Source organism: Physcomitrium patens, chromosome 5 (genome assembly GCF_059467195.1).
Source record: "Physcomitrium patens ecotype Gransden chromosome 5, ASM5946719v1, whole genome shotgun sequence".
NCBI classification, from domain to species: Eukaryota; Viridiplantae; Streptophyta; class Bryopsida; order Funariales; family Funariaceae; genus Physcomitrium; species Physcomitrium patens.
The window spans coordinates 14188056-14260144 of NC_143414.1; the positions used below are offsets into that span (position 1 = coordinate 14188056).

A 72089-nucleotide genomic window follows, 5' to 3' on the forward strand; every position below is an offset into this window, starting at 1 on the left:
AACCTTAAATAGAGCTTAATTTCTTATAGAAATCCTTGGAATTTTGATCTTGTTCTATCAAACTTCTTGGACATACTAATCCTTGCTTCTTTTTGACTTGTAGATGGAAGACTTTTTAAATTTGGTTGTAAAATTTATCAATTTTTTTTCTTCAATTATAATTCTTTTTTATATAGATTTTAGATTTATTCTATAGATGTAAGAATAATGCTTCTATGGTTGGCATTGATGATCAGTAAAATTTCTATCTTAAGAGTGTTGATTAACTTATAAAGATTTTAAGTAGTTACAAATCTATTTTTTTGCCAAGTATATCATCTAAAACTTTTTTTTTTCATTTTAAAAAATTTAATAAATCCACAAGTCAAATTAGAAGAGGATAATCTACAACCTCTAATGTCAAATGAAAATTTCTATCAAGAAGATTGATTTGCACCTTTTAGAGAAAAAAATAAATATCAAAAAATTAAATTATTTGTTTAAAGGTGGATAATTTTAAATCTTTAAAATATAATAATAAAAATGGGATAATCCATTGACTTCTAAAATAAGATATAAATAATGAATTAGCTTTTAAACTATCATAAACATAAATTTTGAAGAAATGAAAGATTTAAGTATTCTTATGTCACTTGAAAAGACTATATAATTACTCAAAGATGATATATATATATATCAATATAATAAATTTGAATGTTTTTTTCCAAAGAAAAGAAGCTAAGAAAGTCTTGATAAAAGACTACGGACGAAAAAAACATTGACAAGAGTGAAAAATGCTTCTTTTTTGCATCTATATATTCTATCTAACTTAAAACTATGTAGTGATATTGTATAGGACCTCATATAGGTGTTGACTTTGTAAAACACATATCTTAATTTACATGGTAAGCTATCTATATATACACCACATAGTTATATTATTCTACAAGCTTGAAATATATGTGATATATGGTTAACATTTTATTAAGTTTCTATTTTGCAATCAACTACAAACATGTATAATTTCAAAATTATATCAATAAAGCTTTTAAAAAACTTTTCTTAAAGATATTATAATATTAATTTACTTTTATCTATTTCTATCTAATCATATAAATAATCATTATATATATATATATATATATATATATATATATATATATATATATTTATCTATAACACATATATGAAAGACAATAAAGAGTCTTCAAAATGTACTAAAGAATATTGAAGCTTTTTATTGATGAAATCTATCAAAGCATAAATGAAAAATATATTTTTTTATAATAAATGAAACAAGATTTAAGAAAGATAGCATTTTATGTTCTATTATTTTTTATAATTTATATATATTTGTAGTACTAAGAAAAAAAATTAATAACTAAAAGATTTAACTCAAGAACTATCATTTGTTAATTTCTCATATGAGAAATCTCATTTGCTGATGTCACAATCTTCTATATGATATAATTCAAATAAATTTTCTCAAGAAGAACATATTCTTTTTTGAATGGATGGCAAGACATAATGTATTTAATATCACAACCTTAAAAGAGACTTCCAATATTTAGTGATTTTATTAGAAGTAAGAATAATTCTAGACAATGTTTCAAATGATTTACTATAAAACATTAAGAGGGCTTCAATAATGATCAAATAACAAGGTGATCTTTCTTTATTGATATGAGATACTATTACTAATTAAAAAGACCTCTTGACCATCTTCAAAGTAGACATAGATTAGAATATGTGGCAAACACAATTTGTTATATCTTAGATTTCTTCAATATATGATGACCATTCATTATAAAATTTGTTTCTAAAAGAAGGGGTAATATTACAAATTTACATATTTATTCCAATAATTATCTATTTGATTAGGTAGAAGTAAATAAAAATAAATTAATTTTATAATATCTAATAAAAAAAACTTTTTAAAAGCTTCACAGATGTAGGTTTAACTTAACACATATTTATAGGTTAAAAACTTAATTAATAAGTTAGCCACATATCACATATATTGGTAGCTTGTAAAAAAAATATACATACTTATTTTAATATTTATCTAATTAATATGAATAGGTAGAAGTAATTAAAAAAAATATAATAAATTTTAAAAAAACTTTTTAAAAACTTTGAAGATGCAATTTTATTTTTATATACATTTATAGGTGATTGATAGATTACAAACTTCGTCAATAAGTTCACCATGTATCACATCTATTGATTCCTTGATATACAAGTAATTAATGTAATGTTGTTATATTACATGTCATCTTATTTGGAAATGCATCGGGCATCTAGCTATAGAAGGTGGAATTATATTTTATAAGTATCTAAAAATCTTAATATATTTCATCCTTATAAGAAGAATGTAATTTGATATTTTATTCAAAAGTACTTAAATCTAATACAAAGTGCTCAAAAATACTCTTCCTAGTAATCTCAATCATATATGAACTCCAATTATTGTATTACTTTCATAATTAAGCAATTTTGAATTTTTTTTATAAGCCTTAATCCTAATCAATAAGCTTTAGTGAGTTGTAGCTCCTAATCTAACTATCCATTTAGAGCAAAATTTTGCATACAAATGCTACTATAAGTCTTCTATGTGTTCAAAAAAAATTCACTCCAATTTAACTTATAGATTGCGAAAAAATGTCCAAAAACCACACTAATATTATTTGGCTACCAACTTAAAAGTTGATGCAAATGTTCCAATAGTGATTTCTCCTATTCCAACTATTAACTTCAACTCAAAATTGGTGTATAGCTTGATCTTTAAGTCTTCTAATATCAAGCTAAATTTCATTTTTATCTAACTAATAGATCTTTAGATATCATAAAAATCCTATCCAATCCCAAACTATCAAGTTCTGATACCTGCTTGTATCAAAACCTAGTTATCTTCTAACCACATTGTTGGATTATCATAAAATTTTACATACACTTAGCACATCCAATTAATCAAAGACTTTCAAATTTTAAATTGTAGATGTGGTACCAATTGCATGAATTGGCCAAAAGAGCTAGCTCTAATTGTATTGTATAAATTCCAAGTCTCTAATACAAATCCTAACTTTGAACAACAATTTCAAATTCCAATCAAATCCAACAAAATCAAGCCTTAAATTTTAGAAAGAAGCTCCAAGCTAGCTCTTTAATCTTAACTTTTGATCTTAATCTTCAAATGCTTCCTTAGTTTGCCCTAGATCGTCATTTTTATGGTTGGAGGTCTGATTTCGACCCTATCTCACAAATGGTCAATCTCCGAGTATCAATCTAACCTATCCTAGGATTTTTTTAGATTAATCCTATCCTTAACTTAATCCTTGTATCAATCATACTAATTATTTATCTATTATAATCTGATTTTACTAATTTATGGTCTTTCTAAGGTAATAAAAAAGTCTCTACAACTTAGAAGGTAAAATTACTAACCAAATTTTAAGCTATTAATTATTAAGATAAGAAAATAAACTAAGAGTCTTTTATAAAAGCCATGTTTAAATATCTTGAATTATTATTGAATCAAGATAATTAGATATTAATTAAAAATTAATTTTTTATTATATTTTCATCATATAGTCATATTACAATACAACAACACACATATAAGAAACTTATCTTGCAAGTTAAAACATGTGTCTCATAACTTGGATACAAGTTGGATGTCCTACAAAATATCACCACATAGCTCTTATGTAGATAATATATATAAAAAGTAAGAATTTCAATTCTTTCATTTTTTTAGTCTAATTTCATGGATCTTTAGTTTTTTTTTATCTTTTGGCAACATGTAATTTTTTTTCAATATATATATTTTTTTATTTCTATTTTGTCATATTTCTTTGAAAAAAGCCTCACTTGTTTCTTTGCTTTTATCAATTTTTTCGCCTTAACAATATATATGGATTCAAATATTGTATTGTTGAAATTAATTTATAAGATATCATTCATTGTAGGAAGTAACATTCTATGTATAATTATTCTTTACTATACAACATAATATGAATATTTATAATTTGTTGTTATTATTTAGAATCAGGTTGTTGTTTTGTTATATAGTTTTTTTTTACCTTATATATATTTTTTATTTATATTCATATTTATGAATAATATATTTATATAAATCAAAGATCTATGCTTGGCTCTTTATTGGATACAAAAAAAAACTAATGTATATTATGAATAGTCAAATATACATAATTTTACAATATATTTATAATTTGAATAACCACATATAGTCTAAAGGTCAATTTATTAATATACTTTACAAGTTAGTTATGTTCTATAATATATCTATAATAAATCATAGTTAATATCTTTATTTTTGTATTTCATTTCAAATTGACTTTTACTTGTCACAAGTACTTTAACAAATGTTAGATTAACTTAAAAATTGACTTGTATTAATATTGAGTAGTTGTTCTCTTTCTAAAATAATATTTATTAGAGTATTTTTTGAGCAATAAACAATGCATGCTTTGCTATTCAAGGATTCTACTACTTATCAAATTTAGAGATTTTGTATATTAATTCTTAAAACTTTGAGTTGAAAAAAATTTTCATGTCATGTTAGATTATATCTTGTTTTCAATATTTATACTTAATAAGATAATCCTTTGAGTACATAGAACATACTTCAATTATAGTTCAATTTTTTTAGTAGCTCAATCTTAAATAAATTTTGAATATCACAAAATTGAGAGATGCTTTGTGATAAAAGGTTTTTGTAAAGAAAATTGTATGTAAATATGCATTATGTACACTTGATTTATATACACTTCACTACTTGATAATATAATTTGAATAAATAATCAACTAAAATTATTTAAATATTATATTTATTTTTAGTTTTATACAAAAAATCTTTCTTAAAATATTACTAAATGTTAGACCTTTTGTGAACAACTTATAGGCATCTGCAAAAACATATTCTTATCCCTACTTCTTTAGTTTTAAACTTTGAAGTAAAAAATTATGTAAATATTTTTACATGCATGTCACTTCTTCATCTGTTTGTTATTCTTTGTAGTCTTTCTTTTAGGTGACTCATTCATGGATTTTTCAATTGCATAATCATTGTTGAAAGCTCCACCAATTGTTTATATACTTTTTCATGTTGGTGAAGAGATAAAATATCAATTATATGACTAACAACATCATAGAAAGGATAGAGAATTTAAGAAGATATTTCAACTTACAATAGTATTGTAAGAAGTATTTAAAATTATTCATCAAATGATATTGATTATAAAAATCAATAATTATCAAAACACCTCCACTTCTTAGTAAACTTTGAATATAATATGTACAAGAAAGATACAATATATTTGTTATTGTCTTTATGTAAGAAAAATTGTAATTATTATATTTTACTCTTGCATACTTATATTGTTCAAAAACAAGATTTAGAGCATGTAAAGAGACACATTTCACAACATTGGTGAAAAAACTAATATTATGTTGATGAAAGACATAAGTTTGTTTTGAACTCTTCTAAGCTATGAACTTATTGTATTTTCAAAAAAGTGAAAGAGAGAAATTTCTATTTTTCTGAGGTCTTTGATAGATAATTTTAAATATGATTTCAATGCTAAATGTTAATCCTCTTGTGATGTAGTAACACTTCCAAGAAGAAGTAAATTATTTATCCAAGCTTTGAAAAATATTTTTTTATGTAGTATCGAAGTATTTTGTAAATATACAATAGTTGCATAAGCAATAGTGAGAATATACTTATTGCAAAGATGAGTTCATTTCAAATCAAAAAGGTCATAAGAAGGTACACTAATCATAGTGGTTTAATATGCAAGAAATAAAGACCATCCTAATTCTACCTTATTTAAAAAATATTTTTAACAATTTTCTAACACATTTTTTTGAAAATCCCAAATGCAAAGTAACATATTTGAAGTAATAAACATAAATTTAGTAGAATTTATTAATGCTAAATCCATGTCAATAGCAATGCATATGGATCAAATATTTCCATATAGTTGCAGAAGTTGGATTAATACTTTAAAAAATAATAATAATAATATCAATAATAAAAGATGTATTAAAACTTGTCATTCCCACAATATGCAACATAGGCATTTTAAATCTATTTATTTTTTATATACAATCTATGACAATAGAGAAAGAGTATATTTTTACAAGTCAAATACATTCAAAATGTGTAAAAAATAGAAAAGTAACTTTATCATCTTTATTTCATTGATAAGTAAAATAATAATTAGTAGCATATAAAGTTTTCATAAGGTAGATAATAGATGAGCGTCTAACAAGTGGAATGTGATGTAACTTTTGTCACTCATTGTAAATAGTCCAAGCAATAATTGTGCTATTAAATCACTCTCTCATAAGGCAATAACAATATTTTTTAGTAGAACTCCTATGGCAAGCAATTGTGAAGTTAATTCTTTCTTTGTTGATTGAAGATGGTGTGCAAATGTATGACCTAAAGAAGAAAAAGATGGTCCATGATTATGAAGACCATTTCAAACACTGAAGTATCATTGCATATTATTTTGTTAATGCAGATGGAATGCAAATAGACATCCAGTTAAATGTCTTGTACTATTTTGTTGATGAATATGACAATTTCGGTCATAATAAACTTATCTTCTATCACACATATAGTCAATACAATTTTTGTCAAAGCGTCATTTGCAAACAACATATTTGTAATCATATGCAAATGTATCTATATTTTCTTTCATTTTTTCTATACTTTTGAAATGTCCTTTTGTTGGTACACTTATGTATGCCTAATTTTCTATTGCAAAATGAAAAAAATTGTATAATAAAGAATGCCTTCTCCTCTACATACTACTTACAATGTAAAAATGAGCAAACACTAATATAAGATCAAAAAAAATAAAATAAAATAAAAAAATGAGTATGTAAATACTTATAGATGAAACAAGACATGACAGATAAAAATAGAAGTTAATACTAGCCATTGGAAATTGTTGAAAGTTGTTGGAAGCCATATTCAAAATCATGATTCTGTTTATTTAAATATAGATGATGGTTTTAATGATGAAGAAGATTTATATGACCCTTGTGCCAATTTGTAATGATGGATGGATTGCTCTAGTAAGAATTTAGGTCAATTTATCATTATTCTATATATATATATATATAGTGTTTAGTGGTGATTATATATATATATATATATATATATAGTTTGACTATCATTATTATTATAAAAAAATATTTCAATTTTCAAATATAATTAGGATGATTCATAATAAAAGTATTTGCAGTATTTGTGATTTTAAAAAACAAAAGCAAAATGAATATTTTTACTATATTTTGTTCTATTCAAGTTTTTTTTAACCTGCTCCTACAAAATACAAAAACATTACCTAATGTAAAATTCTCGTACCATTTCAAGCTTTTATGTACTTACAAAACTCTAGTTATGAACAAACTTTATGTATAATTAAATTACCAAGCCTGTAATTTGTACTCATGCTGGTAAAAATAATAATTTTGTATGATGATTAGTAGGAACTAATCATCTATATATATATATATATATATATAAACACAAGTAGTATGAATCAAATAGGAAAAATACTTGAAAATTATATGATTGGAGATGGTAATTAATTTTTATTATTCATTCTCAATCCTATTTTTAACTTTTTCAGTATACTAAATCATGTAACATATTTATTTATTAGAAAATAAATAATTGTTGAAAATAGTTTCTTTTAATTGCAATTTATATGAACACCAGCTTCACTGTAATATATATTCATTGACCATGCAAAAAGTTCACTTTTTAATTTAGTTTTGGTATTATTTGAACAAACATAGCAGTGCAGAAAATGCCTCAGTTTATGAAATTAATCAGTGATATTACATACAGATGTGTTAAAATAAAACTGTAAGCATTACAAGGAAATAATTTTTTTAGTGTCAATTTATTTGATGTGGGTTTATTGTTTCATTGGCTGTTTTATTAAATATTGGTATTATACTAGGAATTTTTAGTAACTTTTTATGTATGTATACATATATACATACATACATACATATATATATATATATACTTACATATTTAGAATATTAGCATAGCATCATTATGAAAAACCGAAGTTCTCAATCGCGTTCCCACAACGAGCACATGGATAACGTAGATGAAGGAACATCCATCCTAAAATCTACGAAACCACTCCACAAAAGTGGACGAATGAAAAACCGTGGGCGTGGACGAACGACGTCGAGGAAACCGATCGATGGTTACGTGGACGAACGATATCGTGGCTATCAACGAACGAGGAAGTGAACGAGGGCGGAAGCGGAGGGTGTGACGACGACGCGGCTGCGATGGTGAGGCCGCCGTGGGATTTGCGATTATCCCATGCACTTGGGCGCTATTGCCGCACCATCATAGGACTCGTTCAATCCGCGTGGTATGATAAAATTCGAGGTCATGGTTTTCCTAGGGCTTCAGGCAATATTTCTGTTTGTCGACATTTACCGGCGCTAACCCACTCCCCCAGTCTCTCGAGAACTCAATTGACCCATTAGCATTCAAATCCGAGAGGGAGAAGTTCGATCTATTGCGTGTGCTCTCGAGACGGAGGTGGAGGAGGGAGAGAGAGAAGAGTGACCAGAGAGGCCTACATTTGCTGTGAATGCCGCATTTGGAGCGTCTAAGTTAATGGGTAGAAGCCAGTGATGAGGTACGCGCGTGCAGTTTGAGGGACCCGGGAATCTGGGCTGTTGGTTTGGGAGGGGGGTGGTGTTTCTGTTGCGGTGGTGGTGGTGGTGGTGGTGTTGTGGTGATGGGTCCATTTGATTTGTCTGCTGTGTGTTGCGAGGTTTCAGGGATTACCTGCGCTGGTCGGAGTTTTTTTGAGATCTGGTGTGAGTGGAAGGGAAAAAGGCTAGCACGGGAGTTCATGTCTCACCCACGAGTTACGGTCACCTTGGGGCGTGGCGGGAAGCGGGTATTTTTTTTTTTTTCTCTTACTCTTCTGCATATTTGCTCTTGCTCAGGGAATGGTTCCGGACTAGAAGGATGGTAGAGACCAGGTTTTAGGGTTTAGATTGTTTGTTGTGTCAGTTCTCTTCCCATGTGTTGGTATTTTGGGTTGTTTGGTTTTAGTTTCGTTAATTTTCTTTTTGTGAAGAGTTTTTGTTTGGTCTTGTTTTCTGTTGGGGGTATGTTGATTTTATTTCCTCGTTTGATATCATCAAGCGTACTGCGGAATATTGGAATCGGTGTGCTAATTCTCTCAAGTAGCAGGATTTGCTCTATTGGTGAGTGGTTCTCAAGTCTGCATGTTTGGCAGTACGCAACTTTCCTTCTTCTTTACAATCGGTGTAAATAATGTCGGTAGAGGTGGACTCACGGTTTTTTTAGGACCTTGAGATATGCTTTTCAAAGGTTCAAATGGAGAGCTCATCTGTATGTATTTTCATGCATTAGGTGTAAAGGACAGGGTTGGGACTGTTGTGTTATCTCAGATATTCTGGTGTTCGTTTTCCTGAACTGTGTCTATGCGGAGAGCCACGGAAAGCTGTTCAGGAAGTAGAAAGCAAATTTTATTTATTTTTTATTTATAATAATTTTGCTGCTTATGAGAGCCATTAGATTAGTCATGCTGGTTGGTAATTTGGAATGTCAGGAAGAATAAGTTTCATTGTAATGCAGTTAAATGATATTGTGCGCGTTATGTATGGTGCGAAACAGGTGGAGAGACACGTGACTGTTCCTACAGAGATGTATGCCGATCGCACAACTGGAGACTGGAATAGGAGGCGATCAATTAGGGAACGACTGGGGGTTTGGATGGAGCCAGTTCGTGCCGCGCCGCAGTCAACTGGTGCCAAAAGGTGAGCTTCTACTACTTTTTACAAGGACAAAAATCACACCACATCTTCTATCGAATTCTCAGGGGACCGAAGTCTTACTATATGCAAGCATGGCAAGAATTTTGACAAGTTGTAAATCACCACTTATGGAGTCGGTGAGTATTCAGATACCAGAAAATTCGAATGGAACTCGCTGGTTTATTCTGGCTACCAAAGTTTCGTTGTTGAAACGTGCCTCTGATTTCTGCATTTTGATCGCCATGATTTCAATGCCGTTTTATTCTCAGTCCGACTTGTTTTTCTGAAGCCGATTTATTGTTGGATGCCTGCAGGCATAGAGACGTTGAGGGGCAATGGAAGCATGATATGTTTTTTGACGAATCTAATCATGGTTCCCGAGGTCAACGTATCCTTTCATATTTTTCTGAGTAGAATATCGAAGTCGAATGTCTTCTCTAATCCAATGACGATAGAATCTGAGTTTCTTTAATTATCTATTATGTATTATTAATTTTTTATGAATGTGATTTTGACGCACCTAGTAACTCCTGATTAATTATTATGAATATGATATACATTTGTATGTGTCCGTACTGTCAGTCTGAGCTACTGAGTTGTTGTAACTTTGATCAGAAACCTTAGCTGGACGTACAGGTGGCCCAGACTTGCGGTCAAAACTAGCTAGACAAGGCTCAAGAAATGGTAATCAAGGAAACGCAGGAAATGTCGTTGATCTGCGTGATAAGTTGTCAGGCCTCGTAAGTCACCAAGCCACTCATGTGCATGAAAGTCCAAAAGTGCAGCGACGAGTCGCATCCGTAGTTTTCAATGGCACAAGTGCTACGCAAGGTGCGGCTTCAACAGCAGTCCCTGCCCCTGTCTCAGCCAGATCGGTTGCAACTGTAAAAAGACCTGTGGATGGAAAGGTGCCAAATGTAATTTCTTCTTTGTAACGAGACTTGCAGATTCCATTCTCAGCGTTTACAAGTCTTGTATTTTTGTTGGTCTTCAGAGTCTTCAGTTTTTACTCATTTGCCTTCGCCTCTCTGGTGTGGAGCACATAGGTAGTTGTGCCATGTAATTATTGATGAGGAGCCTATCCTCTCGTATTGAATCAATCTTTGTGTAGTCTGTTATAGGTGTAAATTTTAGAACAATAATATTTTCATTTCTGTGCGGTGAAATTGCATTTCATCTGAATTGTTTATCACATTATAATGTGGGTCTGGGGTTGTATGCGAGAACACGGTGGTGAGCAGACCTTTTAATGTATCTTCTCTTTCGTTGTAGACTGAAGAGCAAACAGTGCGTACTTTTCTCCATTCATTGGGACTAGAGAAATACGTAGCCACGTTTCAATCTGAGGAGGTAGTCATTCTTGACTTTCAACGTTGTTTTTGTGTGCTTTTGATCAAACAGCAGGGGCTTATTGTAAGGACGAGATTTTACTGTCTAATTTTCAGTCACTCTTGATCTATTGGTACATTTAAATGTAGCATAAAGATTTTTAATTTTCTTGTGACCATTGTTATTGCTTTAGAATATTTAAAGAAAAACATCAACAGCTGGTTTTTATTGACTCCTTCAGATTGATATGGCTGCCCTTGGGCACATGAGTGACAATGATCTTAAGGAACTTGGTGTGCCGATGGTGAGCTCTTTTATTTTTATTTATTTATTTATTTATTTTTCCCTTCTCAATGTTGCTTTCTGGTTTCATTTGCAAACGTTCTAGTGAATTTTCATTAGTGTCACAGAGCACATGTCGCTACTCAATTTACATCTCAAATCTCGTACACGTTACTAAAATGATGTCCGACAGCATTGAGGATGTTCTAATTTTTTTGTTAAATTATTTTTGTGTTTTTATTCTGGTGTTGGGACAGGGACCAAGAAAAAAGATTTTGCTGGCAATCAGAGGTAAAGAGTGAGTAGTTATTGGGATGTGTACGAACAGATGCAGTCGGGTCTGTGATAAATCTTCAATCCGAAAATTAGGTTTGGCCCTTTGGAGATGAATGATGAACGATGAAACTTAATGGTGGTGGATGTGGCCATCTTGACATTCGCACTGGGTGGTGTGTGCATCATTCCATGACTGATGAATGCGGGTGTGGATTTCAGAAGACTATGGTTTCAAAAAGACATTGAGAATTGGATAAAGTTAGCGATGGAGTCGCCTTGTGATGTTTCACTCTGTAATCCTGACATTTTCCAGCAAGCTTGTAATTGGTTACAGTTGTTTAAGGTTTTACCAACTTATCCCAGCAGATGATGTGTAACTGTGACCTCATTCAAATTTGATGACAGGAGACCCACGTTTCGTAAACCAAGTTACTTTGATCGTTATGAACATAGAATTGGTGCTCATGGCTTATATGTATTCTAGATAGATCCATGTGCTTTATGACACTTACAGCAAGGAGTATGGAATGTTAGCAGCTGATACTAGAGTGATCATTGGGTACAAGGATGCTCCTTTCTCGTCGGTAATCTCTTCCCAATTTGTGGCATATCGCAAAGTATTTCCTTGACGAAGCATGACTAAGTTTGTAAGGGCCAGGAATGATATCCTTGAGTCTTTGGCTCAAGCTCTACACTCCATGTGCACATGTAGATCGTTCAATCCCACTACTCTACTCATTGTATTTCGGTTGGTTGTGTTTAGTGGTATAGATTTATAAGATGCTCATAAGTGCCAGGCTAGCTAACAATGCTTAATCACGTAGTTGTATATTATCAACTGCAGTGATGGAAGTAGAAGGTTACATGATGTCTACACTGATTTGTATTTCATCTAGTCTCTTTAGAAGAATAAAGAAAACGGATTAGCACTTGTTTTATTTCAACCCATGTGTAGGAATTAATTAACCAAATAAAATTAATTCAGTTCATTTCTTTTAATGTATGAATTCTTAGCTTTATGGTAATTATGAAAAGTTTAATTTTAATTATTATTATTATTTGAAACATGAAGTGATAGATTTCTTTGTCGATCATAAATATTTTTATGTCTTTAAAATTTTAAAAGTGATTATAAATGGGATAGTTTTATTTGCTTTGTAGAATAAATTATAATTGTGTTTTTATGAATCTTACATTCTAAATTTGCCTCTTATAATTTAAATCTTTTTGAACCACCTTGATCTTAAATATTTGTTAAGAATAAGAATTCAAAGAATCCAATAAATAAGTGAAATGTTTATTAAAAGAAGATGACAAAAATAAAATGAATAAATATGCATATTCAAGAAAAAATTAGAATGGCTATTGCCAAAAGAAAAGAAAAGAAAACTAGAGATTTTTGAAATTAAATTAGGAATATGAAAAGAATTGATAAGAATGAAGAATACATCACTTTTGCTTCAATATATACTATCTAATTAGAAGTTATGTGGCAATGTTTGTAGGACATTCAAAATGTGTCAAATTCACATGATATATATCTAATTTGTAAAAAAAGCTTCCTATATGTGTACCACATATCCAACTTGTATCATAACTAAACGTATTGGCTAAGTTTTCAACCTAATAATTACTTATAGATACATATAAAAGCAAAGTGACGTTTAATAGCTTCTAAAAAGCTTCTCTATAAGATATTATTAAATTTATTTATTTTAATCTAGATAATAATTATAATAAATATGAATGTTTGTAATATTACTTCTTCTTCTAAAAAGTAGTTCCACAAAGAATAGTAATCACATGTTGAAGTTTAATACAACAAATTATATTTATAATATATTCTAATTTTTGTTCCCTTTGAAGGTAGTTGATAAGTTCTCTCAATTACAAATAGTGTCATATATCAAAGTAAGAAGACTACCCTGATATTTAGTCATTGTAGAAACTTTCATATCTTCTTTTAAACAAAAAATTTGAAATATCATTAAAAGTGATTTTTACCTCCAATAATATTATCAAATATTGGGAGTCTTTTCTAAGGTTGTTATATCAAATGTATTGTATCTTGCCATCTATTAGAAAAACATGTCATTCTTAAGGATCTTCATTTCTATTACGTTGTCTTGAATGTTGTAACAATTTCAATGTCTCATCTAATAACTTGACAAATGATTGCTCTTGAATTGAAACTCTTAGTTATTGATCTTTTATCTTTTTAACATCATTGATATAAAAAAACCAAAATCAAAGATAGAAGATGGAATGCAATCTTTCTTAAATCTCATTTGCTTCATAGCAAAAAATTGATTCACTATTTATCTTTGTTTTGATGGATGATATTGATGAAAAGCTTTGACCTTCTCTACTCTATTTGCAATATTCCTTACTTGTTCTCATGTGTATCCATGCCAATAAATAAGAGATTTCACTCTAAGCTAATGCTGCCTTGAATCTAAGACTTTTTTGACCTCAAATTCTTGATTATTATCCACTTCTATAGTAAAAAATGACATTTATTTTTTTCTTAGGATATTCATAATCTTATATGGTTTAAAAAGAAATATATAGAGCATATGATGGATCTTCATAGATTTTGGTGGATATAACCATTAAGCGACTAGATTGATTTGTTTACAAATAAAAAATAGTTCAAGTCTATAATAATCTAACTTATCACAAAGGTGACAAGTATTGATATGATAACAAAGTAATTATATCTTGTTGCTAACATGAAATTGATGTTATTATTTACAATAAGTATCTAAATTGATTTTTTTATTATTTTTAAGCATCTTTTAATTGTGCCTTCATTATTGTATATAGCTTTGATAAATGATTTGTCAAAACTTTTTCCATAATATTATGAATTTTTGAAAAGTCAAAAATATCAAGTTGTAGATAATAACTATAATTAATAAAAAAAATTAAATAAAAAAATTTATCAAGTTATAATAAATTTTTTTTTCAATAGTAAAAGAATTGTCCAATTATCTTGATGGTAGTTAATGATATATTTCAAATATTACTCTAAAACTTGATTTATCCATTTTATTTCTCTATAAACTTGAAGATGACAAGCCAAAGTTAAATTTATGCCCATCTTCAAGATCTAAAAAGAATTCTTCAAAACCTCAATACAAATTGAATCCTTCTATTAGATAAAATATGTTTCAACTTATTAGTCCATGATAGCAATAAATATTGTTTAGTAATCCATAATAACAATAAATATTATTAAATAAAAGTTTAGCTATTTCTTTACATGTGATATATTTTTTATATGATAAAAAATATGTAATTTTAATAAAATAATCTATAATTATAAATATAGAGTCATAAATTGAAATTAAAAAATCTATGATAAATCCATAGAAATAAAAGACTATGCTTTTTTTGATATAGGCAATGGTTGAAGAATTCTATAAGCTCAATGTTGAGGAATTTTTGATTTTAAACAAAGATCACAAGATTGTACAAAGTCTTTAATTACCTTCTATATTTAAAAGCACCAAAAATCTCTCGAGATTAATTCTAAGGTCTTATTATATTTTAAATATCATGCAATTGGAAAGTTGTAACAAGCTTGAAGAGCACATAATTGTGCTTTATCTTTTGGAATATATAAAAATTTCTTAAAATAGAATAGATTATTCTTAAATTTAAACTACATTCTTAATTCTTAAATAGATTATTCTTAATAGATTATTCTTAATTAATAGATTATTCTTAATAGATTATTCTTAATTAATAGATTATTCTTAATAGATTATTCTTAATAGATTATTCTTAATTAAGAATAATCTATTATTCTAGTTTCAAGAAGATAATTAATTGTTGATTAAAATTTGTATTTCCTTCTTTTGATATAAGATAAGAATATTTAAAAAGAATATCCAATAAACCTTGTTGTTTTTTTGGCCAATATATAATTTTAAATTCAAATCTTGATAAAAACATACTCCAATGGAGTTAATGACAATTTAAAATATATATTAATATGAAATATTTAAGATTCTTGGGATATATATACAAAGTGACTAGACATGAAGTTTTTTTTAGATAATAGCATTATTCTTAAAATAAAACTATAATTAGAAAAATTATTTGTTGTAGATCTGAAAATTGATTATTAGAACTAAAAGTTTTTGTAAATAAAAAGCTATTGGATGAAGTTTATCATTTACTCCTATTTTTTTATTATACGGCAACCATGGCAAAATCCAAAGTATCTATTTTTATAAAAAAACATCTTTGAAAAGTTGACATGATATATGATTTGTACAAAAGTAAAAGCTAATTTTAAAGATTCAAATACTTGTTGAGTTTCTTTATTCTATTCAAGTTTATCTTTATAAGTCAAGCATATAAGTAAAGCTGCAATTTAAAAAAAGTTCTCAATAAAAATTTGATAGTAATAGAAAAATTTCAAAAAATATTAGAAATTTCTTATTGTTTTTGAAACCTTCTTATTTATTATAGTTTGGACTTTTTTAGAATTCATTATAAAACTATTATCTAAAATGATGTTTCAAATGAAGTTAACTTAAGTAATATAAAATATACACTTTTTTTTTTATCTTTGCATATAATCTTGTATATCTAAATTTTTGTAATACATTACAAATATGAATTTTATGTTTTTTATGTTTTTATTGATTAGAATGTTGTTCAAATAACTAATGAAAATATCATCTAAAAAAATTTCAAAAATTATTATTCATAAGATGTTGAAAAATTATTGGTATATTTATAAGTATAGAAGTCATGATATTATATTTAAAATGTTCATACTTGGTTCAAAGTGCATGAGTCCTTGACATTCTATATACAATTGCAATGATCAATCTTTTTTTTATAAACAAAATAAAATCTCCTACTAGAGATTTTGAATAGTTGTGAGTTACTAAATTTACTTGTTTATATGTTTAGTACAAAAAATGTACTTATTATGCTTAAAATTACAGATTTTGTGAGTTAGTAGTAGAATTTTTAGAAAAAATAGAAAATAAATTGCTAATAGCAGATATGTAGCTTAAGATAGAATTTATTAAGATAAATTTTTAAGATGAATATGCTTTTTCTTTAATTTAGCTAATACTAAATGATGGTCCAATGGAAATAACCTAAGTTATTGTGGATTTTTAATTAAGATATGAAACTAAAAAAAAAAATTGATTCAAATCAATCCAAAAAATATAATTAAAAAAAACTTATTTTATTAGAATTTCTTAATATAAATACATATATATATACATATATATAATAAGTTAGAAAAAAATTAAAAAGAATAAAAAAAATAGAAAAAAAAGAAAAAAATAAAAATAAAATAAAAAAGGTAATGAAGAGGATAAAAAGTTACCTAAGAATAGTAGTAGTTTCTTTGTTGATAGGAATTTGACCACTTGGATCTTTGCCTTTCTTATTTTTTATTCTTTTTTTCTATATAAGTTTTAAGTTTTGATTGCTCCAAAATTCTTCTTAAGATTATTTCTTCTAAACTTGTGTGTAACTATAATAGAGAGCCATATCAATTTTTTATGTTGGTTATTTGTTCTATTTTTTGGAATAGTAACAATGCATTGCATGGACTAAGAGCTCATCTTTAAATGGCTGTTAATCTAGTGGTGGTCTTTATTTTTTCTATTCAAATTGTAAGAGGTGTGGCTACAATGCTCTTTGTTTGTTAAAGTACAACTTACAAAATTTGAATTTTCTTACAATTAGAAGAGATGCTACTAGTATTCTCTCTCTTTGGTAGCTTTGATGTAAGAGCATCACATTTGGTAATAGTGTTATATTTTTTTTTCTTATTCTATATGCTAATTTATATGTGGTGCTGCAGCATAGGAATTCAATAATAATCGAGATCACCAAATCCAAAGCCAAAGAAAAATTGAGAAGATAAATCAAGGTCCTCAAGATTCTTCGATAAATCGGATAGAATGTGTCCAAGCTGTTCTTACCAGGAGCCAACAAAAGGAAAAAAGACTAATTCAAAACTTAGGTGAGCCTGATACGAAGGACCAATTTGCTCCAATTACGGGGACATCCAATCCAGGTCCTGTTACGGGCCTCTTACTTAGTATAAGATCTGACTCGGTTGGGCAACCCAATGAAGTGCCGATTACGGAGGCTTTGATTCCGTTCCAAGAGGTTCTGTTTTCTATGTAGTTTTGAAAAATGTCCTATCCTTTGAAAGATCCTCTCGGGGGCGTGAATTCCAAAAAAGCTTGAGCTAGTGTTCTAATTCCAAGTCTAGGACGGAAGAATATCTTATTTCTCGGAGTTAAACTCAATCCAATGAAAAAAAAGAGGACATTGGAAATTATCTTAAATATGGAATTCTATGACATTTTGAAGGATCTGGATGCTATTCATCCTTCTATTTCTATGAAGTAACTTCTAGCAGTCACACTAGAGTATCATTCTACATTGAATTCATTGTTAATACGACATAGGTAACGCAATAAAGAAGTTTGTGAAGTAGTTTGAACCCTGACCCAGGTGCACCAACCATCAATGTTTCGATTGACAGTGTTATGATCTCGGGTGCTCAGGTGGATCGTGGTTCCAGTATCAATTTAATGAACATTGATACAATAGATGCTTTAGATTTGGAATACTTAGTACCCACAACATTTGTGTTAAGGATGGCAGATCATAGCCGAGTTAAACCAATGGGTATTTTATAGAGTGTTCAAACTATAATTTTTGGTATTGCATATAAAATCAAATACATCATCTTTCAATTACAACGTTCGACTTTATCATATCCAATTTTATTAGGATAATTCAAGCTTTATCAAGCAAAGGCCAAGAATGATTGGGATTGGGGTACTTTGACAATTGACAAGGGTGGAGATAAAATGGTGTTACAAATGTATCTAGTACACTATCACGGGGAGTCTCAATTGCCAGCTTTTGAATTGACATCGGATGTTGAACTTAGCTCCAATGATGATGTAGTAGCATTGATTACGGAGGCGCCTGTGGAAGCAACCCAATACCCTAGAGTGGTATACCAATGTGGAGGTCCGAGGGAGTACTTGATATACCCGTCGGATTCAAAAATCTTTACTAAATTTAATATTGATTGGATAATCAAGTATAATGTACACCATGTGAGTGCCTTGGACATAAGATTCAGTACTTTGCACATGTCAGACTTACCGACTGATTTTAAACTAGCGCGAGAGTTGAAACAGAATATCGCCGCTGCACCTTTATGTCAAACTATCAACTTGGCAACCACAACAGAGCCTCGAACAATTAAGGTCTACGAAGTTATTAAAGAACAGGAGTTGATATGCTGGACAGAATTTTTCTTGCATCATAAATCTGCTTTTGCTTGAACTTATGATGATCTAAAAGATATCTTCACTGAAGTCTGTGAGCATCGTAATATTTTAGAAGAGAACGCTAAATTGTTATGGTAGAGATAATATTACAATAATCCTAAATATTTCCTCATAGTAAAAGAAGAATTGAACAAGATTCTTGCGGTTGGTTTTATTTACTCGACACCGAATAGTGAGTGGATTTCTCCAATCGTGATGGTGCCATAAAAAAATGGAAAAATTTGAATTTGTCAGGATTTCCGAAAACTTAATGCGGCCACCAAGAAAGATTACTTCCCATTATCTTTCACGGATAGTATATTGGATGCCATAGGAGGTCACAAATATTATTTATTCCTTGATGGATTTTTTGGATATAATCAAGTTCAAATTGTATCGGAAGACTAGCTCAAGACAACCTTTACTATGGATTGAGGCACATTTGCTTATCGCATGATACCTTTTGAGTTATGCAATGTCCTAGTCACATTTCAGAGAGTGATGACTCAAGCCTTTCAAGACTATCTCTATATATTTATGGAGATCTTTTTAGATGACTTTTATGCATTCAGTACAGAACAAGCTCATCTTAGTTGTCTAGGCAAATGTTTGGCTCAGTGCGCTAAGTTTGAAATATCGTTGAACTCAAAGAAGTGTCAATTTGGCATTCTGTCCAAAAAATTATCAGAACACATCTTTTCTAGTCGTGGTATTGCTATGGATCCTGACAAAGTGCAACATATAATGAACTTATCCAAACCAAAGACGGTCTCCAGTGTTCGAGGGTTTGTCGGCCATGTCAGTTATTATTGCCACTTTATTTATTTGTTTGCAGTTATTTGTCAACCTTTAATGAACTTACTGAAGAAACCTCCATCAGAAGGGACTAGTCTCTTCTGGACCATGGAGTGTACCATGGCCTTTGAGGCATTAAAGTCAAAATTGATCTCTGCTCCAATATTGGTGGCACCTCGTTGGATGGAGCATTTCCATGTATACATTGATGCATCCAATGTGGCTATTGGATTGGTGTTAAGTCAGAAAGATGTTTAAGGTCTAGATCATCCTATCTATTATGCCAATCGATAATTGGTGGCTGCCAAACGTAATTATACTACTACTGAATGCGAAGCATTGGATATGATATACTCGATTCAAAAATTTTGACACTATTTACTTGGATATCCGTTTGTATTTTATATAGATCATGATGCCCTCAAATACATGATTAATAAGCCTCAATTTAATGGGTGCATTGCTCGTTGGATATTACTTCTACAAAATTTTAATTTTACGATTGTTGTACGACTTGGAAAAAAATATGCAAATGCTGATCATTTATCTCGGTTGTCTAATATTCTTGCCAATGCGCCTGTCCCTGATGCTCTTCCTGATGCCAAATTATTTATGGTGGATGTGATTTCTCCTGAGTATAGTGAAATCATTCAATTTTTGACCTGCGACACTTTTCTACCAACTTTCATCAAGAAGCTTAAGAAGCGACTTATTTTGAAGAGTGCCCCATAGACAATGATTCACAATGCTTTGTATAAACAAGGCAAAGAGGGCATTTTAAGACGTTATATCTTTCCAAATGAAGTACAGTCGATACTAGAGGATTGCCATTTGGATAGTTGTGGTGGTCATTTTGCGGGTGATAGCACTACTCGCAAGGCTTTAATGGCAGGATATTGGTGGCACTTAATGTTTTTTAATGCATACCAATTTATTCATCGTTGTAATCCCTGTCAATGAATGGAACGACCTATGGGTACTTTAGCCATGCCGTTAGTATCAATCTTGGCACAAGCACCATTTAAAAAATGGGATATTAATTTTGTCGCTCCTATCACATCAACGTTATAACCTGGCCAAAAGCGGTATATTTTAGTCACTACGGACTATGTAACCAAATGGGCTAAGGCTATTGCTACCCGCCATGATAATGCCAGTAAGGTGGCTACTTTTCTTTATAAGAATATTTTAATTCGATTTGGATGTCTGAAAAAATTGGTTAGTGATCACAACACCCATTTCATAAATGCTACCATAGCCGCCTTAACGAATACATATGAGATGAAGCATAAAAAAACTACTCCATATCATCCTTGCACACATGGACAAACAAAAAAGACCAACAAAATTTTGTACAAGGTCTTAACTAAGACAATTTTGGGGGCGGGTACCGATTGGGAGACCAAACTCTTTGCAACTTTGTGGGCGTATCGTATCGCATATAAAGTAACTACCAACACTACTCCATTTCAATTAATTTATAGCCAAGATGCAATTTTACCTATCAAGTTGGAGGTTCAAAGTTTACGGATTGTATTGGATGAACGTCATAGTGACAACGAGTCATTACACTCTCGATTGGTGAAATTGGAGGAATTGGATGAAATATGAGCTATAGTTATTTTCAACATGGAAGCAACTCAAAAATGGAGGAAGAGCTATTATGATAATAAACTGCATCCGAAGATTTTTATGCTTAATGATTTGGTATTATTGTATAATAGCCGATTTTCTCATTTTTTAGGTAAATTTTAATTTTGTTGGCATGGGCCACATCGGGTGATTGAAGGATTTTCCAATGGATCTATTCAATTGGAGGATTTTATGGGCTATCAATTCAGTATCCGCATTAATGGGAACCGATTACGGTTATTTAATGCATAAAACTCAAGACAAGGTTTCATTTTTTTTGGGAGAGGTGATTTCAAATGGACTCAAGATAGACCTAGATATGGTATAAGTGCGTTAGGGAGTAGAGGCGGCTGAAAGGATAGTTAGTAATTACTAATATGTCAGATGGGACGGAGGTGAGAAATGGACAGTATGATTAACATGCTGTCATTATCACCAGATAGTAAAAGAATAGGAGTGGGGGACCAGTTAGAGGTCATTTTGTGGTGTCATTTTGGGTTGTTTTTTCTGAGATTGCTATTTCTTGTATTTCTTGTGTATTCGAGAGTAATAGTTCCAGTTAAGAGTTTGAGTGAGGGAGCATCATGGCAATTGAAAGTACAAAGCGAGCTACAGAGTAAGAGGACAATGGCTGAAATGTGAGAGCTAAACGTGCATCAAAACTACTTTTTGTCATAATCATCACTAATATAGAGCTGATGAAGTTAGATATCTGCTGGATGCCGAGAAGAATAAAAGACTTTCAGAATGCGCAATTGTTCCAATTTTTGTACCAGTCAGATTGCTTACCATCAATTAATGTGTCAATAATGGAGGAATATATCGTAAATTATGACCTAGAGGATAAATCGAGTGTCATACAAAGATGAATTATTGGGATTGATGGAATAATCTTGAAAAAGGTGTTGTTTCTTCCCATTGGAGAGATTGCGATAGAGGTTGATGACTCAAGCGACTTCAGTCCAGGAAGATATTTCAAGGGAGGTATGTCGGCCTTCAAGAGGAGCCAAGGTTGGTGGACTGTTGAGGCAATTTTATTGAAACTTGTGGAATGATTCTGTTTTGTAGTAAGGTGGTTAGGATTGTATTGACACTACATGTACATGTCCAAACGGTTATTGTATGTGGCGATAGAGGTGCTTGAATGGATGGTGTTCAACTGGGCAGCTTATGTAGCCACTAGTATTCATGCGGAGATATGAATCAAGTGGAAATTGAGGAAGTTCACATATTTGCTTTATTCCAATTATGTGTATGGTGTGATTGTGCTCACATTGCATCAAACACCGCTAATAGAGGAAAATCTTATACCAATGCCAGTGCCTCCCAGAGAGAATAAAAATTTTTGGCACAAAATATCAATATAGCAGATGTAATACACAAAATTGGAGAGCCAAGTTGTATAGTGGCACAAGAGGTCGTTCCAGTTATTGAATCAAAAAGATTCGAATTTATTTTACGGTAGACGAGGAGAATGAAATCCTAATTTTAATGGATATTAATCAGTTGGCATTTCCACAGGGTCCATTGTCCAAAGGAATACATCTTAAGAATGCTTTATTGAAGCACATTTCACAAATACATTATATGGTGCGAGCATTGGATGTAGAGGGTAGTAGCAAATGGGATTTAGAAGACAGCAAGAAGGTGATATCAGAGCAAAACTGAAGAATTGAAGAGTAAGAATGGACTACAAAAGAAATTGGGGAATCCAAGATGGTATTGGAGCGGAAATTAGTTCACCAATATGAGTCTTGGACAAAAGAAAAAGAATACATCTTACAGATTGTGGAAGGACAATGGGACAAATTGATCCAGAATCGCAAGATATGAAATTTGGAATGGGAGAAACTCAAATGCTAGTTGCAAGCGGAAGGAGACAAGGAAGAGTTATTGACGAAAGAGAAAGCGACATTGAGTGACCAATCCAAATGCAAAACAGAGAAATTGAGGTCCAAAATTGAAGTTTTACAAGCTGAGGTGGCAAAATTGATGGAAGAGTTAATAGTGAGGAGTCGGTCACAAGCGTCAATTGAAGATATTCTTTTTTAGAAGAGTATAATGAAGATCTCTCAAACCAGTTGAGGAAGGAGTCAATGGACAAATTAGAGGAGGAAGAAAATTTGAATTTAGAACCAGAATTTGTAGAATCTACATTAGATAATGCAGCAAATGATCAATTGGGTGGGCCAGAGGAAATAGTAACTTTGTAGAGTTTTGTTAAGTAGTTTTTGGATAGGTAACAATTGTGTCTTTGTGAGGATGCTGCACAAATAGGAGTGGGGCTATGGAGAATAGATATTAGTTTGATTCTATAAGATATTGATAAAATAGACTAATAATCCATAGAATAGTCAGTTCAGGAGGATGGATGGTTAACTTAGTTATTAAAAGTAGTTAATTATAAGATTATAATTAGAATCTGGGAATAAAGAGTAAATATATAGGATTTGCAGAAGTTAGTCTAAGGGCCACACTATGATAGTCATGAGCCGAGATAAGCTTGGTACTACCTCTTTGTCTCTTTGTTTCTTTGTTGTTGAAAAGTAATGAATAGTTTTTGAATATTGAGAAGTGAGTCTGTGGAATAAATCAGAGATTGATTTATGAGTTATTGATTATGTAATTGGAGCACTAAGTGATTGAATTATATGGGATATTAGAAGGTTATGATTGTTGTTTATTGAGAGCTGTGTGTATTTTGACATAGAAAGTCTGTTATTTTTGGTGTTGGATGGAAATTATGTGTTTTGAGCGGTCTTTTGAGAGTGCAGGATTGCACACTATTGTTATCACTTGATGAAGGAGTATTGTTATTGAGAGAAAGCATTGTAATATTTTTTAGTGTTTTAGTGGTTCGGAATATGGTTAATTGTGTGATCCTAACAAGTAAAACTCATGCACTTAGTCTTTCCATGTGTTCAAATTCCCCTATACATGTTTATTCTGAACAGAATTGTAGAATAAGTAAAACAATAATCACACATTCTTTAGAGTTTTTTTTATAGAAGTTTTCTCATATTGTATTTTAAATTTGGATTTGAAATTTTGAAGAAATTTTTTTCTTTATAAGATGTCTAAAAAGCTCTCACTTGCTCTAAGAAGACTTAGTATAAACTAATAGTGTCTTTTTGGATAAAGAATGAATCAATCATTCTTTAGGATTTTTTTTTTTTGAGGTTTTTTCATAAAGTATTTCGAATTTGAATTTGAACATGTAAATTCTTAATTATGCTTCAAATTTTAAATTTTTATTATTTTCTTCTTTTATAATAATTGAGCATGTTAAATTAAGATTTATATAAATAGAATTTATTTTTATAGAATTTTTAGGATTATAAACTTTGATGGTATAAATCATAATTTAATTCCTTGAATTAGATTAATTAAGATCAAAGTAATAAGAGTTAGAAAATTAAAATAGAAACTTAGTTAATTTTAATAATTTAGAGGTTGTTAGTCACTACTATGAAAGTTGACTAAGAGCCTATGAGTTCATCTACAATCATCTCATATAATTTTGAGTGAGTTAGAATTATAATTTTTTAAAAGATCTAGTGAAATTTAGCACTGAAAATTTTGAAATTTCCTCAAAATTCAACAAATTTAAGCAACATAGTAGTTCTTCTAATTAATAGAAGCCTTTCTAATGTAATAGTGGTACCGGATTCACCTCATAGAGTGAAGAAAATAATATCAGCACCCTTTCATTTAAAATACAAGTAGAGTAATGAAATTCTCATTTTGAAGAATTTTACAAGAATTGCCAAAATCCTTGTAGGTAAAAAATTTAATAAAAATTACAATTGAGCATGGACTGAGGTATGTGAGTAGTCGATCTTAGCATAAAAAAGTGTTTTTAACACAATGGTGAAGTTAGATTCACCAAAAGGTGATTCTTTGACCACTTAGAAGAGCCATCAGCCTTGGTTCTCCAAACCCTCTCTCTCTCTCTCTCTCTCTCTTTTTGGTGAAGGACAAAGCCATGCCAAATTTTGGCTCTAAATCCTAAATTTAATTTAATTTTTGATTTTTAATTTCATTTTTAACTTTATGGTCATATGTGCATGGATCTTGAGTAGTGAATGATGGTCATTGGATTTTTAAACTTGCTTCATTGTAGTAGATAGCTCCTTTGGCCTCCCAAATACTCCAAGGGTTTCAAGAACCTCAGATTTCTCTCAATTAATCATTCAATTTTTTGAATTTCAAAGTGAAATATTTTGTGGTTGTAGCTTTCAATTTTAGCTTTTCAACAAGGTAAAGATCGCTTGATTTAGAGTAAGGGCAGAATTTTGGTGATATTTTGAGTGCGTGGAGGTCGGCTGCCTTGGCAATTTAGATAATCCACCTTTGAAAAGGCATTTCTTAGTACCTCTTAATTGGATTATTTTGAAATTTTGGAAGTAAGTTCACCTTTAAGCTGAGCTTCTAATAGCACATATTTCACTGAATTTGATGATGAATTGAATTTTTGGTTAAATTCCAAGTGGAGGGAGATTGCTTGTAGTAGCAGTTTTGGTCACTCAACTTTGAAGGAGCATTTCTTGCGGCTTAGGTATTGAATTGAATTTAAATTTATTGAAGCAGGAGTGCCTTTAAGTTGATTTTTTAAAAAGTTAAAAATAATTCAATTTGGAGCTAATCACAACGTTCAAAAAAATTTGGAATAGAAAGGATTTGCTGCCCTCAATTCTAGGGCATTATCAAGGTACCTTGGCTTTTATCTCTCTTTAGTTCCACTTTTAATTTTATTTTTATAATAATTTGTAACTTTCATATTTCAAATTTTGGATTTTAATTTTTAACTTTTAATCTTCTTTCTTTTATTTTTACTTTTACTTTTTACTTTTATTGTTTACATAACCTTAAAGATTTTTGCTTTCACTATGAATTTTTTGGTAATAACTTGACCAATTACTTTTACCATTATTTATTTAAGGAATAATAATTTATAAGTTTCAACCAATTAATTATTTATTTATTCTAATTAATTATAATTTTGTAATCATATAAAAAATAGTAATTAAGAACCATATAAATGATCTTGAATAAATTATTGAGATTTAAGTAGAGATTATGTAAATAGCCTTGAAGACCATATTAAATTTCATCAAATATTTTTATTAATATTCATAACCATTTCTTGGAAGTCTTAAAATTAATTGAATTACAAATACCAAGATTTTAATTAACTTAGTAATTATACAATTGGGAGTTATTCCATTCCACCTCCTAAACTTATAGTATGGCATCAATTTCATTGAGTGGTGAAATTTGGGCTCACATAGCACTTCAAAAAGCCATTGCATGCTAAAATCTAATGAAATATAGAGCTATGGGATTTATTTGATTAAAAAAAAGAGTATTAGCTATGATATACTATTAAGAGCTATCATGTACATATGAGGTAGTGGAGTTCATTTGAAAGAAAGGTAATATTTGACTATATCTAATTGTAGTAAAAAATCTTATATTTTTCTAAAGAAAATTCTTTCATCTCAACATAAGAGTCTATGAAGAATCATCCTATATTTCATGTATATTTTTATAGAAAAAAATACAAGAAGGTTTTTTTTTATATTTTTATTTTCGAAATGTTTAATAAATGAATTTGTTGATATGAAGACCAAAAAATTTATGTAGGATTCTTATTTTATAGAATATTATATATATTTTAAAGTTGCAAGATAATATGATAATTAATAGTAATAAGTGGCCCTATATTTTTTTAAGGAAAATTTTCTCTCCAAAACATATTGATGCTTCTACTAAAAAAGCCTTGAGGCACTTGTTGTTCTATTAGAAACAATGGAGGATGTTGATCTAGGTTTTGGAATGCAAAGAAGAGTTGCTTCAAATAACTTATTTCAAGTATTTGCACAATTCATGGAACAATGATAATAAGTTCAAGAGTGTAGCAAAGCCACTAGAAAAGCCTTACAAACTATGGTTGATAAGATTGGAAGATGTGAACGAAGAAACATCACCAAATTTCCTAGGAACTACTTATTCAAGTTAGAATTATATCAAATTTTAGAGATAAAGATGATCTTTGCTTTTGAACTTGTTTTTGTTTCCAAGATCAAAGAAAGAATAAAAGAATTGCATAAAGTCTCTATTTCTTAGAGCAAATTTGTAGAATATTTCAAAGATGAATTTTTTGAAGATGATTTAAAAAGAATGATCAAGAGGTCATTTTTAGAATAGATTGAACAAAGGTTTGGATGTGAAATGGATCCAAGAAAATTAATCAAAGATTTTGAGAAGAAATTTAGCTAATTACCAAGGTATGAAAGGTAGTTGCTTGATATAAAGAAAACTAAGTTATTTTTATAAGAAACAAATGATAATTTTAAAAATAAGTTATTTTTCTATTTAGTAGATAAAATATCTGAGAATGTCCTTACTAATGATTAAAAGAAGATAAAAGAAGTAATTTGACTTTAATCAAAGCAATAAAAATTTAAGATTTAGAATTATCTAATGTAATTAGATCTTATGTCCATTGTCCAAACTTCCTCATTAATGAAGAAATAAGTATTTACTCATAAAGTATGTTAATCCAAGCTATAAGTGTAGTAAATGTGATAACTATAAAGTAGCAATCAAAGATGATATTATTCAATTCAAAGAAAAAAAGATAAGACTTTCAAGCTCTGATAAGGCTCTAAAGACAAACTTTAAAAAAAAAGTATAAAGAAATTGGTGGAAGAACAAACCAATAAGAGTAGTACTATATCCAAAAGAAAAATAGAGTCTTATACCATTAAAGTGACATGAAGAGAAGTAAAGATTGTAGATTCACCAACAATTAATGCTATAAAGAGAAGAGCTAAGGTTATTAGAAGAATGCTTAGGTGGAAAGATTTGATTGATGCTATGAGCATTAGAGCTTTTGTAAGTGAAGATCAACAAGTTGCTAGTTTATATGGTATTGTGGTTAAAAAAAAAGAGGTAGAACTACTCAAAAAAAAATTCTATTGAACTTTCCAATAAGAAGAAAATATATATATATATATATATATATATATATATATTTGCATCAAAGAAGGCCAAAGATAAAAATACCACTTATAAATTTTAATTTGATATTGAAACATCTATTGATATGAAGAGTATTTTAGAAGAAAAAATTTTGGATGTCAAAATTGAATTTATCCTAACAGGAGTTTTTGATAAAGAAAAGAAGGATTTTTATGAATTGATCATTGACATAATAAAAAAATAATAAAAAAAAAAAAAAAATGATAGGAGAGGCTATTATAATTGAGGCATTAGAGACTCGAATGACTTAAGATGAAGAAGAAATAAAAACATGTATTTGTCCAATCTACAATGCCAAGAGTAAAGAGAAAGAAACTTAGAAGTTAAGACTTTGATGAATAATAATATGTTTATAGAAGTACATGAAGCACAAGTAGTTTTAGTTGCAAATTGTATCAAATGTGATGATTATGAAGAATGAAATGAGCTATTCAATTTTTTATTGAGCTAGAGCAATCACATAGAGATAAATGAAGCTTGGTGATTTAAGTGATCTAGTATTGGCTTTAGTTAATCATGGGTCAGAAATTAACATCATATTGAGGAGGATGTATAAAAAGAATAATTGGTCAACTAATATGAATTATAGATGGATAATTAAAGTAACTAATAATTAACAAGGAGATCTTTATGGAGCTAGCATAATAGTAAAGATAAGGATTGGAGATGTAGAGACAAAAAGAAAATTCTTTGTGAAAAATTTAGCTACATATCTAATAATTCTTGGTCAATCTTATATTACTCCTGCAAGGATGGAAACTAGAGTTTTAGATGATAGTTTCTATTATGCTAGGATTTGTAGTTGTCATGGAAAGAGGGTTGTGAATCAATGAATTGACTTCTTTGAGTATTTAATATAATAAATGCACAAGTTTAAAATCACAAATTTTGTGAGTTAGTAGTAGAAATTTTAGGAAAATTAGAAAATAGATTGCTGATAGCAGATATATAATCTAAGATAGAGTTTAGTAAGAAATAATTCCATAAAGAATATGCTTTATTTAACTAATATTAGATGAAAGATCAAAAAAAGTAGCCTTTATATCAAAAAGAAAAAAATATATATTCGTAGTTTCTAAAATATATTTATATACATGATAATGAATAAATAAAAATTAAAAGCAAAGTCAAGAAGTAGAAATGATTTAAATTTCTAGTGCAAGGCTGCGTTGTATTATACCAATGTTGCGGCAAAACATGCAGTCGACGGCTCTTCTTTTCCTCCTGTATGGGAGGAAAGTTGCAGGTCAAGCAAGTTTCAGCGTGGCAACCTGTTGAGCTGTTATCCTTGACCTTTGATCTTTAACCGTGTTTGAAAAGCAACCTGGTGTTTTTTTTTGTGTTTTGTGTTCTATTCCCCTTGTGCAGGTTGCTGAATTTGCAATGGAGCGGTGACTCCCTTTGGTCAATGCAGCGCTGGAGAGCTGGATTAAAGGCACTGCTGCAAGGATTGTTGGTGTGGACGTGATTTCATGGCTATTGGGGCATGCCGCACTGATTCTGTGTGGAGATGTTGAAACTTGGTCGTCTTGCATTGCTGTTGAGGAATTAGACCTAGCAATACGACGAGAGCACAGCCCTGCGTAGAGTTTTTTTTTGTGGCACAAGATCAGCATAGTCGATGGATGGTTTGCGAGATTGAGCATGCGGCAAGCAAGAACTAAGTAGTGGCTTTGGAGTTTTCTGAGATCTCGTTAGGGCGACAACAATGACCCTTATGTTGTTTGAAAGCTTTGAAATGCATGATTCTAGTTGGACTACGGACGTACTCATTGGAACAGTGTCGAATCTACATGCTACAGAAGTTGGAGCATAAACTCTAAATTCAACAAGTCGAGTGTACTCACTCTATGCATCGATCCATCGTGATCAAAGTTGTGAACGAAGGAAAATCCATGGTTCATCCCAGCAGCGGAATCAAGTAGCTTGGCAAAGCGAAAGTTTTTTTTTTCTCCCACACAGATGCCAGTAACAACTATTCCAGCTTGACGAGGTTTCTTCCAAGTGGATGACTTTTCTTTAGGTTGAATTATGGTACGGTTGGAAGAAATTGAAATTAGGTTAGAAGGGAGATTAGGTTAAAATGGATGATTATTTTTTGAAAACCAATGAATAGGATGAACATTTGAATCAAGGATGAAATTTTTATTAAATGAGATTTAATTTAAGGATGAATTTAATACATAGATGAAAATTTCCAATGGATGAATTTAAATCAAATATAACCTAAATAAAAAAAAATCATAATAATAAAATATAAATAAATAAACATCATATTATTAAGTTTTATTAATTGCACAAAATTGTAAAAAGACCTATTATAATAAGGGTGAGTTGTTACTAGAGTTTTGCTTGATTGCATGGATGATTTAAGGAGTTTTAAGGAAACATTGATTAAGATTTAAATAAGAACTAAAAACTCTAAGATTTTGATAATTAATTCACTTGTTGTGAGCTAAAATTAACTTCCAACTAGTAGAAGTTTATTTCACTTTAAAAAAGTAATACAATTCCTTATAGTTAAGTCTATTGATGAAAAACATCAAAATCAATTAAGAGAGGTACTTCTAGAATCTAAAAGTAGATTTCTGGATTTCTAGAGAGCACCCCTATAAAAAAGAAACACAAGGGTGCAAATGAAAATTATGCCAATTTGAATATAAATATTTTAAATAATAGGTTTTTAGATTTGAATGATAGTGGATTTATGAATTTTAAAAAATTTAAAGATGTGAATTCAATAAATAGAAGAAGGATAAAGAAAGAAAAAAAAAAGTTTAAAAATATAAGATTTGATTTCAAACAAAGAAGTTATATATGGAGTAATAAAAGAAATAGGTTTAGAAGATAATTTGATGTTGGTTTTCAAAAGCATAACAAGGAACAAAGAAGAAGAAGTATGGATAAATTTTCATTAAAAGAAAGCTTATAAAGAATTGAAAGAGGTAATAGAAAGTGAAGAAGATGGCACTAGCTATGAGCTAAAGTATGAGGCTATGGTTCAAACAAAGTATAAGATAGTAGCTAAAGAGGTTAAGTTGGTAGCTATTCAATTTCTACTCAATATTATAGAACATATTAAATAAGCATTTAAAGAGCTAAGGTTAAGGGAGAAGTAAAAAATTGAACATTGGTTCATTGAGGAGTCATTGAATAAACTAAAGATTAGAAGAAGTGAATTTTTAATGACATTAAATAGGAATACGTTTTAAAAAATGCTTATTAGATATGATAAGGCATTTTCCTTGACTCTTAATGAGATAGGTTATGTGGATCTTAGTGTTATTGCACCAATAGTAATTTTTACTATGCCATATGTTCTATGGAATTTGAAACCTATTCTAATATCAAGAACTTTACTTCCTAAATTAATAGAATTATTGAAGGAAAAGATGAAGATAGGAATTCTAAAACTTTAAATTGCTCCCTATTCAAATAGATGGTTCATAGTACTTAATAAATTAAGAGCATTGAGATTCATTTAAGATATGCATCAAGCAAATAAGGTAACCATTAGAAATATAGGATTAGGACTAGTCATAAATGAAGTAACAAATAAATTCACCAATTATTCAATCTATTTTATTAGAGACTTATATTCAAGGTATGATTAATTCTAATTAGAAAAAAAAATAAAAATCTTATAACTTTGAAAAGTCCATTGGATTTGATGAGGTTGTATATCTTACTTTAAGGTGCAGCTAATTTCGTGGCTTATATGTAAAATATAATAAATCAAATATTAAAAGAATTTGGGATAAAGAAGTCTATTCTATTTTTAGATAATATATCAATAAAAGATTATAAGTATAAAGAAAGAGATGAAACTATTGATATAAATGGTTGTAAAATATTTATTTTAAAAATTTATATTAAAAATATAACTTAATATTGGAGAAGCTTCAATTAATATATTTGACATTATCTTTGAAGAAATCAAGTTTTTGAATTTAAGAAATTTTAGTGGTAGGACATATGTGTAGAAAATATGATAGGAAACGAAATTCAAATAAAATTAATACTATATTCAAAATAAAAGCATGCAATAGTGTTACTAAAGTTAAAAGATTTTTAAGTGCATGTGTATTTTATCATATTTGGATGCCTCATTTTTCCTATATTTCATAACAACTATACAAGTTAATAAAAAAAAAAAAAAAAAAAAAAAAAAAATTGTTTAAAAGAAGGAATATAAAAAAACTATAGAAAATTTGAAGAAGATTTTAATTTCACTACTTGTCCATAAACAAATAGATTATCAATGTGGAATGCTGATAGTAGTCATGGTGAATACTAATCCAATAGCAATTAAATGGACTATTGGATAAAATGATAAAAAGAAATTAAAAATGTTATAAAATTTAGAACCAAAATTCTTACAAATAGATAAAAGACATATCCATAAATTAAGCATGAACTATAGGAAGAAATTATAGCTTTGAAGGCTGAGAGGAATTATTTGATTGGAACTAATGTGGTTTTAAAAACATGTTGTCTGCCTTTACTTGACATTGTAAGTAATTGCTCTACTCCAAATATTATTATGTTGAGATAGATAGCTTACATCTAGACATTAAATCTGATTTTGGAGTACATTACTAACAAAGATAATTTGGTGGTATATATATTGTCTAGAACTAGATATATCAGTAGAAAAAAGATGATGGCTCATAAAAATGGAAAAGATGGAGATAAAAAGGCTTATAGATATTCATTTGCTATAGAAAAAATGAATCTTAAAGATAGAATTCAAGTCTTCTACAAAGATCTATATAAAGAGAAGATTAAGGATATTAAAATTTATTTTAATATAATGAAGAAGCAAGAAAGATGAATATATAAGACTTTTAAGGATATTCAATATCAATCTTCTAACTATCTTTTGAAAGACATATTTTTATAGAAGAGACCAAAGATGGCTGATAAGTTCTCATTGCAAGTAGTAGGAGATTTAATGACTAAAAACAAGGTTCTAAAAAAATTTCATGATATACTTTGGATTGAACATGGAAGAATTTGGACCACTTATATCAAAATTAAAGAAAGGTATTGGTAGAAAGAACTATCTAAAGATGTAGAAAGGATTATTCAAAGATTTACAAGACTTTGTGGGCTTTTGCATAGATTGCCAAATATAATCTAAGATTAAATATAAAGATGGACTTTGACATACTTATCTTCTTTCTATATATTTTGAATAAGTGATTGATTTAGTAGCTATGCCATTTGAACTTTGAAGCATAAAATATTTGATTTTGGTAAAAGGAGAATTATCAAATTTTATTGAAGAAAGGATTTTAAGGACCAAGTCTATATAAGAAATATGTCAATTTATATTAGAAGATATATTTAGTCAATACAAAAATATTGGAAGAATAAGAGAAAATAAAATAAAATTAGATGCAATACAAGTAAGGAAATTCTTCAAAAGATATAGAATTTAATTAAAATTGACTATTTTTTATAATTCAAAAGAAAATGATAAAAGTGAAAGGGGTCATCTTTGTATCATTAATGCATTAATAAAAGCTTATAAAAATAAGTCAATACAATAACCAAAATTACTTCTATTTGCATTGTGGATTGATAGGACCACTTATAATAAGATGACTAGTTAAATGCCTATTGAGTTAATGCTAGGATAAAAATCAATGATGTCAACAAAGAAATCTTATCCTACATAGATTTTTTTATATTAAAAAGATGGAATTGATAGAGAAAGCCTACTAGAACTTCAAATTTAATAATTAGAGAGGCTATTGGAAGATTTGGAAGTAACAATAGAGAAGTCAAAAACAACTTTATTGAAGAACAAAAAAAGATTTGATAAGATATATCAATTAAGATGTGAATCCATAGAAATTGGAGATTGGATTTTAATTTATGATAGTAGTTTGATCCATCAATATAGCATAGCAAAGAAATTTACAAAGAAGTAGTTTGAACCTTATATAATAACTATAGTCCATGAAAATGCCACTAATTCTTTGCATGAGTTAGATGGAACCATCATTAAAAATCTAGCGGCAGACTATAGAGTGAATGTTTTCAAGCAAAAAAATATAAGATTCAATAAAGAAAATAATATTGACTTTTAAAACAATAAGAGAAAAAAGATCAAGAAGATGAAGAATTTAAGACAATATTGAAAGAATTTGAAGAAAGTGAAGAAGATTGATAATACATATTAGAAGATATACAAGATTGGAAGGGATGTATGTCATGTTATATTTATGCATAATATATAAAAACTAGATAAGAACTATGAAATATATTAGTTCTTAATTTTTATTTTTTTATTAAATAAAATATTTTAAAAAATAATTAAAAACTATAATTAATTAATTAATTAATTAATTAATTAAGTTTTAAATTAAAATAAGGATTAATAAAAATATATTTAAAATATAATATATATATACATATAATTAAATCTTATTAGTAAAAAATATTATAATTATTAATATATATATATATATATATATATATATATATATATAACAATGTTATAAGAAGAAGAATTGAAACTTTAGACATTAAGTGGCAATTTGAGGCTTGTGGAGGTGGATGGATGATAAGGTATTTGGATGGCACCTTGGAGGTCTCGGGTTTGAAATTCCATTGTGGCACATGAAAGAGTGGAGAAGAAAATATTCTCTAAAATAAATTTATTTATTTATTGAGGATATCTAGAGGATTGGCTTCCTAAAGCTTGTATTAGGAAGATTATATTAGGTGACAAGGGCACTTGTTGCCATTGGGTGGGAGTAAGGATTCTTCTTTAATAGTAGTATGATGTGCCATGCCTATACCTTCTATATTATCTTCCTAATAAATTGGTATATAGCTTCTTCCAAAAAAAAAGAAACCATAAATTGGTGGTGGCTAAAGTGAGGTGGCATTAATCCTTTAGAATCATCAATCAAACCTTTTTTTTTGTAAATACACAAACTTAAAATCAAAATAAAAACTCAAGGTTTGGATTTAGAATAGGATTTAGGATTTAGGATTTTGAAAGTGTAGTAACCTTCTTAAAAGAAGAATATAAAAAATCTCTAAAGAGGTTTTTTTTTGTATTTATATTTTATAAATATTTAATGGAAAGATTTGTTGATATGAAGAGCAAGAAAATTTACAAAAGATTCTTGTTTTATAGAATATTGTGTATATTTTAAAATTATAAGATAATATGACAATTAATAGCAATCAAAGGTCCTATGTTTTTTTTAAGGCAAATTTTTTCTCTATAACAACAATATCCATCAAAATCAAGCTGAAGAATAGCAAATCTTTGTTATAAAAGAAAAAAGATCTAAAAAGATTATATTTTATTTTCTATCTTTATTTGTAATTTTTATATATTTATAATACTAAAGAAATAAAAAACCAAAAATAAGTAGATTTAACTCAAAAGTTATTATTTTCTAACTTATAAAATAAAACATTACAATCATCATTGCCTTCAAGATGATATAATAAAGATAAAGATCCTCAAGAATGACATATTTTTCTTTAAATAGATGGCGAGGTACAATGAATTTGGTATCACAACCTTAGAAGAGACTTCCAATGTTTGGTGATTTTATTAGAGGTAGGAACAACTTTTGATGATATTCTAAATATTTTATTTGAAGGAAGTTATGAAGGTCTCAATAATGATTAAATAACATGGTAGTATTTTTACTCTAATGTAAGAAATTATTGATGGCTAAGAGGACCTATCAACCACCTACAAAGAGAACAAAGATTAAAGTATTTAACAAATACAATTTACTGCATCTTGGACTTTCTCAACATATGATGATAGTTCTTTATGAAACTCATTCTTAGAAGGGGAGGTAATATCACAAATATACAAATTTATTTAGATAAGGGATACTAGGTAGTAGATTATTATAAATAGATTTAATATTAATTTATAACAAAGCTTTTTAGAAGCTACATAGATATATATTTGATTTTATATATTTATAGTTGATTTATAGGTTAAAAACTTAGTAAACAAGTTACTCATGTATCACATATGTAGGTATGTAGTTTGTGATACAAGCTAACAATATAGTATGCACATAAGAAACTTGTCCTGCAAGTAAAGAGATGTGTTTCATAAATTAGATACATGTTAGAAGTCCTATAAAATGTCACCACATAGTTTTTAATTAGATAGTATATATAGAGGCAAGAGTGAAGCCTTCTTCATTCTTGTTAATGTATTTTCAATCCTTAATCTTATTTTAAGACTTTCTAGTCTTCTTTTTTTGGGATTTAGCCATTTTAGTTTAATGTTATACTATCTTTAAGTGATTCTCTAATCTTTTCAAGTGATACAAGAATATATTGATTTTTTAGTTCTCTGAGATTGATTTCCTTGATAATTTGACAAAAGTATATTATGCCTTTTATTACATACTAATGGTAGAATTGATATTAAATTATCAAATATTTTAATTAGATTAAAATATAGATTATATTTAAGTCCTAAAAACTTTGTAATAATGATTTTGTGTGATATTTATTATACAAAATGGCATATAAATTTTCTACATCTACTATTAAAAGTAATTTAATTTTGAGATTGATTATATTAAAAGTATGTTAAGAATGGTAGGCATTCAAAAAACATGTGATGGTTTTTAATTGAATTATGCTATTATCTAATAAATTTTATATTTTAAAATTTTTCAATGTGAAATGAACTTGAATATGGATAAAAAAAAATAAATATAGGAAATACATCTAATTTATTTATTATATTTTATGTATAGTTTAAGTCTTAGGTACTTGATTCTTTTTAATACATCTTTTTTATTTTTGTATCATTGTGATAATAATATCTTCTATATTTAGTTATTATATATAGATATTTTAATTTTATATTATATTTTAATTATATATTATGAATGTTTATAATTGAAACATACTGAACAAGCCACATGGTATATAAAGTAATTGTTGCTTATTGTTATAATCTTTATAGATGTAAAAGTATTGTAATAATCATCACAACTTTCTTAGTATAGAATATATAGGTCTATTATTGGTCCTTTTCAACCATAAAAATATTAAAGCAATAGATATAGTACATATAAAGTATTTATTTTGATCTCTAAATTATCAATTCTCATCTAACTTCACAATGTAATATTTGCACAATGTATTTGTGCACAACAACCACTATAAATGTTAATTAAGGTGGTAAATAATTTAATATATAATAAATATCAAATCTCTTATTTTTTTTCTTGTATTTGTACTATCGCATTCTTTATCTCTTTAAAATCTTTTATAGTTATACTAAACTTAAGAATTTATATAAAATAAAGAATATAAAAGAAATAGTCTTACAAAAACATCAATGTAAAAAAGATATATATACAACTTCTAAAATACTTGATTTATTTTAAGAAAGAAAGTCATATTCTATTCTTTTTTAAGAAAGATTAAGCTTAGCTATTGTAAGAATTACTCTTATCAAACTATCAAAGACATGAATCTGAATAAAATTTAGAAGATAATACACTTACATGTCAATAAATAAGAGATAAAGTAAAGAAATATGAAATAGTTATGAAATTACAAAGAACTAGAATAATTAAATTAAATACAAAGAAATTAAGAAGTCTTGAAGTAGGACTAAAATACAAAAATAATGTTGAAAAGATTGAGCATGGCACTACTCTTGTGTCTATTTTTATTAATTATGAAGAAAAACTTTGTAGTAACTTTCTAAAGAATATAAGACTTGGCTTAAGTATTAATTATAGATTGCTTCTAAAGTGGCTACTTAAAAATAATAATCTTATAAGATAAGTTTTAATTGCCATGTGACATATCTATAGATATTTAAAGAATTAGGATACTGTTGTTTTATGTAAATTATAAATTTAAAATGCACCAAACATCTAGTTGTAGAAGAGATTTTTCTATAGCCTAAAATTCTTCTTGTAATCTCAAATTGAGACTAAAGTATTTAAAATCATTCCTCTTTATAACTTTGAGCCTCTTAGAAATACTAAATTCAAAAAATCCATAATCCTATCAAGTCAAAATCTTAAACTCTATCAACCATTGATTTCAATTTCTACTAAATTTTTTTTAAAAGATATCCTTAAATATATCCTTAAAATATATAATATAAATTCCAAAAAATCATAAGTAAGTTCTAAACATATTCTATTAAATCCTAAATGAATTCAAAGAGACTCTATTAATCTTTAAGTAAATTCTAAAAAAACCTTATTAAATTTTTAAAAAGCCCAAAGAAATCCTATCAAATCTAAAATAAATCTTAAACAACATCTATTCAACTCTTAGTTTTTAAAAGCAACTTTAATAAGCAATTAGTTTTGATTTCATTGTTAAATTTTTTTTTAGATTATGCATTTTATTAAATATACTAATCAACAATAAGTTCACAAAATTTGAAAAAGATTTAATTTATAGATTAAAAAATTGGCCAATAAAATGTATAAATTTTGACCAAAATCCTTTATTTTTGGTATCAAATTTCAAATGGTAATATCTTTTTTATATAAAAATTTTAATTTATGATTGGATTTAATTTGAGTCTTGTATTTCAAGTTTTCTATCAATGCAATAATTTATAACTCAATTTATTTGTCAGATCTTTACATAAATCTCATATTCTTATTGACTTTCAAACTACCAATTATTGCAGCTATTGGTACTTTATTGCATTCTAATTTCTTGCATTGTATATTATATTAGTTTATTGTTCTTCTAAGCCATATAATTTATAAATTTATTAAAATATCTTATATATATATATATATATATATATATAGATGTAATTAAAATTTTAAATTTTAAAAATATTTTTTCATTTTATTATATTTTATAAGAATATATTTAGAAGCAATTTTTATAATTAGATGCACCAAAAATTATTCTCAAATCACATTGTAACAATAGCCAACAATACTAATAATAAACAAGAAGATAGTCCTTTAGAAAGGTGAATCATGACACAATCAAGCAACAAAATAAGACCCTTCCGAGATGTGGGCCATGATAGGGTAGATCTCCCGTCCAATCCAACATCTACGCCGAATGCAGATTCAACCAACCCCCAACTCCTAACCACCAACCACTTCATCCAAAGAACCATCGACTCGCTGTACGCCACTTGGCGCAGCCCAGAGGGGACAAATGGCGAGCGCAGGGGAGTTCTGGGTTTGGCGGAGTCCTTCCAACTCGCCTTCGATGACGTTGCCAGCTCCGATGCGGCAATCCGGAGCGCACCCTAAGCGAGTGCACAATTCCACCACCACCACCCAATTCATCGATCAATCGATGCCCTGCTTGCTTCCTTACACTATTCAGCTCCTCGCTCACTCGATTCTCTCCACATACCCTTCCCTTCGCTATTCCTATCTGACATTCTTCTCCCCTGTTCCAAGCACAGAGGCACAGCTCTGCGGTTCTGGGTCCCGAATTTTGTAACGTTTTTATGGTAATTTGAGCTTGAGTCGGGATTGGGGGTGGGTTTGATTTTAGTGGGTGGGAGGATGAATTGAGACTGAACGAGTTGAGATTTGTGTTTCTGTAGTTTAGCTGACAGGTTCTACGGGAGTTCTGGGGTAATGAGGTTATAGGTGCGGTCTTGTGTTAGTCATGAGTTTCAAGGAGGCTGTAGATTTTTTTCTGGATATGGGCTGTGTGAGGAAGGTTGTAGATGAGTGGGTGTTTGAGGGTTGGGATTGCTAGTTATAGTGAGCGTCTGTTGATTGTGCGTAATTTAGGATTGCGCGCATTTGGTGTGGAAAACGACTAAATTCGGTGTGTGGTTTGTCTGTTATCAGTGAGAATCAAGGGGGGATTATTGAACGGCATCATGGATGGTATTGCGACCCAAGCAGGGGCTCTCCCGCGCATGACCAGCATGAACAAGAAGATCCAAGGTTCTCTAGATGATCATCGCAATGAAAATCTTCGTATCCTCTCGAAGTAAGCTTTTGAATTGTACTCGAAGCAATTGAATGCGTAGTTTCGGATTTAGAAAATTCTCTGGATAATGACTAGTGCATCTCTTCGGCGATTATCTTTGAGCTAGCGCAGGAAGTTGCCAACAAGTAATCAGGTTGTGCCGAGAGGGGGACATTTCACCAGTTTTCTAACCTGGTGGACTCCAATCAGAAAAACGATTGTCTAAGGAAGTTCGACCAGGTGTTCTGCATTGTATGTTATACGTAATGAAAATTTTGCTCACCCAGCTCAAGTCTCAAGTCTCTGAGGCTGATCATGTTGATTAGTCGGGTATACGTACGGCGCACGAGGCTAATAATTTATAAGTGATGCAGACTCACAGCCAAAAGGAAAGCGCTTATGCAACCACATGAAGTAATTGACGAGCTCAATAAGGCCGCGGAGGAGAGTGGGTCCTTGAAGATAATGGATGGACCTCTAGCTCGCGTCTTCTCTTTATGTCAGGTGCAGAATCCGGGATACTCATTCTTACGTTACGAAGCATCTAAAGTTTGTGTCGCGCTTGTCAATTGTACTCACAGTTTTGGATCACTGAGTTCTATATTCGCACCTGAGTAGACATATACGACTGTTGCAGGAAGCCATTGTTCTGGCACCTTGGGTAGGTCTTGCACTTAGGCCACGGCCTGGATTGTGGGAATACATGCGAATTAACGTGGAGGAAATGATTGTGGAGGAGCTGACAACCTCCGAGTACTTGTCATTCAAAGAGTGCCTCGCAGATGAGAACAGGTACCTTTCCACTCATATATGTCTAATTTTGACACGTCTACGAATCGATGTCTTGATGTAGATACTGGATTTGTAGCCTGCAATTATCCTTCAGCAATCTTTTTGGACTAAACAGAGTGCTTGATTGATCAAACTCCGGGAAAATCCAATTCTGAGCTTACCACAGAGTTGCACATTACTCGTTATCATGTCGATGATGTTCAAAAGTGGTCACTAGTTCCTTTGTATGAACCTACAGGTGTAACGATTTGTACGTATTAGAGTTAGATATCGAGCCCTTCAATGTAGGCTTTCCACGCATGACGAGGCCGCAGTCTATTGGGAATGGTGTACAATTTCTGAATCGGCACCTATCTTCGAGGTTGTTTCGAGACGCAGACAGCATGGAACCACTTGTCGAGTTTATGCGTGTTCATAAATATAAAGATCAGGTGCGTTAATTACTTGCACAATTCGCAGGTATTATACACCTTGAGATAGACAGTTCTGCTTCGAGTGACTGATTTGGTTACATCGGACTCATTCGAAACTTCTTCTAGAACTGTTGCCAACGACCACCTCATTTTTGATAATTGAGATGATGGTCAATGCGAAGCAAATTTGAAAGCCTTAAGTGGCTATGAATGCCAGGATAGTCTCTAATCGATATCTTTCTATTTATTGGAGCGAGCAACAATAAGGAGTGGTTTGGTGTTAAGTCTTGTGGCGTAAGAGGACGGGTCTATGATTCAGCTGTTGAATTATTGTTCAATATAGTTTGATTGCGATGAGCTGAGTCGTAAATAATGGGTGCAGACTTTGTTGCTGAATGAGAGTATTACTAACGTCGTCAGGCTTCGACCAGCTCTTATAAAAGCCGAAGAATATTTGATCAAGCTTCCGAACGACCAACCGTTAAAGGATTTCTACTCCAAGTACGTTCTCATCTTCAGTTACTTCGTAGAGAATTTATTGCCTGCTTATTATTCACAGTTGGTACGTACTTTGAAAATTTTCCCTCGATTTCTGAAAAGCTTCGAAAGGTAGAGTGGTATACACCGGGAGCTTTTGGACCACCTTAGCTGATGTAAGGCTGTGCGGAGTAAGTGTTTTGTCTTGAATAAGGGATTTCTCAGCTAACATGTTGTGTACATACAGGTTGCAAGAACTGGGGCTGGAGAGAGGCTGGGGTGACACAGCTGGACGCGTGTTGGAAATGATCCATTTGCTGCTAGACCTTTTGCAAGCTCCTGATCCCGACATCTTAGAGAAGTTTTTGGCTCGCATACCGATAGTATTCAGTGTGGCCATTATTTCGCCTCACGGATACTTCGGGCAGTCTAACGTTCTAGGAATGCCCGATACGGGAGGACAAGTAAGTTCTGTCTTGAGCTGTAGATAAATTGAACAAGAATATTCTCTATGGGATTTCTGACGAGGGCACAAAAAAAGGAGATGGAATAATTTTGTTTTTCTACTTGAAAATTTAAACAAGTTAAATTAAGGTATTGAAACGAAAGGTTTGCTAATAAAACGAGGTAATGGGGATTGGATTGCAACAGGTTGTATATATATTGGACCAGGTTCGAGCAATGGAAAAAGAGATGCTGAAGAACATAAAGCTACAGGGACTGGACATCGAACCCCAAATTGTAGTGGTAAGCTAATTGTAGAAGTCTTGGAGCACTGTTGTTGTGAAGTAGAGATTCTGGCTTTATGTTAAACGATGTGAATTGCAAGTTGTGTAGTTTGGAACTTGTATGTATGGTTTTAGTGCAGACTATGTTGCTATTTTTTCTAGAACATTTTGTCACTAGTCATAGAAGTTGCTTGACCCATTGTCTGGATTGTGTCCAGGTTACTCGTCTTATTCCAAATGCAAATGGAACAACGTGCAACCAAAGGATTGAGCAGATAGAGGGAACAAAGCACTCTCGGATCCTGCGAGTGCCGTTTAGGAATGAGAACGGCATTTTGCACAACTGGATTTCTCGGTTCGACGTGTATCCATTTCTGGAAAATTTTGTCTATGTAAGTATGAATACCGTTTGTACTAATCAATTTAAAACAGTTATATGATTTCCTTGCAAATTTTATTGGAATAATTTGGTAATTGGCTAATCTGTTCTCCCTTGCCTCATCACTCGATTGAGCAACGTTCCTCCGGATTTCCTGAACGATGTCTCGATTCTCCTTTGTTTGATTATGTGGGATGCATGTACGATACCATTATTAGAGAACTCTTTGTTGAAAAACTCGTCATTGTTTCACCAGGATGTTGCACAAGAACTCACAGTTGAGCTTCCTGGAAAGCCAGACTTCATTATCGGTAACTATACTGACGGCAATCTTGTAGCCTCTCTGCTATGCCATCAACTTGGTGTAACTCAGGTTTGTGAAAAAACCACTAGCTTTCAATGCTCCAGTCAAATTAGAATTATTTTTAACAATTTTTATTGGAATTTGGAGAACTTCAGTTCAGCCAAGTTAGTATTTCTGACAAGAAGTGTATTGTGTGGGTATTTAGTGCAACATAGCACACGCGCTTGAGAAAACAAAGTACCCAGATTCAGACATCTACTGGAAGAAGTTTGAAGAAAAATATCACTTTTCTTGCCAATTCACAGCAGACCTGATCGCAATGAACCAAGCTGATTTTATCATTACTAGTACATATCAAGAGATTGCTGGCAGGTATGCTTGTCTTGAACCTTGAGCATGTTGAACAGCAGCACAAGCTTTTTTTCAGTGAGTAGCATTTCTGCCATTTTTGGAGCTTCAGTACAGGGTGTGTAGGTCCCCAAAAATTGACTTATATGTGAAATTGTAAATAACTTACGATCGGGAACCGATTGTGACGAATGTCAGTGAGGACACCGTGGGGCAGTACGAAAGTCATGTGGCATTCTCTCTACCTGGCCTGTACCGGGTGGTGAATGGCATCGACGTGTTTGATCCGAAGTTCAACATTGTATCACCAGGAGCTGATACAATTGTCTACTTCTCCTTCACGGAGAAGGATAGAAGGTTAACCGATTTGCATGATAAAATTGAGAAGCTTTTGTACGATCCTGAGCAAACTGCTGAGCATATGTAAGTTTCTCATCTGCTAGCATCTTTTACATCAATTTAAATCACCGATCCCTCTAGTACCTAGTTTAAAGACACAATCCAGGGTTTGATTTTGAGCTTTCCATCATAGATTCCTCTTGTATTAGATTAAAATTTCAATGTGAACAGTGTATCCGTCCGCGGTTTTCTCTGTCGAAAAATGAAATGTCCGAAGTGCTACAATGGAAAGTTACTTCCTGCTGTTCCATATGTCGTCTTGTGTAGATTATACGTAGGACGATGGTCAAATCACATTGGAGCATGTCAGTATACTTGGTTAGTACACAACAATGAGATCTGTAACTATTAGTATGTCTATAAAATGTCTGCACAGAGAATCGTTATAGAAGGTGGAAAATATCAGTTTTCTTCATGCAACTGCAAATTGTCGTGGTTCTTCAATGCAGAGGATCATTGAAGGACAGGAACAAACCCATCCTTTTTTCAATGGCACGCCTTGACAAGGTTAAGAACATCTCTGGTCTTGTGGAAATGTTCGCCAAGAATCCGCGGTTAAGAGAACTTGTGAACCTTGTAGTAGTAGCAGGCAATATTCAGAAAGAGAAATCAAAGGATCGTGAAGAAATGGCAGAGATTGACAAGATGCACAATCTCATGAAGGAGTATGAGCTTGATGGCGACTTTCGATGGTTATGCGCTCAAACTGATAGGGTCCTCAATGGTGAACTTTACCGCTACATAGCGGACTCCCATGGTGCTTTCGTCCAACCCGCTTTATATGAAGGCTTCGGTTTGACTGTAATAGAGGCTATGACATGTGGCCTTCCTACATTCGCAACATGTCATGGAGGGCCTAAGGAGATTGTTGTAAGCGATGTCTCGGGCTTCCATATTGACCCCTTTCACCCCGAGTCTGCCAGCAAGATCATAGTGGACTTTTTTGAGAGATGTACTAAAGAGAAGGATTACTGGACTAAGCTTTCAGATGGAGGTCTCGAGCGAATTCGCACGAAGTATGTTATCCTTTCCATCCAATTCTCACTTAGGTTGGATATTTGTGAGATGCATACATAGGACTATTTCCTGATTGTGTCTGCTAGGGATGATTCTAATTGGATTCTAATTGGATAGGTTAGACATTGACTCTAGCTTGACATTCTCTTCTTAGATGTTATTTTCTGAGTTTGCTTCTTGTGCAATGTTCCCAAGTAGACACGCTCATCTCACTCATGGAGAGTGTAGTGTCTCGTGTCTGAGCAAACATTAGAACTCTCTTCTCTCGTCCTGAAGGTACACATGGGAGATTTATGCCGAGCGATTGCTAACGCTCTCAAGAGTATATGGGTTCTGGAAATTTGTCTCCAAGCTAGGGAGGCGTGAGACGAGACGGTATCTCGAAATGTTCTATATCTTAAAATTCAGAGAATTGGTAAGTAATCAATTTTACTCGGGATTCGGTGTTGTGACGATGAGTACCTTTTGCTTACGCTTTGATAACTGATGGCGGCTTGCTTGCATGATAGTCAGTCGAGTATGAGTAATTAATATTGTTAGATCTGAATTACTTCAGTCAAGAAACCATCAAACTGACTCTTTCTTATTATGAACCATGTTCGTTTTCCCAGGTGAAGACGGTTCCAGTTGCATCCGATGACAAGTCCTATCTCAAAGAACAAGAAAAGAAAGTGTAACTGACGAAGAACCTTGCCAGTTCACACCAGCCGATGTACAAGATGATAAATTGTGAGCAGCTGAGTTTGTCAAGAGTTCACTGCGTTGTGGCGAAGTGACATTATGACCACATCACTGTAATGTTTCTGATGGGATTAGCGGATTCTCACTCTGCCTCCCTTTCAGCTTGTTCGGGGTTCGCTATGCACATTCTTTAGGTGATCGAGTCTCAGGTGTAATGTACATTTTTTCTGTAAAAGCTTTTTCCATTCGATACAGTGTATTTATGGAGATTGATTAATGAGACATAGCGCATCATTTTATAATACGTGGTGAATCCCAATCGTGAACAAGAATGCATCTTTGAACTCATGCCAAATGATTGACTTACTTTTCACTACCAAAATTTTGTGTCATTTAGTTTGGAAATAGTTTTTGTTAATCATCACATAATTTGAGGTTTTTTTCTACTTCGAAGTTTGGAGATGTTTCTTTCTGTTATTTCCTTTCTTTGATTTTTGATTTTTTTTGCAACTTATAATAGTTATTTTAATTGTGACCAATGAAATGACTTTTTTTTGCACATTTTTTTATGCATTGTAACTTATATACAAAAGTAATTATTTGCACTATTAGAAGGTATAGCAAGAAGATAACAGATTGGAACTTTTTTATTCAGAGTTCAAGTTATTCTTTTCGTAAATTAGTTATTGATGCCTTCTTTTTTTTACTTTGTAACTTTTTCAAAATTAAGGATTCAAAAGAACAATAAATAAATAAAAATGAATGATTTGGACATTTATTTTTAAAAATAGAATCTAGTTGATTTTCATATAAAATCTAAAAGATTTTCTAAATTTATTTTTATTTTTAAAAAACATGCTTTAATTACCTTACAAATTTGTTTTTAAGGAATAAAAAAAAAATCACATTATAAGAGTGACCCTTCAGTTTATCTTTGATGATAAGTAAGTATTAAAAAGCCGTAAAGAGGTTTTTAAGAGTAAACAATGTTGTAAACCGTTTAGATCACAAAAATCAAGACAAAAATATCAAACATTGTATATTGTATTACAACAATGAGGACTTGAAGTACAAAGATGGTTCAACTATGTATTTTTATTGTATGTTATCATAGACCATTGTTTGAGTGGTGAACAACCTAGATAAAAAATTGTATCATTGTCAATAAACTAAGCCTATCTATGGTGACATATATACATTATTGGACTTTATTAATATATGCAAGTTGTAATAGGTGATGTAATATATATTGATTTTGGAAATTTGACATCTACAAATTTATTTTTTGTAGTGGATAATAATATCTATGAGATTATTAAAAGAAATACTATTTGTATTTTCCAACAAATATAGTCCTTCCATAAAATAAATTATTAATATTAATTGAAGAAATTTATGCTTCATCATACAAAGGAATTCAAAAGTTTAAACGGCATTTAACACTCATGCTATTTTGGCGCCTTGAAATGAAAAATTGTACAAATTAATAAATAAATTTTGAAATAATTACAAAGAAAATTGAGAATATTTTTAAGTAGAAATCTTATTATACATCAAATGAAGAAAATGTAATTCCAATGTATTGCTTGAGTTTTCTTAAAGAAGGGAGATGATGTCTTATAGTTAATATTCAAAGTTATTTTGTTTGTAATATATCTTTGTAATCTTGATCTAACAAATGGATTTTGAAGTAGAACTAGATTAATTGTTAAACACTTTAGTATATAGATTATTAATTAAAAATTCTAAGTAAAAATAAGCTAATTATTTTTTTATACTAAAAATTACTTTAATCTTGTATAAATTAGGTCTATTGATTGTATAGGATTGTAAAAAGATTTTGCTCTGCATTCCTTATAAAATAATATATAGCAAAGTTTTAAAATAAATAGTAAAATAAATTTTCATGGATCTAATAAAAAATAATTTTTTGCATAAATACTTCTATATTATGTATTAGTATATAATACCTTTTTAAAAAATAAAGTTTAATTAAAAATAATGCAATAAAATTTGTTATATTGATGCAAAATACTATATAAGCATTGTCTTAGTAATAAATATGATTGGCTTATGGCTACTTTTTATTATAATAAGAAGATTAAAAATCCAAGATCTTATATTAAAATAGTTATTAAAGTTTTATATTTATAAATCTTAGTTATTTAAATAAAACATATCCATATACTAGATTTTTTAATTTCATTATAATTTATTAATAATTCTTCAATTGATTATTTAATTTTATTAATTTTGAGCTTATTTTTATTTTATTTTAAATTTTATTTTTGATATAACATCACAAACATACATATTTACTCCAATAATTATCTAAATAATATGAATAGGTAGAAGTAAATAAAAATAGATTTATTTGATAATATTTTATAGAGAAGCTTTTTAAAATAGATGCAATTTTATATTTATATGTATCTATAAATGATTGATAGATTGAACACTTGGCCAACAAGTTGGCCACGTATTGCACATGTTGTTAGCTTGTAATAAAAACTTGCCTTGCAAGTTAAAACATGTGTCTTGCAAATTGAACACATATCAAAGATTTTATAGAATGACACTATGTAGCTCTTAATTAGATAGTATATATGGAGGCAAAAGTGAAGCCTTCTTCACTCTTGACAACTCCTTTCTTGTTTCTAGTCTAATTTTAAGAGTCATTAGTTTTCTAGTCTTTGGCAATAACCCTTCTAGTTTGTTCTTAAATACACATAATTTCTTATTTTTATTTTATCATCTCTTTTTGATATGTAACTCACTTATTTATATATCTTCCTTGAGATCTTGCCTTTAATAAATAATTCTATTTTTATTCATTTTTTAAATTATAAAAAATCTATTTTTTATATAAATCATTGTACACAACAAATAGTGTCATTGAATTTAAGACCATTTTCTTACTTATTTTAAACTACATATATTTACCTAATAAACATCTTTTGATATATATATATATATATATATATATATAAGGAGCACATGTACATATATATAGTAATAAAGCTTGTAAGTGATAAAAAATAAATTTAGTACAAAGCATTTCCACTCCATGTTTAAAGATAATTAAAGTAATAAAAGTTCCATTCGAGCTTACAAGGAAAAGAAATTTAATGGTATTTTTTATTTTTAAATATTTTTAAAAAAATTAAAAAATATCATACATGATAATATATCTTCAAAGCATAACAAACAAAGATGCATCAATTGTTTGCTGTTATTATGCACTATACTTTTTTATTTTTTAATTAAAAGAAGTTAATTAAATAAATTAAATTAAATTAACCAAATTTGAAAGCACGTGTAAATACAAAATTGTTATTTCAAAAAGAAGAATCAATTTTGGTAAAATATATCATGCTAACTATAATTTGAAAATGATCTAACAATAGTACTAAAAAACTTTATTTACAAATGTAATGTAGTAACTCCAAAACAATCTAATAATACAACAAATAACAAATATGACTTGATCCCAAGTTGGAATAAATCACAATATTATGAAACAAACAAAACAACTTGTTGTACTTTGGTTAATTGAACTTCATTACAAATTTAAATCTAAATTCTCAAAAATCTAATTCACTCAAGACTTTCATTCATATCATATACATATATCCTACTACCAACCTATCCATTTGCACACACTCTCTTTATATATATATATATATATATACACATAGGGAATTATTGAAGAGATCCAAGCATTTATTAAATCAATCCATGCATCATCATTGGTTGAGTATTCAACTATTCTTTCATTGGTTTTTTACTAGTGCACATCCAATAGTGGAGAATTTTTTAATGATGGTTAGGATGGGTGGGTTGATTTAGTAAATATATGGATCACTTTAACAATTCCTTATATATATATATATATATATTATCTACATACATCGTGGGAACCTCCTACTAGCATCGATGCAAAACCTCCCTCTCTCACTCCTTCTCAACCGAATAGATCTCACCTCCCATGCAGACAGAAGACAGGAAAACATGCAGGCAGGCAGGCAGACAGACTGATAGATAGACACAGAGAGAGACGTATTCCATTCCATTTCAAGTGCAGGAAAAGCATTTTAATCCACTGGAATCCCACTCACTGGAGAGAAAAAAGAGAGCAGAGCAGAGAAAAAGAGCATCTGGGGTACATGGCATTGAAGAATCCCATCCCCCTCACTTACTTCGTTCACTGTTGCTCTTAATGGGGCTCATCAGTACGGGATCCTCACTCACCGTGGCGAAGGGAGGGAGAACGATAAACAGGGCGGGTTCATAAAGACGACTATCCTGGTTAGATGATTGGAGCTTCATTTAATGTGAAGGCCGAATTTATGATGCCCAAGCCCATGCCTGAAGGTCATGGTGCTGGGGAAGTGAATGAGCTTGCGTGCGTGGTGGTGTCAAGCTCAGGGTCCCCCATTTACTTCGCACGGGTGGCTTTTGGTCTGGTTACTAACAATCTACTCTGCATCAACAACAACAATAACAACAAAAACAGAAACTCCCCATCTGCGCTGCTTCTCACTCTCTCCGTCTCTTGTCCGCTTTCCTGGACCTTGTATCATTCCAGCTTCCTTACTGTAAATGCTGCTGCAATTGCCTGATTAGGAGACTTGATTCACACAAGACAGATACTCATTTCGATGGGACTGGTGGGTGTACTGTGGAGAATGTGTCACCCTTAAGCTGATTACGTGATTACCAGTTACTAGATCCAGTGATTCCTCTCTAATTGACCCACGGAACCGTTCCAGGAACTTAGAGGACAAAAGCTCCAGTTTAGTCTGATTGCAAGGATTCATTTATTGAGGCTTATCTTAAGTTTACATTTAATTTTAATATATCTTTCAGGTTCGTATCAATCTCTTGGGGTTTTTACACGGTGTGGATGGTGATAACAAGTGGGGGTAGCGATTTGCCACTATGTTTTGGACACTTGTGGTGTTTATTCAATGAAAAGGTATAGATCATGTTGCTTCCATTAATTATGTAGTTCAGATTTTTCAACTGAAAATACGTGGTGTTTATGTATTGAATCATACTTAATATTTTAGAAGTATGTTGATGTAGATTAAAAAAAAAAAAAAAAAAAAAAAAAACATAGAATTTGGTACATTGATTCCTACATGTTTGGATGTACAATGCATTTTCAGGAGAATTCACAAATCAAATTATTGATATAAAAGAATTAATTATATTGTGCAACAATGCAAAACATAAATGAAAATAGCAAAAAAAAAAAAAAAAAGAAAGAAGAAGAAGATCGTGTTTGTTGTTTATAATATCTTTCATATTCATAAATGAGTCCTTGTTTTATGTCATTGCTAATCCTGAGCCTTGATTAAATTCCAGTGTGCATTCATACTTGCAACATTGACCCTTCATAAATATTGATTCATTTTAAAAAACTGAATGAAATTTTTAAATAGATTCCACGTGATCATTGTATGCAGAAAAATGAATGGCAGGTAATATTTTATTAAATGAGACTTTTTTACTCTTTATTTTTGTGCATAATATGTAAGTTGGTCTCATATTCGTTCCATCCTAAAGTTGAACCAGTGATTAAAATAGAAATCAAGCCATAAAGGATTCAATTCCGTAGGCTAAAATGATAGTGACGAAATAAACAAACTTTTTCATCCTGTGCATGCAAACTATTTATCAACAAACACCCAATTAACTCACATTCTTCTTTTCAAATCACTAACTTGTTACACCAAAAAATAAACAGAAATTTTTTTCAGCACGTTCAAAGGTGGGGCTTGCCCCACAAGATGTTTAAAAAAAACCTCAGGAAAAGGAAATGACAGGTGACAAAAAAAAAAAAAAAAAAAAAAAAAAAACCCACGGTTTCAGAGTGTACAACCATATTTCAGTTGTGATCCGGGGACAGGAAAGCGGCAGATTGTCAATTCAACCACTCAAAACGGATTCTTAATTCTGGACCTGCAGGCAGACAAATCAGTTCCATCCGCTACTGAATCAGGCCCAAATTAGCAAATTAAGACAAGTAGCATTCCCAGTTCACATTATGTTGCAGTAATTAATATAAAACTTCACCGATGAGTCCATTTCGGAGGTGGACATCGGCAACATGTAGACCATGAAAAATGAGCTTGGAAAAACTAGGTCCATGTTGAAACCAGTTGTTTCTTCCAAACGAAACCAGCCTCCATGGGGGCGGCTTGATGACAATGTAAGCCTGGTGTCTGGAGCTGGTGAGCTGCCTGGACCGCGTGTTCTGTGAAATGGGTAAAACGTTGTTCATCGGCACATTCGCATGATCTCGTGAGCAGATTGTGGATTCAAAGTCGAAGAAAAACGGTGTTCTGCGGAAGTGTATAATAGTGGCGTTGACATGAGGTAAGGGCGAGATTTTATTGACTGGGTGTCTGGATTCAACGCGTCCATTTGCTTGGGACCCAAACTGTAGCAACGTAGAGAGGGTGATCTGCCCGCCCACTTGGAAGGGCTACTGGTCTCAGAGGGTGCGTGGGTGGGTGGTTGCATGGTGCCTGAGAGATTATTCTTAATTAATTAAATCGATCTACTGCATATTCATTAATATATATATATATATATATATATATATATTGACTTTGCGAACTTTTCATTGATTGTTTTCTCTGATGCAAAGTTTATAGTTCGGCCAACTGAATTTGAGCATTTTAACTTGGTGTTATTATTCTATTAGATATGAATCTGGATATGATTTAGATATTCCACAGCATCTCCAGTTTAAGAATTGAGAATTTGAGATTAATTCAGTGAGTTGAATTTTTTTTTCTTTGGTGTCAGCTCATGCAATTATACGTGATCAATTGAACAAGAAAGAGCTGATTGCAGATCACGTGGATGTAGGATTGTGGTATTTTTATGTAACTTTTTATATAAAATACAGTGATGAATATTTTTATTCTATTTTATTTTTGTTTTGTTCAGTTTTATTGGTGACGATCTACGAAATCTTTAGGAGAGTAATTATTATGTCGCAGGTAAATTACACGTTATCATGTGAAAACGTTTTAACTGTTATGATTTATAAACGCTTGTAATATCCTACCAAATCAAAGTTGCATCACATCCTATTACTATGTATGAATGTGCTAAGGCTACCTAAATTCATTTAATTGTTTTGCATGTGTGTGGGAGAGAGAGAGAGAGAGAGCACTACACATCCTTGCTGAGGCAAGACAAGGTCATGTGTAGCTTGGAGATTCACAATCGATCAAGGCTTGTCACAACTTCGAAGATCTCTTCCAGTTAATCGAATCCCTAACGGCAAAGTTGCTGATCCATCCTCCACGTTTTCTATGTTGAAACCAGCTCTAAAAACTCTGCTCACTTGCCAATCTTATCCACCACTGATAATGCTTGACTTACTTGACATGTACATAGATGCCGAGAGTTTATTCCCGTCGGTTTCTCAAGCTTCAGTGGTGCATGAACGTCAGGTGACCTCATCATAGACTGGCCCAATTCGGGTACTGAACCCACAGCAAGATTTTATTTCAGAAACAAAGGAACTTAATATATATATATATATATATACATATACATATAACGAAGAGGAAAAAAGATGTAGGAGACTGGCTTCAAACAAGCCTCTGCAGGGGGAGTGAAGCACCAGCTCCTCGCGAAAGGACACGCGCATGGCTGCACGCCAAGGAATTCGCAAGCTCACACACTTTGCCAATCACCTCCAGAGTGATGGGGGAGGGATTTGGGAATGCCATTGCACAAAACTGCATGGGACGGACTTCAAGTGTCTGGGCCAGGATTCGGAGACTGATCTCCTTCACCTTCTTACAACACTCGCATTCAATGCTCCCACGTATGTACACAGGCTGAAACTGTAGAATAACTTGAACCTCTGATAAATTGCACTTAACAAGGATCACGGAAGCTGGTGGCGCTCCCCGACCGCTCTGCTAAATGCCCTGCAATGGCTACATAAAAGGGTGCGAAGTTCTCCAGTTAATTGCTGTTGACTTCAATAATTTGGCTGGGTTACTTTAATTATCATGAAACGCGTCCCTGAAGTCCATAATCGTGTCTGTGCTCAAGTCCCTTGAGCTGGGAGGACAGATCTGATTACCGGAATTGCTGCCAGTATTGGGCAGCGTGACTCTGGTAACTCGCACAGGTGAAAAGACATGGTGCACTGCTGCTCTTCTTCCCGCGACTAACGTTAACGTTTAGTCTGTGTTGCGTTCTTCCTTAACCTGTTGCTGCAGAATAGTTTTGAATATTCTAGATCATGTGTTTCAAGGTATGCTGGTGGCTGCGTTTGTGGCATGCTTTGTTTCGGAAGGGGGGCTCATGGTTTGTGAGCGAAGAGCAGATGGGGTGTGCGAACACAGGAGTATCTGATCTTATCGACATTCTGCCTCCAAACCTAGCAGTGAAAGCGTTGTGACAGATTAAAAAGGCAACCATTGTGCAGTTAGAGACAAGCATTTAAGGTTTGTGGCAACAGACAAAGGAACTTTTTACCCACTCTCAGTCGCGTGCGATCCAAGTCCCGAAACCTGGAGGAGGTTGTTCATCTGCTCGCATACGCTGGAGTCTGAAAAAACCTGGCTCTGGGCCTACTTCAGATCGAGGATCGCAAAGGCAGAAACCTCGTCATGCGTCGTCACTCCATGCAGATCGTCAGGGTCTTGCGATATGAAAAAAAATTCATACGTGAGGATCTGGGGTGCCAATCCTTGCCCACACCACCTTCGTGCAGCGCATGAACCAACTCTCCCCCTCACATACAATAATATTATATTGTGTTTTTTTATTCAATGGGAGAGTGAGGGGAATGGAAAGACCCCTTTGTGTGAATATAGATATGCCCATTTGGGCCGATGTCCAGGTTGCCAGATCAAATTCTGCCGCTCAAAAATCAACGCTGAAGGGGAACAGACAGAGTCCTATGAATAGCAATTCAATGGTGCATTCACTCGATCCTACGAGAGCTGGATGAGATGCGAGGAATCTTATTGAGAGTTTTTAATTTTTGTTTTTATCTAACAGATACCTGGCTTTCCACGTCCAGTATGAATGGCTAATGATACATTAAATACATGACACGGATACATTACTGGCTCCAACATGCCAGTCTGCCAGTGTTGTGATTTTTTGTTGTTTTTTTACGACGATTATGCAATCACTTCTTACTCATAACTATCTAAAAATTGTCTACCTAACTGACTGAGGTGCAGGGAATCTCCTGCAGTTTTAACGACCAACTTCGCCGTTATTCCAGGGGTTCAATGTTCCGCTCCGTAGCCCCTTCTTCAATCGCTGTAACTCGCAGCTTCCTTGGAACAGTGTCCGGAAGATTCACCCTGCTACTGAGCTGCTGTTGCTGCTGCTGCGGATGAGCCCTCTCTCTCTCTCTCTTAGCAGCATCTGCCATTAAGATTTTGAAATTCACTAGACGAAAGCTCACAACAACGGTTTCAGAAACTTGGCGATTAGGCACTCAGTGGCACTTAGCAACCGCGCAGAGCGCTGCAGGTTGCAGCAGCAGTACTGCTGTCGTGAGGGGGATCGGATATATCGTAGCCCGAGTCGAGCGTGAGAGGAAGGAGCAAGACGGTACCAGTACAATCTGAAATTGGATTCTGCGAGAATGAGAGCATTAATGGTTGCAAGGGCTCTCCCACAAGGCAGCCCTGAACCACAGTCAGATGAATTTGCCGCTTCGACGAGAGCGCGTTGCACCGTTTGCCGCTACAGCCACCACAATTCCCAAAGTAGCTTTTTGTGCATTATAATTTTTTTGTAATGGGATGGTTAACAAACTTGCATTCTGCATTAATGGGAATGTTTAACAAATTTGTTACTTGTACTGCTCTGTAGATTTGTATGTGTAGAAGAGTGCGTCTGTGTGTGTTTGTGATATATATATATATATATATATATATGATAGTAGACCACTGGATGTGTTACCACCAGTGGGAATTAGGATTGAAGTCTCATTTTACTTCTAAAATCCACATAAAGAAGGATCTCATTTAGACTCGAAATCGAAAGTCCCGTTCTCTAAACCTAAATTCCATGAGTGTTTGCCAATCTTCATGCTGCCCAAATTCCATGGGTCTTTTCAAATAATCCGACAGAGTTTGAAGAAAACCATCGATCATTTCGGGGCGAAAAATCTCGCTGTACCAGTGACTATTTTGTATCTGTAACTCCAAACAACGAACACATGAACAAAATCATAACGCAGAGTACTGAGGGGAACAAGTCCCTCCGCACGGTATGCAGGTGGGGCTTCTTGTACTTCCAGTTCCTCAGAAAATCCAACAGAGAGCACACACGAGGTACATTCAGATCCACAAGCTCACCTTCTAACGAAACATATTATGGAATTAAACCATTTCTCAAGGTGGACAAGTGGAAGAAGATGCAACGGGGAAGCAAGTGATAGAGGTGATCGTAACATTGCCTTTGCCATATACATTGTAATGCAAGCGGATGAATTACACGTAAAATTTAAAAAACAAAACAAAAAAAAACACACGCACACACAGTTAGCCATTACTGTAACGCATGACTATCGATTTCGTGCCGCAGTGAATGCAGATGAGGACCACATTGATACCGTGGAGGAAGTTGACACTACAACTAGCACATGGATGGAGCTTGGAAGTTGAGCAAATCAACAGACATGTGCAGTGACGCATCCACCGATCATGACATTACTTGTGTGATGTCGAATGAACGAATATCGACAGCCTCATAACTTAAGGCAGAAGTGAAGCTATGTTTGTGTATAATGGAAAAAAGATATGTTATAAACTGGTGAGCGGAGGATAGTAAGACCTTAGTACAACAAACTCATTCAATACAGTAGATGTGGCAGTGGGATTATTTAACCATGTCAATACGCCTAGTGATAAATAAAGAGGAAAAAATGAATGTGATGATGCTACAATACTTAACACCTTAAAATCTTGAAAAACAGCCAACAAATTTTTTTGAAGATGTGTTTTCTTTTAGTTCAACGTTCATTTGAATACTTCACACCGACATAAAACGAAATAAAACAGCCCGGTCATCTGACCTACAAAGGCTACATAAAAAGGATGCACAAAACTTTTCTTTATTACATGTAAACATGTGTACATGAATTGGGTAGTTCGACCCACATAACAGCCAATCTCATTCATTGACAACGGCTGCTCAGTTAAACGAAAAAAAACCCAACTAAGGGAGGAGAGAATCAGTGAACGGCGATTCCGTCTTCGTTGCAGCCTGAAGCTCGATCACTCTTCGCTGCATTCATGGTTTCTGCTTCTGCTTCTGCTGTGAAGATGTCGAACTGCATGTGTGTGACGGCTGTGCGTCGCCACAGTTTGCACTGCAGTGCTCCTTGTGTTTTTGTTTTTTCTTTTGCGCTTTGTTGATCTCAAAGTGTTTTTTCGCAGTTGCATCTGGACTATCCCAAGGCTGACACAACATTGCAGAGAACTACTACCACTACTAATAATAATAATAATACTACTACTACGACGACTACTACTACTCCTAATTCCTACAATAAAACCAGTGCAGGATATTGAAAAAGTAGCACCCCACCCAGTTTTCTGATTGTTGATTAGTGGGTGGAATTTCCCTCCCTTGCTTGGTACGGCGGATGTGTCATTACCACCATTGTTATTTGGGTTTGTTTCATCGTTGCAACTAGTTTCAGCAACCCCATTGCGCTTCTGATTTCGCGTTGTTTGATTATTTTTTTTAATTTTTTTTTTCGAAGTGATTTCAGTTACTTCACATTGATAGCCTTAATTTTATTGCTGTATATTTTTTATTTTTTTATTTTTTTCTCATGCTGGTTTGTGTGGAGAAGTTTGAGGGACTGATGGGAGTATGTGTGTTTAGAAAAGATTGATGGAAAGAAGCTTTTGTTTTGGACCTCTGGAAAAATTAGATGGGGTGATGGGGAGCCAATTGGAGAATGAATGTAGAGCCATTTCAAGCACAAAAAAAAAAGGGGTTTGGGAGATGGAAAATCCCCATTTCATAACGCCACTTGGACACTGAGTTTCTTTGCATAACATATTTCCATTCCCCAAAGAATTCCTAGTTTTGTATAAATAAATAAATAAATAAGTAGGACATAGGTTTTATTATTAAATATACATTATTAAAATGATGCCAAAATAAATAAATAAATAAAGGGCACTTGTGTTTTTCTTTTATTTGTATGCCACACTCATTCTATCCAGAAATTTTGCAAACATTCCTTCATAAAGCAACAAACATTTTTTATTTTTAAATAATAAGAATAATAATATTATTATTCTTTGACAACACCCCAGAGACATAAAGATTCTTCTTCTTCTTCTTCCTCTTCTGCTTTATTTTTCTTTTTATTTCTTTCTGTTCGATTTATGGTTTTATAAGTTTATATTTTTATATTTTATATTTTTTTGGTTAAAAATTGCATGAACAACCTAAACAGGAGCTTTGGAAGGGACATAGATTCCCACATCTCTATTTGACTTCCCAGACCTGTTCAATAATATTAAAACACAAATTAAAAACTGGGGTGCTTGGAGAATTATCCGAAAAGTGCTTCAGTAACAAACACACACAAACAAACAACACCAACAACTCTTTCTTCCTCTGTTTATAAAATTTATTAATTTGAATACTTTGTTTTCTATCTTTCTGAGTGGGGGCTTGTGGGGCAACAATATAATGTAATAATAAGTGCTTTGCCATCAAAGATGACAGCCAAGGGGGGGTCTAAAGAGCGAGGCTGTTTGAATGATGGATGGGCCATGTTCTCCATCACATTCCATACAATATTCACCCTATTTTATTCTACTTTTTTATTTTTTTTGTTTATTTATTTATCAAATATGTAACTTGTGACATCGAACATGGAGGTTTATTTGTTTATTTTATTTTTATTTTTATTTAAAGATATTTCTTGTGAAGTTTTAGTCAATCTTACTAATCATACATCACCTTCTTAATATTTTACAAAATGTTTTGAGACCAACATTTAATATGACAAAAATCCAAGTTAATACTGTAGTGAATAAAAGTTTAACTAAATAAATAAATAAATAAATAAATAAATAACTGCAACTTCAAAAACATGATCCACCAAAGGATTATTTACGCAATGATGAAACTGAGGGTGCCATCATGTATCACCCATTACTATTGCTAAGATGGATGAACAGAAGCAGATGATCCTCAGGAAGAAACCGGTAATAGATAGATAGATTGATTGAATAAGTATGGTGTGTGTTGTTTTGTTGTTGTTTGTGGTAGTGCTAAGGTGGCATTATCATCCTTTTGTTGTTGGCTATGGTGTTGGGTTTTACCTTTTGACATTCCCAATGACAAACATCCCCCCCCCCCAATGTTTTGTTTTGTTTTGTTTTGTTTTGATTGATTGTTTGTCTGTTTGTTTGTTTTCTCCCGCCTTGAAGTTGCAAACTCATTCTATTTTTATTTCCCATTCCTAATTTATAGGTTTGGCAAAAGAGAAGAGGAATATGCTTGTTTCCATTATATTTTTTGGGGGGTTAATTTTTATAATATCATGTATGGATTTATGATTAGTATTTTTATTTTTTATTTTTTTTGTGTTGTTGTTGTTGTTGTTGTTTTCTAATTGTTAGTAAAGAGAGGGGATTGGGGTGGTGTTGTTGTAAAGGAGCCCAATGGGAGGGGGGGAATAAAGAGAATCTCCCATTGGCTTTTGTTGTTCCCTAGAGTAGCATGGGATTATTGCTTCCCTTCACATTCTTCACACATGCATCATGTGGGGGTTGGTTATTTATCCATATTGTATTATTATTATTATTATTATTATTATTACTTCTATTTATTTCCTTCCTCTTTCTTTCTCTTGCTTTTAGGATGGGGAAGACAAATGAGTCTTACTACATCCCAATAGCATAGCAGATACAACAACAACTCTCTCTCTCTCTCTCTCTATATATATATATATATACACACACACAAAATACAAGAGTAGGAGAGAATTTATAAGGAATGAGGCTCAATCATACCATAATGCGGGTGTGTATGTGTGTGAAAAAGTAAATATTTGTTTATTTATTATTTATACTTAATTACATCCACATGTACATGCACAATGCCTCCAAAAATCCCACCTCATCACCTCCTGCACAAAATTCCATGCATTAAATATTGAAATTATAAATATAACAAATAAGAATAATTAATCACCTGGGATTGACATTATATCCAGATCTCTCACCATTCTTTATTCTAACTTTGAAAGACCAATTATTTGATAAAAGCATTCTAAACCATGGAGAAAAGAAAGGAGATAACATGTCAAAAATTATTGACTTGAATGTCCACACCCACCTCAAGAAAAAGAGCACACAAGCAACCCCCCCCCACTAATTCCAAAACCACGCTTGGGAATAAATATATATATATATATATATATATGTGTGTGTGTGTGTGTGTGTATTTATATATGAGAAGTTTTGGTCTTTCTTAATTGTTGTTATTATTAATAATATTTTTGTATTTCGAATTCATTCTTAAATATTTGAGACAAATATATGTTTTTAATTTACTAAGGTTTTATAAATTTCTGAAATAAGTACTAAGAGAAAAATCGAATAAACAGTAGTAAATTTTGTGATTAGAAGAAAACAATGATACAAGTAAAATAACATGTTCTACTACTAAAATCACACTTTGATTATGGTTGTAGAAAATCAAGTGTTTTTCTTATGTATTAACTTTCAATTAATTTTAATCACAAAAATCAGTCAAGATTAGTTGTCAAGATTATTCTTCACTCATCATAGTTCTACAAAATAAATAAGTAAATAAAACCAATTTTCATGCATCTTCTATTCTACACATGTCACACACCCTAATTTAATGTTCGTTCAACACTTCAATTTCAAAAACCATCATCTCATAAATAACATGATTCCAACCTTCTTATACTATTTATTAGTTTTTTTACCCTGCATAATTTGATTATTTCGGCAAATTCTTCATATTTTTGGCTGAACTCAAAATTTTATTCAATTGTAATAAATAATATGTCAATATTTCAAAAAAAATCAAATTTATAAAACATATTTAACAATGATTATCATATGCTAATTAAGATATTATTTCTTCGATTTTTTAAAAATGTTGGTTAGATTTTTATATATATTTTTCCTTTTTATTTAATTTTGTTTTATTATTTTAAAAAAAACTTAGAACTAATTGATTCTTTTGGATTCTAATGGTGATAATTTTGAGTTTGCAAATATCAAGTTTCTTTACTCTGTAAACTAATCGCAATACTTGAGTCATAATTACAAAATTGATATAAATATTCAAATATATATATATATATATATATATATATATAAACAGTGACTCATTTTCTTTTATGATCATTGTATGTGTTGCGTCTAATCTTACAAAGTATTGTCTCATGCTTGTTTGTAATCCCAAAAGATCAAGTAACAATACATGACTCAATCTATTTTAAATTCTACTGTTTTATCTTGGCATACAAAATATATATAATTTTAAAATGTTGTGTGTTGTCCACACAAATTAAATTTGTATTCATATATTGTTGAGGTTTATAATACTTCAAGGTCAAATTGCCAATAAAACTCATAGTCTTGTGCATGTTTATTCAATCTTGTCAAGCCTTCAATCCATACACCATAACTTGAATGTTTTTTTCCAGATAAATAAAAATAATAGCCATAATAATGAACCTAAAAAAAATAAAGTTAAAAAATAATAATTTATTTTTGTTTACAGTAACTTCAAATCCCCTATACTATCATGAATTGTGAAGAATTGTCAAATTTTCAGTTGATTTTGGTATTATATTGATGTTAAGTTAATTAAAGACGTGGAAGCATAAAGCCTTCTAAATTTTACTAAAACCGACTTTCTTAGTGTCAAAAATTGTTTGGTAATGTTCAAAAGCTGAAAAAAATTCCATTACTAATTATTTGATTGATTTAATAGTGTCTTTAGTTTTTTCTTAATCAATACAATAAAGTGATGCTATCAATTTGTAGTTCAATTCGTTTTTATATTTTAAAGTTGAGGATAATAGACAATTTCAAGTTATTTCAAACTCTAATTCAAAATAATTTACTTTTATTTATTTGTTTTAAATTTTTCTCAAATTTCTTCTCTGTTGATTCCATATGTGTCTATCTTGCCTTCTAACCAGCATTCTATTTATTTTATAAAAAATAGAATTCGAAAATATTTCTTTTATTTAATTAATTTTGAAAATATAAACTTAAATTAAATTTGGTTACAGGTACAACATTCAATATTTTTCAACATTGTGTGTGATGCAAATGTCGTGGCATTTAAATGTATGCTAGCCATTTTATAATTTAGAATTTAATATTTATAAAAAATCCTTCTACATGTGAAGCTTATCAATTTTTCTATAATTAGAATCAGTGTTTCGTATGGCACGTTTTAAATCTTTTATTTCATATCGTCTATTACTATTGACTGGCTTTTGAATTTCGAGTTTAATTATGATCTAATAGTTGTAGTATCCTTAAATGTGGTTTTCACTTTAATACCACCATGGTCTTATGTTCCTTATTTCTCTTTAATAAAATCTTTTAAAGTGAATCATACATAGACCTGACTCTGTATTCAGAGAGTATATTTAGTACTTGCTCAGGAGGATATATAATTTGCATCCAAAATAAATAAATAAATAAATCTGAACAGTTTTGATCGCAAAAAACTACAACTTTTTAACTGCATTTTAGGATGTAAACGAATATACATATACATGTGCACGTTTATTATGTTAAAAGATACATTTTGAAATTACAATCAAACAACTAATCTGAGTTTCCTTTATGAATTTTATATAAAGAACGGAAAGTAGTGTTAAAATTTAGCATGTACTTCTAAGGTCAATTAATAGCACTGTAAGTTTTATAAATAAAAAAAAAATGGAAACAATTCAGGCCTAAAAGCAATATCTAAGAAGCATTTGAAGTCTGAAAAGAAGTTCTCGGGGAAGCATTTTTCTGCCATACACACATACAAGTATCTTATACCACACATGTCCCCTATAAAAATAGCTGATTGAAATGGGTGTTGCGACATAACAAATTCACATTTTTGTCTTCAAGCATGGACCAAAAAAAAAAAAAAAAAAAAAAAAAATCCTTTCAGAGTATCACCGTATCAGCTGAGATATCACTGCTTACAGAACTAAATTAGAGCTCACCTTACATCTCATCAATATTCCTCATCAATACAAATCTGCTAGTCTTACAATTTGGCTTGTATCATATTAAGTCTAATGCAGGTATTTCAACCATATTATCGTAATCGACTTGTATAATATAATGGATGCATTGCTGGGTTGTTCACGTGGAACTCAGACCCTCATATTATAAGAAGAGCATTGCAAGGGGTGCGATTCAGCCTCTGGTTCACTCCACATCTTGCACACAGTGTTCGAGGATGTGTATAGAAAGTGGACAAAGGTGTGGTGTAGTGTCAGTGAAGCATTCATCTGGGCACTTCGCAGAATATCTGAGGCGGCACAAGAACACAAAGTGTTGGCCAAGTGGCACGTATGAAATTTGCCGTTTTTCTTCTGACAAATCATAAAAGCGACCAGCGCCATCGCTCATCCTCACACCCCTAGAAGTGCATCTGCAGCGTCCACCTGGAGCACAGGAGGAGTTCCAACCAGTTCCGCACGCGAGCCATGAATTGGCTTGTTGCGAAACAGAAGAGGAGCATGGCACTGCCTGAATCGGGCTTCGGAACAAACGGAACTGGTGGTGCTGCTGCCTTGTCCAGAACTGTTGAGTCCCGTTTTCTTCCTTTTTCTTCCCTCTCTTGTCGAAAAAAGCTTCAGTTAAAGCTGTGACTTTAAATTTTTTTCTAACGCAGGACTCGACTGCCACCCTTTTGTCTCCCTACGGCGACCAGCCTACGCAGATTGACCATGGAAAGTCACCATCAGGCTCCAAGGGATTATATTATTAGTGCAGCGGGGCAGTAAGGGGGTTACCGAGAGCCTTTGCAGTGTTGATGGATCTCACTCACTGCAAACAAGCTTACGTGTGCAGCAGGATCGATTCTCCTTGTGATCCATGCTCTCTCCTAACCCTGCGGCTCTTATATTCGATTCTTATATTCTTCTACTCTCTCTCTTATTCTCTCCATGTCTCGTCAGTTCGAATGTTGCAAAAGACCCACGGGATTTCATTCAGCTGCTGCAAAAAGTAGCACGTTTCCAGGGAAGTCTTGCAGTGCCAGCAGGGTACCATTTTGACATGTGGGTATCTTCATCTAGCCCCTAGAAAGAGTGTTGTTACGAGTGCGCGTCGGATGCAAGCAATAATCAACCCCCCCCCTTGTTGTGATTCATTGTTAATAATGGGAATATAAGAATCGAATATTCATGATTGAGGTTCCACCCTCACTGCGGCGAAAGCCAAATTAGGGGTGACGATGAGAGGAGTCCAGGTCGCGGAGTCCCGCATCAAAGCGTTCGTGAGGTTGCTGGTTCCCTCTCGGTTGACGCAGAGAGGCGAGGTCCGGCGACAATCAACTGGGGTGATCATCATGAGGTTCTCCGTTTTAGCATTCTATATAACTCGCCCCCTTTCCCCATTTCTGGAGGGTTAATTCAGAGATATTCTAGGAGCAATCTAAACTGGTTGGATGCGATAGGTGTCACGCACTTCCGGAGGTGCTCAGAATTTCTTCACTTGTCGGTTTCTCTGGAATACACGATCGGTGGTTGTCCCTGGCAAGAGCGCGCCGGGGTTTTTCCTGGCTTCAGTTCTCCTCCGTTCGCGGCCAACTTGGCCCTGGACGACAACGACGCCACTCATGCTCCAAGACGACGTATATTTAGCAATTCTGAGAACTATGCAGCTGACGCGTTTGGCCTCAGATGCCGGAAATTTGTAATCGATTTTTTATAAATTGGGAAGGGTCCTCCTGGAACCAGCAACCTCAATGTTAGCCATCGGATGGAACCGGATTATCCTTAGGAAAATCCCGTTATCCGATCCATTGTAAAATTCCATGCGAGTCACTGAAATCCAGCCTCTGCATTCCTGACAGATTGCGCAATAATCCAGGGCTGTTATTTAGACTTCCCATGCGCTAATGACGCGGTAACAATGACAATTTCTGCTCGACAATTTTTAGAGGACTCAAATTTTTAATTTGGTAAGTTGTGTGTACATGTGTGAATGCTCGATTGTAAGTTGGGCGTTCAACTGCCACTCTGAAGCCCAGAGAAACTCTGCATTGGGTTAATCCAATGTGATTTACCGACGTGGATCTTTATTGTTCCACCAGTTTTCCCCCAAGGCTTACCCCCCAAAATCAACCAAAACTTCTCGAAGTATTATCCATCACACGTCGTCAGCAGAGCGAGCGACCCCGAGCTACTGAACTTTCACTGGCCCAGACTTTTTGTCCCTAACTCAAGCGGTTTCTCAAGGTGAGCATAAAAATCAACTCTCGATATTTGTCAGTGTGAGAATCAAATTACCCTTAAGAAAGAGGTCACTGAGAATGATTATGACCCGCTAAAATTTGCATTTCAAACATGGATACGCACCGTCCACACTTATCTAAATCTGAGACACGCAATATAAGTAAAGGTCTCCATTTATCTTTTGTTGCATGAATCGGTGATGGCTGTTCTCGGAGGGTACAGAGTGATGGCCTTGCTCTACATTGTACTGTTCTTAACCTTCCTTGGATTTTACACAACCGTTCCTCCGAGATATACACCTGTGTGTAGTGGCTGCAAAGGGGGGTTTGGCGCATGCACAGCAAACGATCTCTTCTATTGAAAAAGTGACGAGAATGCTGATTCTCGCAGACACTACTATCTTATTTTCATTTTGGCTGCCGTCATTTTTTTTGCAGTCCATCATTTTAGTGGGGGTTTGCAAAAATTGCCCATACATCCAACACCGTTTAGGGTGTCCTCGCTTTGCTCCCATGTCCGCATGCAGCAATTGGAAGCATGGATACAAACTAGAGAGCAACCAGAAGTACATGGAGAAAGCTTGCTCTCTAGTTTGTATCCATGCTTCCAATTGCTGCATGCGATGAAGGATAACTTTTTCCTTGTGGCAGGTACAAAAAATGAATAAAAAGGATAAAATCTACAAGCACCAGGTGACTTTCGTTCAGGTATGGGAAGCTACCACTTGACAACATGTCGTCATGTGCACATTTTAGTATTTACCACGATGCAAAATGGTACTTAAAAATTAAGGTGGAGTATATGGCATTCCACGGATGTGGAAGCTTTTGATGAATGCTGAGAAGAAAAGGGATGCAGAATAATGTAATGCAGTCTGCTTTATTTAGACTGTCTAGTTTGCTGGGGCAATTGTTGCAAAGGAAGGCTGTCTACATATTTCAAATCAAACATATGTATATATATAAACCTACACACACAAGGACATGAAGATTCTGATCTATTAATCTGAATTGTATGCCCAAGTACAAATAGTTGTAATAGTATAATGTGCAAGTTGCCCCCGGGTGATTGGTTAACAAACTAAAATTTCACATTCTCTGGGCTATTTTTAACTTTCGTCAATCACGAGGGAGCCTTGCACTCAACGAAATCGCAGCATCCAAACATCAAAGAAAGAAATGACTTGTTTTAGCCCCATCGCTTCATTTGAAATAGCAACAATCTATCTCCACGTGAAGAACCTTGCGTCAGTTTCGCTTTCAATGAACCCTGCCACAAATACACATTGGCCCCATTATTCTAACTATTTCGCATATCTTTCTACAAACTTGCAGGCATCATGTGTGGGTTAGAGTTGTGTGGAAACTAATAAGCATCGGAATTTGCACCACTATTAAAACCCTCTTGCTCAACAGTGACCGCTTCTGCTCATGCACTAAAAAATCAATAATGTCCCTTCTCCTCTGAAATAAAATTGAATAAACGATCGAACCAAAAACACCTTGGTCAGTTCCTTTATGATTGTCAGGAACTGGAAAGTAACTCATTACATTGCATTGCATGAATCGTTGTTGATAAGACTCGTCCGTGACAGGAGGACAAGCCTCAGGGCCACATTTCGCAGCTTTTTTCTTTTTTTCTTTTTTCTTTTTTTTTTTAAATCTCACACCATGCTCGAGCTTCTCATCCCAGTGCCTTATCCTGCAGTGTCGAAGATGCGTCCAAGGCATCATCGGTTGGGGTAAAAGAATGCCAATTCGGCCGAGACCAATGATAGAGCCGATGTGACCATCGACGCAGTGAGACTCAAAAATAGTGGCTGGCTGCATTCTATTTCCGAAAATATGCCTTAAGCTTCAGCAGTCAAACTGGGGACTCAGCAAGACCGGTAACTAAAAATGACGGATCCACAAACAAAACAGGTGTAGACCTCATCATGAGCATGCCAGAGCTACACGGGTGTAGAGGCTCTTTCCCAGTTAAAAAAAACTGATCTAATATATGCATTTTCCTGTTATGGGTGTTTGATCATTCCCTCGCTGGTATTGGAAGCATGTTGCAAGGGAGTCCTAAATTTGGTTTCAATCAAATCAATCATCCCAACGAAGCGTGCAGGTTCTCTCAATAGCAAAGAGGGATGGGACACAGCATCTACCCCACTTCTCCTCACCCTTCTAAATCAGAGGTTTCTCCGATTTCGCAGGACACAGCTTGAGCTCCCACCACTCTGTGGCGGGTGCCATACAAATGGTTAACTTTTTTTTTTTTTTTTTTTTTTTTTCTGTGAGCGGGTTGGTGTTTCTTTCGAGATACCTATAGTCTTCCTTGTTGTGCACCTGGAAATCAAATTTGGCGTCGACTAGATGCTATTCAAGTTAAAAAGAATTTGGGGACATGATCGAGATTCCCCTAAAACAGGATTTTGACACTGGGATTGCTACTCAGTGCTGCAACATGAGAAATCTCCTCATCTTGTGGGAGTCAGGTTTGCTGTGAGCCTCTCCATTTTCCATTGTGTGCCAGTGCATGGATCTGTTTCCTTAATGACACCTTTCTTCCAGTGTTTTGTCACTCAGGTTGCAAATTCTCATTTTAACAATTCCTTCTGCATTGTTGACATTCTTCGGAGACTTAGGGACGACTCAAAACAATGTGTAACTTGGACTGAGCAGCGCGTTGAAAAATGAGTTTCCTTTCATCATGGCATGGACGCACTTTTCAACATCTGAGGTGGAGTATATGGTCATTTGTTTATTTATTTTATTGTTGTTATTATTTTATGGTTACTCTGGATAGAAACTGGTATTTTCTCTGTGGCACCATTTGTTTGGGTATTTAGATTGTTAAATTGGAGGAAAATTGATTAACATGATAGCATCTGGACCCCACCGCCAATCACACTGCAGATTGCATTTTTGATTAATTGCAGAACTTGGTTGAGTTGGAAAGTTTTAACCTTGAGTCTGATCTCGAGTGAACATGGCATTCCTGCTTGAGGCTTGAAAACATTGGCAATTTCCCTATTTGTGGAACTTGTTGAGAGCAGGAAACTACACTTGGAGATAAATCCCAACTAAACAATTTCATGTTACTCTGTGATAAATGTTACTGCAAAAGGTAGTACATTTTGGTCAAAGCTTCAAGAAGTTGAAACCTGGGAGACAACAAATATATATATATATATATATATATGTATCCATTTTTTTTCTTTCTTCATGTGACCTATTTGTATATTTTACAAAAACCAGTAGTATATCTTTTCAACAACTCTAATAACAACAAGCTGGAGTCATGTAGCACAATCAGTCCTGATTCCACACTGTATGTTAGGGGAAAAAGGCTGCGAGTAAAAATTGCACTGTCACATATCATACCAACCCATTTCCATGGCAGCTGTGTAGTGGTTGCCGCCATTTGTAGGTAAGACCTCACCATCCATATCAAAGAAAAAATAATAATAATAATAATAATAATAGATATTTAATTCCAAAAACTCAAATTTTCACAAGACATGGAGCCAATGCAAACAGTTGGATCACTTCATCCAACCCAAAAATTCAGGGGAGTATGTTTTTTGGTTGTGTCACTCTTCACCAAGTGCACATGTTCCAACAACAATACATTTTGAACCCCCCCCCCCCCCGGAAACCCCCTTTGTTCAAGGCCCCCTCTTTTGCGTGGAGCCATGGTGTCAACACTATCTGCTACTACTTCAGTGCGCCCACCACTTATCATGCCCCAGGTTTTGCATGAAGCCATGGGGCTGACCCAACTTGTGGATTAACTTACATCTTTAAGGTTGATAATCTAGAAAGGAAAATAGGATCAATTTGCTGAGATTTTACTCACTGGATTTGAGGTGAACTGCCACCAAATCTGCTATTCACAGAGTATCTTAGAATCAGCAGTAATTTGTAGTTGACTTGTATGCATTTTGTGTTATGTTCTGAGGAGCATGGTTTGGTGTATTTGATTATGGTTTCAGACCCATTGTTATACCTCTAAGCAATGGGTCCATTCCCTTTTGTTTTAATAATTATTAGTACTATTATTATACTATGACATGGTTAAGCTTGGAATGTTGAAATGAGGTTTGATAAAAAGAAAGTGAGAAATGAAGGTGAGTACTATTGATTTCATTTTCAATCAATTATGAATTGGACCTTTTTTAAAAAAATCTCCATGATATATTGACATTTTTATTACATGTATAAAATATGTGTACTAATATATATATATATATATATATATATATAAAATAATTTCCTTTAAAAAGGAGAAACTTGCACATCTTGTTTTTACCATCGTGTTTAACAAAAAAAAAAAAACAAAACAAAACAAAACAAACCTCCCCAGGGCAAACTCACTGTTGCGGAGTGCACTCACTTTCTGTGGATGCTGCTAAATTACAACACCCAAGGTGAATTGTCAGGAATGCACAGGATTAGAAGAAGAAGAAAAAGAAGGAAATGAAGAATAAAACAAAAAGGAGCTTCAACCTGGGATTCAAAAAAGAAGAAAAAAGAAGAATAAAATAAAAATACCAGTATGCTTTTATCATGACAACCACAAAGAGCCAGTTAGCCACAACAGCCAACGGTTCTCCAACACAGCCAAAGTCTGAAAGAATCATGTCTGAAAAACCCAAAAAGAAGACAATGCAAAAGGCAAAGCACGAAAGGCAAATACAGAAGGAGCCGCAACACACCCCCCCCCCCTCCCACTCACTCAGTCAGACCCGGCCTCAGATACCCCCGTGACACCCGACGGGCAACTGCGAGATACCCCGAGATCCGCCCATACACGGGGGTCAACGTGGTTGCTGCATCGTCGAAAGTCAGAAGTATTGCAGAGTCAACAACCCTGGTCCCATTACCGCGAACGCAAGTGGATACGAGATTGCAGCCCCGCGGGCTCACATCACCGTCTCCCCTGACTTTGTGGTTGCATTGAGAATCCCGAAGGGCTCTCTCCCGGGCCCCCTATCTTTGGGCCCCAAGTGCTACTGCGACTAGAACTACTACTAGCGAATTCGTCGTTTCGACTCTACCCCGGACAATGAGGGGCTCCTATCTCCTACATACCTGTGTCGGTTCTTCGCTTGTCCACACCCTTTCAGCTCCGCACGAATGCTTCCGCGCACTCTCTCGCTCCCCCTCAGGCTCCTGCTTTCCCTCCTCTGGCCAGAAAAAGTCCCGCAAAAGCACCCGTAACTTTCAATGCCTTCCTTGCTACTTGAGAGCTCCCTTTAGCTGTGTGTTTGTGTGTGTAAAATCCGGTACCCCCCAATTAGAGGATTGTAGTAATTGGAACCCAACCTTTACTCGTGTGGCTCGTCGATGCTTCCAAATTGGAAATTGGATTATTGTGAGTTGGATTGTATTTTATTTTACTGCGGGTTGAGTGGGGATGTGGCGGGACTTGGTGTTGACTATTCGCCGATTTTGATGGGGCATGGACCTGCCAAGTTGTTGTCCAATCAGTTGGGGTAACGTTTACTAGAATTCGTTTGTTACTGCAGCGCGGCCTTGCCTTCGCAGGAAAGAAAGAAAAAAGCATAACGGTTGCTGAGTGGTCGATGTTGTTTTTTTGTTAAAAGAATGTCGTATGTTTCTGAAAGAAACAATTTTTACATCAAAACACACGAGTACTGTCGCGATCAACGATATATGATTCATTGAATAGTACTTTGGTGCTATTTATAAATGCGATCCATGGCTATGAAAAGGTTTTATAAAACAGCACCGCATGTTTGAGTCCGCACTAGTCAAATTCTAAACAGAGAGAGTTCATAACAAGTTCCATTTTCTTTGTTCATGTTTTTTTGGAGAGAGGAATATAACATTTTGGGTACTACCTGGTTCATTTATGAGTACAATCAAAAGAAAACAGCAGCTTGTAAGAAAGCTAAAAATGACCTCCATTCGGAATCATCGCATGACAATTGGTGTAATGAAAGCACAATAAGCAAGTGAACAGCACACTAATTTCAAAAGAACCAATAACTACACCGTAAATGGGAGCAGATTGTCATAAATGGTGGAAACTCAAAGATTCAGACATCAACCAACCAAGACTTCTTGTGGTCAAAAGTGTACATGGGGGATGGAAAGCTGGAGCAGCACATCGTAGAGGAATTCTCCGCACGAAACGAAGGGAAAGAGGAATGGAAATTCACCAGCAAATGTAATGGAAGGACAGAAGCTGAGAGATTACTCATGGGTTGAATGATGGAGACACCACATCATGAGAGTATGGAGAGATGAGGCGCAAGTTCAATCCTCAACAGACAGGGTTGGAAATGTCAGCGGCAGGAACTGTAGGGGAGTTATGAGCAGAGAACAACGGCGAGCGGCAGCGGGGCGGGACCTCGCGGCAACGAATCCAGCGGCAGTCAGCGGGCAGCGTCACAGGGTGATCGCGAACCCGAGGCGCAATACCGGGGGCCTTGGCGGGTCACACCGCGGAAGTGGGCCCCGTGGGGACCTTCCCTCACGGCCTATACAAGCAGTATCGATCCCAGTGTATGATTTTGTATTATCTATTTGCGCACT

At 32.6% G+C, this 72089-nt stretch overlaps 3 protein-coding genes across 25 annotated transcripts in view; all 3 read left to right on the top strand.

The window, feature by feature from the left end:
* The first annotated feature begins 8324 nt into the window (after positions 1-8324).
* LOC112282859 (uncharacterized) lies at positions 8325-12095 on the top strand. 20 transcript variants are annotated; one of them, XM_090250600.1, is made up of 9 exons: positions 8435-8690; positions 8836-8957; positions 9209-9270; positions 9704-9846; positions 10158-10231; positions 10468-10751; positions 11116-11193; positions 11414-11476; positions 11712-12095. In XM_090250600.1, the coding sequence occupies exons 4-9, from the start codon at positions 9734-9736 to the stop codon at positions 11754-11756; spliced, it is 657 nt and encodes a 218-aa protein (XP_090106726.1). In that variant the 5' UTR covers positions 8435-8690; positions 8836-8957; positions 9209-9270; positions 9704-9733; the 3' UTR covers positions 11757-12095. The 20 variants fall into 20 exon arrangements, with proteins under 20 accessions (XP_090106727.1, XP_024376725.1, XP_024376722.1 ...); XM_024520959.3 differs by having other exon boundaries at positions 8436-8690; positions 10459-10760; XM_024520965.3 differs by having other exon boundaries at positions 8436-8690; positions 10468-10760.
* A 27716-nt stretch (positions 12096-39811) lies between these two features.
* On the top strand, positions 39812-46332 carry LOC112282689 (sucrose synthase 3). 4 transcript variants are annotated; one of them, XR_016503025.1, is made up of 15 exons: positions 39812-40017; positions 40367-40511; positions 40865-40994; positions 41128-41282; positions 41521-41713; positions 42078-42196; positions 42420-42636; positions 42824-42919; positions 43119-43292; positions 43536-43652; positions 43789-43955; positions 44130-44354; positions 44780-45346; positions 45546-45762; positions 45959-46332. XR_016503025.1 is itself a non-coding variant. In XM_024520647.3 (15 exons), exons 2-15 carry the CDS (start codon positions 40399-40401, stop codon positions 46022-46024), a joined length of 2478 nt encoding a protein of 825 aa, XP_024376415.1. In that variant the 5' UTR covers positions 39812-40017; positions 40367-40398; the 3' UTR covers positions 46025-46332. The 4 variants fall into 4 exon arrangements, 2 of the variants coding, with proteins under 2 accessions (XP_024376415.1, XP_024376414.1); XM_024520647.3 differs by having other exon boundaries at positions 45624-45762; XR_016503024.1 differs by having other exon boundaries at positions 39879-40017; positions 40378-40511.
* A 25732-nt stretch (positions 46333-72064) lies between these two features.
* LOC112282486 (uncharacterized) overlaps positions 72065-72089 on the top strand; it is a 3030-nt gene continuing 3005 nt past the window's right edge. Inside the window, exon 1 of the mRNA XM_024520111.3 lies at positions 72065-72089. This exon is cut by the window's right edge and continues 3005 nt beyond it. The gene's annotated coding sequence lies outside the window, so the exon portion shown is untranslated.

Coding starts and splice junctions, on each gene's coding strand:
- LOC112282859 (XM_024520954.3), top strand. CDS start 8,910: ATGTCTCACCCACGAGTTACGGTCACCTTGGGGCGTGGCGGGAAGCGG. Junction 8,958..9,703: donor TGGGGCGTGGCGGGAAGCGG/GTATTTTTTTTT, acceptor GGTGCGAAACAG/GTGGAGAGACACGTGACTGT. Junction 11,194..11,413: donor CCACGTTTCAATCTGAGGAG/GTAGTCATTCTT, acceptor TGACTCCTTCAG/ATTGATATGGCTGCCCTTGG.
- LOC112282689 (XM_024520646.2), top strand. Junction 41,714..42,077: donor TTCATAAATATAAAGATCAG/GTGCGTTAATTA, acceptor TAATGGGTGCAG/ACTTTGTTGCTGAATGAGAG. Junction 42,197..42,419: donor TTAAAGGATTTCTACTCCAA/GTACGTTCTCAT, acceptor GTGTACATACAG/GTTGCAAGAACTGGGGCTGG.